Source organism: Quercus robur, chromosome 5, assembly GCF_932294415.1.
Source record: "Quercus robur chromosome 5, dhQueRobu3.1, whole genome shotgun sequence".
Taxonomy (NCBI): domain Eukaryota; kingdom Viridiplantae; phylum Streptophyta; class Magnoliopsida; order Fagales; family Fagaceae; genus Quercus; species Quercus robur.
Window position 1 is genome coordinate 75,257,063 of NC_065538.1, and position 60,948 is coordinate 75,318,010.

Consider the following 60,948-nt stretch of genomic DNA (forward strand, 5'->3'; position numbering starts at 1 on the left):
ACAAATGAGATATTACAAAAACAACCACAGGAATATTACATATATCTTGGTTTTTAATAAATATACCAGTTAGCTACTCACCAGTAGGAGGTAAGGTGTTTTTCACAAAGACAAAAATAGCCTTCTCAGCACCAAGCTTAATCCTTTTCCGGACAACATAAACAAACTGCCCAACAGTCAAATCAGCTGGAACAAGGTATCTGCAGCAATAACAAATAAGTGAGGATCACTCCGTGCATAAAGTGAAGTTGACACTTGACAAGGCCCTCCAATCCAAAGGAACATCGAATTCTTACATATTAACATAAACGAAGAAACTTCAATTAACTATTGCAAAACTAACAATTTGTCCAAGCATATTATTTCAAAGAAACTAAATTTTTAATGCCTCAATCCAGAGTAACTTAATACTAACACCACCACCAATGGTAAGTACCACTTTGCTGCAACAAAGCATTGACACAAACTCAGAAGGGTGCAAACATAATTTGTGTCACATTGTCTCAGCATGTGCTGGCACTACCACCATAACCCTTACTGCTAAATGGCCATTCTGTAAGATATGTTTTACCACCTAACAATTTTCATCACTACCATAACTCTAAAAGACAATTACCACCTGTACGAAGTCAAGACCAAATCTGTCACCTTCCAAGTCTTGCCACATTCACTTTCATACACCACAGCATTAATTTCATTCATGTTTTAAACAAAAAAAAATCTGAAGGAAGAAACTTCCAGCACATATGATTGGCTAGCCAGAATTCACAAATTGAACATCAAAACAGTACTGAAGGAACAAGGAAAATTACATAAGGATGGCCAGTATTGGATTTGCATCACAACAAAAACATATTAAAATACAAGAGAAGGGCATATGCAACTAACTTTTTCTTATCAATGTCAGGGATGTCGCTTCTTTCAGCCTTCTCCACAATCACCTGCACAGAATAGTCGGTTTGAACAATAATTACACCGAAATACATGCATTAAAAGTAAATTGTCTTCATCCATAGTAATTCTTACAGGTACTCTGTCTGGGTATTTCTCTCTGATGCGACCAGACTCTGCCATCCTCCTTTCTAAAAGGTCAAAAACCAAAAACTTTAGAACAAAATAGTCCAACACATACACACGATACAACAATTCACAAAACTCACCCAAGAAAACCCACCACCTAACATCCATTTTAAAGACCAATTTCTACAAAACTCACCCCAAAATCCTGAAAATTCTAACGCAGAGAATGAAGCCCAAATTCCATCAATAACCACCATCCAATCAACTACCCACCCTCTTCAATTCCATCAATCCAAATAAGGAATTTATTTTTCTTGCTAAATAGAAAAACATCATTAAACATTGTTAAATCATACAAATTCCTTCATCACCAATCCCATACATATTACCAAAACTCAAAACAACAAAATTTCCCCAAAAATATAAATAAAAAAACAACAATTCACAAAACCCATCACAGAAAAAAACATGGGCATCACAAAAAATCAAATCTTTCTTATTTTTATATAGAAAAAAAGAAAACAAACCCAATGGATGTTCGAGCTTGAACGAGTTTTTGGCCATGGCTAAACCTTCACTGCGATCACGACCTGCGAAAACCAAACACCGAAACATTATTAACAAAAAAACCCATAAACCCTCTCTGACCCACAAACCCAAATAACCAAATAGCGTGTACAAAAGATTAAAGAATAAAAAAAAGGGTTAGGAATTGAACATACTGAACACGAAAAAGAGGGATCGAAAACGATTATTGAGGGTTTTTGGAAACGGAAAGATTGAATGATTGATTTGGTTTTTATATTAGAAGAAGAAAGGAAAAAACAGAAACAAAGATAATGAGTCACAATCAAAAACAGAAAGAGAGAGAATTTAAAGGGTTTCGTTTGCGTTTTGGATAGGAAGAAGAAACTTACTATGATTTTGGTTTTTCGTTTACAACACGGAACCTTTTGGGTTTTGTTTTATGCTTTTTGTTTTGTTTTGTTTTATTTTTTTATGTTTGGGATTTGTTTTTGCCTGTTGCGCAAGCAAACTCTGTTTGTTACTGAATGGGGTGGGGTGTCTTGTGAAACGGTGGCGTTTTTGGGGGTGATTGGGATTGGATATGATATTGTTGGAGACTTGGAGGAAGTCTTGTGGGTTTGGGTTGGCTTTATTTTCGGTTTGCTTAAGGATTAATGATGGGGGTAAATTAACAATTTACTTGATTCACACTCCATTTTGAGAGAATTATATCAATTTATATATCCTATTGTCTAAATTAAGAGTTTAAGGGCCTATTTGGTAGAGAAGTTTGAATAATGTTGTTTGTAGTTTTTTGAAATACGTGTAGGTAAAAAAGTAGATGGAAATGTGTGTAATGTTATTTAAAAACTGAAAATGAGTTGTTCAACAACTCTACCAAACGAGGCCTAATTATATGAAAATTGTGATTTTTTTTATTGTAATGAATGAGGTTAATTTTGTAATTACACCAAATTTTCGTTGCAATACAACCAATGGTTTGTTTGAGATCTGTTTATTTTGCTAAAACTGAAAAATTTTGACTGAAATTATTGTAGATAAAGGTAAAAGTTAGTTGAAATAGTACAGTAGGACTTATGAATAGTACCAAAAAGTGCAGTGGGGCCCATAAATAGTAGCAAAAATAAGTTAAATAGTAAAATAAGCTGGCAAAAATAATTTTTGCTAAACACACATTTAGAGGATTCCCATTGGCAATTGCAAATGGGAAATGTAGGGGAAAAGTGAAATCTAGGCACAAAAAGGTGTTGCAATCGAACTTGTAAAATGCCAAAATTGCAAGTTTTTTTGCAATTGTGCTATAGTGCTATTCTAAATATAGGATGGCATTGTAGCACAATTGTAAAAATTATAATCTATTTTAATTGATAAAGTGGAAGAGAGATGGGGGAGAAGAGAGAGGGAGAGTTGTATTGGAATATATTATATTATTTTAGTGGGTAATATATATTATTTTAATGAGTAGAATAAGAAAATAAAAATTGGGATGTTGGGTGTATTGTAAAATGGTATGGTATAATTGATAAAGTAGTTTTTTGAGATGGTAAAATAGGATATGATATAATTTTCCATAGCGAGTGCTCTTAGGGTCTGTTTAGGATCTGTTTATTTTGCTGAAACTGAAATTTTTTTACTGAAAGTACTGTAAATAAAGGTAAAAGTTAGTTGAAATAGTATAGTAGGATCTATGAATAATACTAAAAATAAGTTGAATAGTAAAATAAGTTAACAAAAAATAAGCTAACAAAAAATAAGCTACCCAAACAGACACTTAGAGTGTAAGGAGCATAGTGATACAATTCTTTCAAATTGGGATGTTAATCAGGCAAATTGATAGTTTGGGAAAACATTGTAATGGGGTAGAAGTTTAAGATGATAAATCATTCCAAAAAAAGAAAAGATCTGTTAAATTAACAATTTGCTTGATTGACACTCCATTTTGAGAGAATTATGTCTATATATATATATATATATATATATCCTATTGTCTAAATTAAGAGTTAAAATTATATGAAAATTGTGATTTTTTTATTGTGACCAATGAGGATAATTTTGTAATAATTCAACAAAATTTCATTTCATTTAACAACCAATTTAGAGTGCAAGGAGCATATTAATACAATTCTTTCAAATCGGGTTGTTAATCAAGCAAATTGATAGTTTGGGAGGACATTGTAAATGAGGTAAAACCATAAAAGTTTAAGATGGAAAAATATAATATCCCCGTGATGATTTGAGAGAATATAGGTTAAAGAGGGTTCATTTCACGGTGAAAGTTAAAAAAAAAAAAATCAATGAATAGTTAAAATGTAATTTACTTTTAAAAAAATAAAATAAAAATTGGGATTACATTTAAATTGGTCTCTAGATTTTCAAAACTTATAATTTATATCATCGACCATTACAACAATGTTAATATATCACGTACAATACAATCTCTTAAATTTTCTCCATTAACCTACCTAAAAATGACATTGCTTTTCTATTTTTCTTTACAAAATGATGTCATTTTTGTGTGGGTTAATGACAAGATTCTAATGAATGTTAAAGGAAGTGGCACATTGATATATTGTAATAATAGTCAAGAGTATAAATTATAAGTTTTCATAATTAAGGGACCAACATAAAAGCAACCTCAATTTTAGTATTTATGAATTAATTTGGTATCAAGTTTTTAAAATCATATAAAGAAAGATTTTTTTAAATTTTTTTTTATGAAATTGATTATTTTCATGTCAAAAATAACCTTGTCCCTAACTCATCAATACATGAGAAAGTTTGAAAAAAATTATGATTATCATCATTTTTTTTGTTTTTTGGATGAATAATAAAGTTATCATCATAAGTTGACAACTCACGTTTGTCCATATGATTGTTGAATCTTTTTTTCTTATCTATAATTTGGAAAAGGGAAAGAAAGAAAGAAAGAAAGAAGGAGAGTCTCTGGTCAATGAAAGGAAAACACAATAGTGTACTTCATAGACAGATGAATTTGGTGAAATTGAATGTATTCTGACAAATGCTATTTTGGAGGCAACTAACAAAAATTGCTGTGAAATTAACAGTCCTCAATCAAAAACTTTAGACTGATAAAACAAAATAAATTAGCTTTCAGAATTGCTTATTGCAATATAAACAAAAACTAAACCCCTTAGATATTGATTAGGGGAAAAAGAATGGGATTGGACCAAGTTGTTATTGAAAAACAAAAAAAAAACAAAAAATTATAAAATTTTCCTGAGACTGGCCTTATGGACCAAGTACTCCTGGAGATTGGTCTGAACTTCTGAATTACCTTCCAGAGTACCCCACAAAAGGATGCAATCACATGCTACAGATCAGTGAGACAGTGGATTTTGGAGGGACCAAGCGTGCAATCCTTGCCTCATAGGCCATCCCCATAGAAGAGCCTGCTTGTTTAAATTTCTAATTTTTACTTCTTAAATCTAGTAAATATCCATGACCTTTTACAGTTCCAATCTTTTTGCAAGTTATATATATATATATATATATTTTTTTTTTTTTCCAATTTTTTTTACAGGTACAATACTATTTAGAAGTATGATGTCTGTTTCATGAATCTGAGCAAAATAGCAATATGGATAAGAGAGAATCTGAGTCAAATTTATCAGAACTATCAAATTTATTTTTTAAGCTAAATAATAAGTCGATAATAAATTTTAGTTTATCTCAAATGAAGTTGTACATATAGGTCCAAAAAAAAAAAAAAAAAAAAACCATATAAGGATGATATATATATATATATTTGGTGCCAATTATTGAAACATCTATGTGAGCTACTAAAACTTATAGAAGTTTTAAAACTCATTGATCTTTCACTATAGCCCATGTACCTCATCCTAGCTAGTCTTCTTGTTCAACAATGAAACTTAATTATCGTTTCAGAAGAATCACTTGTCTTTTTTCTTATGAGCCTTGAGACTCCCAATCTCCTCATAACACCTACAAATCAATGGTACGAGCATATATTAAACCTCTCCTCTCATAGACCAGTAAACACTTGGGAGGACTGCAGCTGTATATATATACCAGGACCACAAGGCCATTCGTCCAAGGTAACTTCACCATCTCTCTCTCTCTCTCTCTCTCTCTCTCTCTGGTCTCTTTCTCTCCCTTTTTGGGTTTTTCTGTAGTTCTCTGCATTGATTGTGCATGCCCTCTAGATCCAGTTTACCATACGAAAAAACCAGAAGATGGGTCACTGTTATTCTGCTCCATCATCAACTGAAGAACACAATTGTGATGAAGAGGATTCAAGCGTGAAGAAAAGATGCTTAGCTATGGCCAAGGAACAAAGGTCCAGGTTCTACATATTAAGGAGGTGCATAATCATGTTGCTTTGTTGGCGGAAGTACGAAAAGTACTAAATTTATCTGTGTTTAATAACTACATCACCCTCTATATATATGTAAGCCATGAAGATGATGAATTGAAGACACCTTCAAATTGGTGCATCTTTATGGTGGAATTTTCTAGCTCATCTGATTCTTGTGTACTAAAGGCTGTATATGTGTAATCAAGAGTAGGAGAAGATCTTATCGAATGTATTGGTAAGCTTAGTACTAATTGCAGTTAGGATTTATGTTCGAGTCTCCAAATTGGCTTAGGTTAAAGCCTAGGTCATTGTCAGGTACAGAATATGTTACAATGTAACTCAAATTCTAATTTAGACTTGGTTATGTTTTTAAGTGTTCTTGATAAAGAATAGATTTATTCCTTGTTAAGTAAGTAATTTTATCTTTTAGTCACCCCAAAGAATAAGTATTAAAGTTTTATATATAATTAGTATTTGCAAAGGGTTTAGTAGCTTTAGTTCAACAGGTATTCCACATGGGGAGAGAAACTCTTAAAAGAACATGAGTTTGATAAATTCTTTTTTTTGGTTAAAAGATACTGTGTTTGTAAGTTAAAAGTTTGTTATTGTTTGTGCGAGAGTTATTGGTTGGGTTCGGGTTTTGGGAATGTTTGTCTGTGTAAGGTTTTATGAGTTAGTTTGTATTTTTGTGAGAATTTTGTTTTTGTTTATTTTTATGCAAGATTTATAAGTATTGTTTGAGAGGTTTTGATTAAGAATATTTATAATCCTTATAAGTATAGTGAATTTTGATTGGCGTTACCCATGAACATAGACACGTAGTTAATCAAACCATGTTAAACTTTTATGTTTTGTATGAATGATTTTTATTTCTTATTCGTATGAATATGCTTATGCTAACCTCAAATTCCAAACAAATATAATCACCAAACTTTAGAGAGAGAGAGAGAGTGATGTAGACCCAATTTTGTGTTGGTTGCTTCGAGAAAACCAAAACCTCCTAATTGATCAATAGACTATTTCTAGAAAGTCCAGACCTAAATAAAAGTTCATAACATTCTCCCCCTCTAAAAAAAACCCTTGTACTCAAGAGTCTTTCTTCTTTTTCTCACTACTAAAAAGTAAAAAAATGGTCTAAGCCACTATAGAAAGCACCAGTATAGCCTAAATGGACCTATGCTAGTGCTTTTAGGAGATATACCCGAGTTTTTGAAGCGCAGGTATAAGCCTGTTTTTTTTGTAGTGTCTCGCTCTTCCTCCACTTCCATGAAGCACTTCTCTTTGATTTCTTAAATGTCAACCTTTTGGATTTGATTTTCCTTCCATTCTTACATTCCTCAAGTTTTATTATTTATTTTGAATGACATGCCATTAGCTTTTGTAGGCGAATGGCGTAAAGATATAAAGGCTCGAGTTTTTTTTTTTATAGGTGTCGTACTTACCCATCCTTTAAGACCTTGTTACCACTTTCTTGTTCCTTGGATCTGCAATCTTAAAAAAATATTTCGTAAGCCTTCATTGTCACACATTAAAACTAGGGTTTTGCTACCTTTGGGATGACAACTCAAGTAGAACTCGTTAGTCCATGGTTGGACCTCCCTGTCTCACCTTAGTTGTGTGAACTTTTTGCATGATCATTGTTTTGGTTACCCACATTTTGATCAAGGCAGGAGCAAGAATCACTGCGAGCATTTGTACTATAGCTTCTAGCTTCTAATCTTTCCATCCGATGGTCCTCTACAATTGACTCTGATACCAATTGTTGTGAACCCAATTTTTGTATTGGTTACTTCAAGAGTCCAACCTCCACATTAGACTATTTAACAATTTACTTAGAAATTCATTACAGTTTTATTATTTAACATCAAACCATATATTTAGATGGCTTTGCAAGATAAAGTAACATTTAAATTCAAATGAAACTCAATCTTTATCTTCTACAAGTAAATAAGTCTTATTTAAAGATTAATCTAACAAATCCATTATACACATCCTTATCTAATTACCCAAAATCCTAATAAAGAAAAAAAAAAATGATATGTCCACAATATTTTCACAACATTTTTATAACAAATTTTAAGTGGCAGATTGTTATTATTGGGACAAAAAAGTAATCTTAGTATTAGGTTCAAATTTGAATTAATTATAATTAATTACTTATGATTTGTTATAAAAATGTTGTGGACATAGTTTATCTCTAACAAAAATACTTAAAATATACTTAAAATAGAGGTAAAACTAGGGTTGGGTATCAAACTTGGGTTTGGTACTATGAGGGGGTTTGCACGTGAAGAGAGTTGAAAAGCGAGGTTGTTTTTTAGTGTAAAAGATAGGGAGACACTGGAATTAATTCACATGGGAGAGGGACAGATCATGGGGATAGATACAAATTTCCTTTATTAGGATTTGAGAAAAAAAAGGTTCCGCTACTTCCAAATATATATATTTTCTTCTTGTCATGTGTTGTTGCGGAATGTTCACACACGAGTGGCACCATATATAGTTGTTGTTGTTGTTGTTGTTGTTTTTTTATTTATTTTTTATTTTTTTTAAAGGGAGTTGCAATCGCAAAACTTCATATCTTTTATTCAATTATTATAGACTTTATCTATTGACCTAACTGGAACTCACAAATACCATATATAATTAATAGTACTAAATGATTGATATTATCTATTTGGACTAACTGAAACTTTTTGGGTTAATGTAGTATTTGACAGAAAGTAAGAACAATACTCACGATTGTTGTTAATTTGGTAAGATTTTAGCATTAAGATAAAAGTGTAATATTCACTAGTTTTAAAACCTCATATTTTCTTACTTTTTTTTTTTTCACTTTTTCGAAGTACAAGTATACTTTAACACATTTTTAGTAAAAAAAAGTTTAACAAAAAGTAATATAAATTGTTCCCAAATAAACATTAATCTCGTTTCAATCGAATTTAGAGTCCCGTTCCAATTTTAATTGGAGATTGCTCATAGAACCCCAAAAATAAAATAGCCAAATGGGATAAAGTTATAAAGTGGAGTGATTGTCTAGTTAAGATAGAAAGCTACCAATGCATCTTTTATTAATAGTGTGAATTTTCTAACTGGTTAATTAAAAAAAAAAAAAAAAAGGAAAAAAAATGAAAGAAAGAAGAAGCAGAAGTAGAAGGGAGGGCAATTAAAGAGAAAGCTGCCCATCATCAATTCATTCAATTATTTCAAATTCCTCTCACTCTTTTGAAAATTGTGGATCAATACAATTTAAGTAGTTCCCCAATGTGCCTACATTCATATATGTAACGACTAGTTTATAACTACAAAATGAATAAAGTTTACAACATACACATATTGCCCCTCAATTAAAACCTTGGTACATTGAATATTCCTAATATATTGCACCCTTCATACTAGAGACCATTATTGCCTTTTCAATTAGAATATATGAGTTATTATCTCTTACACAGTTACACACAGTCTTTCGTATACACATACAAACAAATATTTTCATCTTTATTCTATGAACACAGTATTTGGTACTAGGGGAACATGCTCCAAGCAATACCATTAGTTACATGTGGGGGATACCTTAGGTGAGTCCACTCTAGTGTCCTCTAAGAATCAAATTGTTAGGGTCCATCATCATCATCCCAACTTTAATTTGTTGTTTTCTTTGATTCCTGTTTCCTCTACCCTTGATTTTACGTAAGCTAGAAATATTTTTCAGTTGTTATGTGCTGATAAATTTTCCATTAATCCTTGACAAGAGAGTGAGTAATGTGTTTATATATGAAGAAAAAAGTCGGTGCAGCTAGCATGCATTTGTAGCGAGAAACCTGTACGTTCTATTCTTGTCCACCCATTTTTATTAGAGCAACTACATCAGTCCATGTATTTTACACATCCATTTTTACATTAAAAACCTACTTTTTCTATTTTATACATTCACTTTTACAAAACACCCACATCAGTTTATCTATTTTATCACCTCATTTATTTAAATAATCAATTTTCTCGATTTTTTTATTATTTCCTCAACCAACCCCTTTATTATACGCGCACTCTCTCTCTCTCTCTCTCTCTCTCTCAACCCATTTTTTTTGAACCCATTTTTTCTGATACAGCTCTCTACACCCATAACCCATCTCTATACTCAAATCTAAATCAACTCTCCCTCTTGGTCTATACCGATCCACAACTCCCTAGCTCTGATCATTTCTATACCAATCTCCCTTTCTGAATCAATTTTCTGAATCATCTCTATACCGATCTCCCTAGCTTCGATCCACAAGCACCGAGCAGATCCGACCAGATCAAATTTGACCGAGATCTCCCTAGCTCCGATCCACAAGCACCGATCAGTTAGTGTATCTCCCTAGCTCCGATCAGGCAAGATCCATACCCACGAGCTCCGATCGTTCCGATAAGCACCGATCTCTCTTTGTTGTTTGTCCGTTTGGGTTTGTTTGTGTGTGGGTGTGTTTGTGTATCTCTGTGTTTTTTTTTTTTTTTTTTTTCACTTTTGAGCAAGTGTATCTCTATGTTGATTTGTCTGTGGATGTGTTTGGGTTAATTTTCAGTTGAGTTTGGTTAATACTCTGTGCTAGATTGTGGTGTTTGGTGGTGGCGCTGGGTTTGGTGGTTGGGTGGTTATTCTGGTGTGCTGGGTTGTTGTAATGGTTGGGAAAGAGGAGTAGTTTGATAGAGGAGAGAAAATAATATAAAAAAATCATTTACACGATGAACAGTAACCGTGTATATATGCACGGTTACTGTTCATTTTGCAAGATATCATGTATATTTAGACATTTTTATATGAACTGATGTGGAAGGATTTTGGGATAAAATGTGTAAATTGGAGCACTTTTTGTATTTTAGATGAGTATCCACGAACTGATGTGGATGCTCTTAGTTTACTTTAATTAGGCCCCAGCTGTTGAAATTGATGGTTACATGGTACTTAGATGAGCCAAACACACAAAGCAATAACATTAATATGCAAATCAATGAGAAACACATGTGCATTAAGCTAACTATCATGCATTATAATTATTTATTGGCATTATTCATAGTCGACCCCAAAAATTTGGTATTAAGGTTTGTTGTTGTATTACATTTTTTTTCCTTCCTAGAAACTTTAATCAATGTATGCAGTAGTAAACTGATGGATGAGGTTTTTTCTTTTTCTTTTTCATTTTTTTTTCTTTTCATTTGGTTGTTACGATTGATGTTATTAGTCATGCATTATGTGGCCCATTGAAGGGTTTTTGAAACTATTGGCAGCAAAAAATTAGATTTAAACCTCTTCCATTTCATAAACCTTCCAAATTTTGGTTAAAGCACAAAAGAAGTACCATGTGTTTGATATGATGTCAATAAAATCTACAACCTAAGCCAATTGATTGAACTTGGTTCCATGAGTTTGCTGATCAAACTTATGGTTTCCTATAGCTGTTGATGTCCTGGACATGTACAATGTAATTTAAATGCAACGTCAGTAGGTGCATAAACTTGAGGATGAGAGGACTAGTTTCCAAGGAGGCTAGAGGTAGATGAAACTGTAGTTCTGAAGCAGAGTTTTTTATTTTATTATTTATTTCTCATATTCTATCTTATGTTAAGCATTGAAAATCTATGTTGGAGTTGACTGCTATAATCAACCTGCAAGGGCCACCTAAAAAAACCAAATTAATGGTCCAAACATACATATTACTTGCAAAGAAAGTTAAGTTTGAGAATAATTTCTTCACATCTAATTGTTAGCTATACACAACCTATAGGTGGGGCATGGACAGTTTATTAAATTGAGATGAGGAACTCTAAACATCACAATATTTCTCATCTCAACTAAATCTGTATTGTGACATCCAGCAGATGAAGCTAAATTATAAGAGAACATAACTACCCACACAATTATTTTTTAGGGAAAAGGAAAGAAGGAAAGAGAGAGCTCATGAAAAATTGACGTATATTATATTATTGAAAATGCAAAAAGCAGGAATTGACGTTCACAAAGATTATTACATGTTATTGAGCTCAATGGCCATGTCAGAGAACTTACAATCAAGCCCTCCAACCATACAAAGAATAGGTTGTGACAGTCTATTTGTTCTTTAGCCGTTTAGAGGGGCGGATCTCCTCCGCTTAAATGCAGAAGAGCCCCAAGCAGCAAAGCCTCCCTTTTTCTCTTTAACTATAATAACTCTATAACTGTTATTAAATACATTCTCTACACCTGCATAATACTTAGGTATTAGATGGAAAAGGACCATTCCTATGCTTGCCTTTTCAGATATCTGTTTGTCCTTCCTGAGTTTGGAGGAACATTTACTTGTCTCTAAAAGCTTGCACTCCATAAAGCATTCTTATCCTCACCACAGCGCTGGTGAACATCCATGATTCTCTCAGCAGACTTGCAAATCCCACTACATTTCCAATCAAATGAAGCAACGCAGACGTTGCCTGCCTGCGCCTTCCACTCACAATCTGCATGAACAACTACATCAACTCTATAGGAAAATTCATGCGGGCAGCACTTTATTTTTTTGAAAAATATCTACATCCTTCTGAAAAATAAAAAATGTCTCAGCACCATAGAGCTGATGCAGGTTGCTACTATAACAGACCAAGCACTTGGTCTATATACTTCTTAAAAGACCATGGAGCATATATCTACTAATTAGGTCATCTACATTTGAATTAAAAAGCACCTGTAATGGAAGGGACCAGAGAGGTCCATGATATATAGTGGACCAAAATCAGTTCATCAGCAGAATTTGGAATATGGACCAATCAAGTGGAAGATAACAGAGTTGATGAACTGTTAGGTCGAACTGCTAACCTTCACATAATTGTTCACATCCTTAAACTGGAAAACAAATACTGGCTACAATCTATTCATGGTTTAATTAAAAGACAGAGGCAGAGAAGAAACAATGACCCATATGAAGACTACACGTTGTCATTACAGTAAATTGGTGGTAACATAGACTAACTAAAATCAAGATATTTGTGAAGTACCATATCTCCTAGTTCTTGTTATGGGAAGACAAATTTAGAGACTTGTTAGATCTAGATATTTATCTTGTTAACTGAAACTAAGACCTGTAAGAGATGGAGGGATTGAACTTTTTATTTCAAAACCAGAGGGGGTCAATTCATTAACTCAAATAGATATAAGTTAATGCAACTGAACAAAATATTGAAAAATTATATAGTAATACTAGCTGACAGAAATCTAATTGGTTTTTGTTATTCTAAACATTTGAACAAAATAAATTTTTTAGATCAAAGTTTTACTGGGACTAGATAATAGATATAAAAAACAAATTAAGTAATTTGTTTAGATATTTATAATACATGTAACAAAGTCTAATCCCATCCATTGTTTATTTATTTATTCTAAGAGGTTGAATACCTTCTTAGCCCAAGGTTAAAGACACAGACATCATGATGAATTCTGACTTCACATACTGTATAACATATTTAGACATCATAATTTTCATTTGTTGCTTAACATTGACTTTGTTCCTTTTAATAAAATACATGACTCAAATAACAAATACGTGGTTACAAAACCTTAAAAAGGAACAAAGAATGTAATTAAAACAATAAAATAAAATTTTAAATTACCAGGTGGGGTACCACAACAGAGTCTCCTATCGTCCACGTGCTCCACATCTATACCAATTAACCAAGAACCTAATGAAACATCTTCATTGGCATATTTGTGCAGTATAGGCCTGTAATAATTTCAAACAAATTATGATCGAAAGATTTAAGGCTATTCTACAACCCAACTTAACCATTTCCAACATACAGCTATAGATATGTTACAAATGAGGCTAAAAAGTGGACACGGCAATGGAACCAGAACCTCTTGGTTCCACTTGCTGACTCAGTTATACATATCCATATGTTTCTCATTCAATCATAACAAGTTTGAACTTTCTTTTAACCCAAAAGGTAAAGACACTGCAAACTTACTGGTTTGTCGATATATAAGTAGCCAGATCTTTTGAGAGAGCATATAATTGTCCTGTAGCATGTCGAAAATACTTGTTTCCCACCTCACCAAACTTCCAATACTCTGGTTCATGGTATCTCACTCCCCTGTTCCAAAGAAAGGAAGCCATAAACCAGATTTTTACCAATATCTATATATTTAGCTAATTCAGGGGATAAAAGTAAAAAAAAGGATAAATTGGATTACTTTCGAGCAAGGACAGGACCAGACTTCATGCACCCAATGTAAACCCGAGGTTTCATACGGTGTCTAGCTAGAGTTGTACCAAGCATAGCTGCAGAAAGTTTAGAGTAAATGAACTCAAATGAGACAAAGGGTCAAATGTAATAACAAGAGTAATGTCACAATCAAGTTTACAATACGGTAGTAATATGAAATGTTTCTAACATTCAGTAACAATTTTGAAAGAAGTAGATCAAGAAAACAATTGTGCTACATGGCACATCAGGCATGCCACACGGGAATCTCAAAGTTGTGCTCATCAGTCATCAAAATAAACAATCCATTCAACATGCAATAGCTAGATCATAGATGCTTGGAACTCCACTGTAACAATTTTCAACAGAAAACACTTGCTTTCTTATAAAATCTTTCTTTTTGCAAGCAATGCTTATTACATAGAGAGGCCAAACAACAATGTTACAAATATCCAGTGGACTATGAAGATCCTCTCCAATGTACATAGCGCTATAAACATATTATTCAGGTATGAAATGTTTATTGGACAATTTTTTTTAGCAGTGTTTGACAATTGTTTTATTTCATCGCCTCTGATCCAGCTGTTAACATCACATAAATTCTTACTGCTTCATGATAAAAATAGACTTAAACAATCACATATGCTAAATGCAGCATCATATATCTTCGATTACTTATACCAGAAGTAATTACATACAGAGCACACACACACAAGACCCATACCTATACCACTTTAATAGAATCAGAATTTTCAGTATAGACAAATCACAAAGCAAGATGAAGGAAGAAATGCAGGAAATTGGAACCATCATTACCTAAATTTACATGGATATCATCATCAACTTTAACATAAAACTCAGCATCCCATAAGGAAACAGCAGTTGAAAAATAAGTCTTAGTCTTGGCTGATAGTTCCAGGTAGCCCTCAACATGGTCCTGCTTTCACAACCAATTAATATTTCTTTTTCTAGTCTATTTTTACAGTAGATAAATGAAAGTTTCACAGGCTGAATTAGATAACAGTTTAAAAGGGGTAAGACGAAAAGCTCACCAGCCGCAAAAAGTCTCCATGCCGCGTCTCCTCTGCTTCAATTGCTTTGTCAAGTATACCACCAGATGTCGAACTAATGACGAAAGGCCAATTAATACCATGAAACCAAATAATTTATGCAAATTCATGCAGAGCACCACCTTAAAAGAAAATATGCTGTTGAAAAGATAATAAGTTTATGCAGAGAATTGGTCTGCTAAGGCCGCAAACTTCATATCTTATTATTGAAGCAGAATGTATTGCATGTTGGGTAAAAGAATACAGACAAACAGTAAGTGTGGTGGCAATAATTGACAATAGCTATGAAGACATATAAAGATCACCTGTGACCTATAACAAAGCGCATCACAATACCCTTCTCTTCCTCCAACTTCTTTCTCTTCTCACCTAGTAATGTTTAATCAATGAGAACCCACCACAGATGAGATATGACAAGAAACTGAAATAGCATATAAAATGTTCTTAAATCTAGAGAGAGAGAAAATAAAAGAGAATTATGAAGCCAAGTTAATGCACCTTGTGGCATCCAAGTAGCACGAACAGAATCTCTTCGTTTGCGGCTGCTAAAAGCTGTATTGATTCCTATAACCACAAAGTATTTTCTTTTCGCATTTGTTTCAACTTTCTTGAAGTTTGCTGACTTTGGGCTGCCACGAATTATAGATTCATGTTCTGCCGTAGCAGCTGTTAATTTCATCTCCAATTTTGATATTCTATCATCCAAGGACCTGCATTTCATATACAATGATAAGGTTTGCATTTAGGTCACTTGTGGCATATTAGTGAAAAATCCAGTCTAAACAGCCATCAGAATAGTGTACAAATATCAAGCTGGGTCCTTGAAACTTACCCCATACTGTCATTGGTGTTCTGCTGTACAATGTTCTGATGGCAAGAAAAAGTTAAAAAAAAATATCATTACAAACATATCAAATGCAGATGATGTAATGAAGAAGTAAAATTACAGCTAAAGATAACAAAGCAAGCTTAAGGCTAAGTTTGGAAGGAAGAATATTTTTGAGAAGCAACTAGAGTAGGATTTGCAATTTTTTGGTCAATCATATCTGGCACGTGTGCACATTATTATTGAAATAGTAAAGCAAATTCTGAAAAATTAGATACCAGAGGCCTTTTCACTAATCCACATCCAACCCACTTCCCCCAAAACTAAAAATAAATTAGTTGTCAAATCAGGATTTCCAAAGCAATTTTTCCTAGAAATGACATTTCCAAGAACTGTAGTTTTGTTATGAACAAATCATTTACTATAAAAGCCAATTGTAGGACTTCACTGATAAGTTATTTCATGATATTTGCAATTTCAGAATCAGAGCTGTATAATCAAAGAAAACTACCTTTTCATGTGAGATTATAGTAAATATCAATAGATCAATAGCCAAAGAAGTGGAGCACATAATGACTCATGATTAGAAGTACGGTACATTTACTTACAAGTTTTGGATAATTCTCAGATTTTAAGTTTATTTGAGCATCTTCATCTTTACCTTCAGGCACTGTCCACATCCTGATACATAATTTATTGATCAATATGACATACCTATGCTAACAAGCAGCTTCCTTTACATGTAACTTACCATAAAAAGGCAATCGGAAAGGAAAAAAAAAGGAGTGTAAAATAATAATAAGCCTGTTCTGCATTGATATGGAAACCAGGTTATACAACATAAAATCAATGTGGCCTAAGGCGATGACAAGAAAATGTAAAATAATAAGCCTGAGAAGCAGTATTAGATAATCGTTTCAATTGAGAAATAAGTAAACAAAGAATGTACTTTTGAATTTCAGTTGTTCATTATATAGGACCTAAAATGACAAGCACTTCCAATTCACCCAGCTCCAATAATTTGGTCCGGTTGAGTTGATTTTCACAATTCACATTAACTAAAACAATAAAATATAAAACAGTTAATTTAAAAGTTCCTTCCTTTGTTTTTTTCTTTACAGTAATTCCCCTCGGAGCCAAATAAAATAAGACTGATTAGAAATGCCACCTTTGGACAACCTGTTGGTTACATCTCATGCAAGGCAAGACTCTTAAACGCTCATGAATCATGATAGAAGGAAAGATTAAGTCACAATTTAACTAGTACATTAAATTTTGATAGCATTTGACAAAAAACACCATAACAAGTGGAAAAAACACTACGTATTGCATCAATCTACATCTGTTTTGAAGTAATCACATGAAACATTGACGAAGGAAAAATGAAAAATGAAAAGCACATAGTACATTGTAAACAAAATGATAATGAATGATAGATTACAAACAAAACAAGTGCAAAGGGGGAGAATTGGCCCCAATGTGAGTCAAAAAACACAAATTCAAAAACCACATCAGAAAGCATACATACACATTTGAACTACGCAGACAGCATTAGTTCAATTCAAACCCTCCTCAATGAAATGCAGCAATTAACATTCCAAAGAACACCCTTTAATAAACAGCTAAGCACATTCTATCAAAAATTTAAAACAATTAACCTCTTCATATTGATTTCACAAAAACCCACCGAATTCTAAGAGTTTACTGATACCCACTAGCCAAAAATGCATAATTCAGTTAACGCAACCAATTCAGTGACTAAAAATTGAAAATTTAGAGAAACCCAATTGAGAAAAATACCTGTTAGTGAAAACCATTCCAGCAAAGAAGCTGCAAAGGCACAGCATAAAAGCCATGTTCCTAGACATTCCATTTTTAGTATACTCTCCTCCTCCCATTCCTCTACTCTTCACCGACATTTTGGTGTAGCTTTTACACTCACCCAACTCTAAAAATAGAAACTTTTTTTAAAAAAAAGAAAAGGAAAACACAAATATAGAGCCAAAACCAGACAGACCCAGAACTTGTATGAGCTTTGTTTCACTTAATACACGCTCTCTCTCAGGTGAGAGAGCTGTATGCAAGTGAAAGAGACTCCCACTGAAAAAAGAGGAACTTTTTTCAGTACAATTTATAGCTTTTGACCAAACGGCTCTGTGTGAATGAAACTTACCAATACAAACTTGTAAGTTTTAACGAATAACTGAATCAATAACCGTTGATCTGGAGTTTAATTAATTTTCCTTAATTACTGTTTAAATTCTATAAACTCCTATTTACACCAATTGAACGTTAAGATTGCTAATAAATTCATCTTTATAACTATCATTAATGTTGAAGAGGTTAAATAATTTTTTACTGTTTATATTTTTATCCTTTTCGGTTTTTTTTTTTAAATTATATATATATATATATATATATTTTCATGTATATGTCTTTGATTAAGTAATAAAAAATAATTATTTTTCAAAAACTCATCTCTTCAAATGCTTCATAAAATACTTGTTGAAAGTTTGTGCCATGCCATGCCATGCAAGCTGCAGCACAGTTGTATGTATGGTTCAGAAATTCTAGAAATCATGCACTCCATACAATTTAGCATCTTATTCTATATGGTGAATCTTAAAAAATAATTGAGGGAAAAAAAATTCACATCAACTTGCTCAATAAGAAAATTTAAATTCTATAAGATTCAAACTAAAATTTATATATATTTTAATAATTAAATATGGTAGATTGGAAATTTATGAAGCTCCCTGTATGATAATTATTCATTATCATTAAATCAAAATATCAATAGGTTTTCTATTAAAAAAAGAAGAAGATATCAATAGGTTTATTTTTATTATAGGCAGGATTTTAGTCTATACCCCTTATTTGATGACAATAATGAATAAACTTAAACAAATGAGATAATTGGAGCCCCCTAATAAAACTTAATTAATATGGATGCAAAGGTAAGCCCAGATGTACATGATTGTCCATTTTCTCTTATTGTTTTAATAACTTTTAATTTTTAGTTTGATTATAAAGTACAAATTGTGATAGTCCCATATTTGATGACAATAATGAATTAATTTTATTATATAATACTCCTTCTATCCCACTTTTTTTGTCCTTTATTCTATTTTGAGATGTCCTAAAATATTGTCCTGTTTTTAAAAATAAAAGTCATTAATTTACTAATATTTCTATTATACCCCTATTAATTTACTAATTCAATTTTTTGATAAATTTTTTTTAAGGGTAGTTTTGGAAACTAATACATTTTTAAAAGGTAAATAAGACAATAAATGATGTTCTCTTAAAAAGTTTGACTTTTCAAACTTGACAAAAAAAGTGAGACGGAGGGAGTATAATTATTGGAACTTGTAAGAATAAAAAAATCTAGCAACCCAAGTCCACTCAGAACAGTGGGTTTGTACAGTTCAACTATGGCCCAAATTAATAGATTCGTAAGGGAGGAAATCAAACAATAAGAGAGGGCCTTGTCTAAGGATGGAAATAAAATATTATAGAAAACGTGAGCAAATGTCTAAGTACAAGACTGCACAAGGAAGCCAATGATACACAAAAAAATACACTGCTCACTCTCTTCTCTCAATGTTCTCCTTGTTACTTTTTTTTTTTTTTTTTTTGTCTGATCCCATTTCTATGAGAACCATCTTTTTCTTATATACTCCCTTCACTTCACATCCTAATCCCCCATCTTTACCTAACAAATTTCTCCTAGCGACACTTGTCCTTTTAAACATCTAAGGAATGTAGTAGAAGGAGTTGTTTAACTGTGAATTACACTATTCAGGTCATTTCCTCATCAATACAGCTGATAAAGCTGTTGCCCCACCATTTAATGCGGAGGCAACAAGCTATTTCTTGATGGAAACTTCCCCTACTCCTCATGATTCTCTTTCTTTAGTCAATCCTTCCCACCTGAAGCTTCTAAGAACCTTTTGTTTCTTCTTCTCTTATCCTCGAGTAGCCTCCCTCTTCAAACATGTAATGCCCCAATATCCACTCTAGAGTTCTACAACCCTTTCCTCAGTCCTCAGACCCCCACAGAACCTATGTAATAAAACTTAATTACCCCTTCTCTTATTGTTTAATTTTTAATTTAATTATAGAGTTTGTTAATTGTGATAGTCATTAACATTTATTTATTATAATTGTGTTTGGAGGTCGCGAGGAAGATTAATGGTTTGAGATGGGAATAAAATAATTATGGAAATTATTTACTAGTGACTCATCAGATTTGGCTAAATCAGCGTGGCTTTTTCTTTATAAAAATAGCTATTTTCTAGCTAGCTTGTTGGGATAGAATTTGAGTAAATAATTGTGGTGGCTAGACATGCTATAATTATAATTATAAGACTCCTCGAGCTTGCGTTCTTTTGTGAAACAAAAGCCCCACAAGTTATAATAGCCTTTACTTGCACAAAATTATTATTTTAATTTTTACTTTGTAGACTCTTTTACACATAAGTTACATACATTTTACACGTTTTTCTAAGCACCGACATCCTTTTTCTCATAATTTCTAATCCGACGCTGAAGGCTCTTACTGTCTTACATACAAAAATGAAAAGATATCTAAAAAAATGATATCAATCGTTGGTGTCAAATAATGCACTTGGCTGTAAGTTTTTGACACCACACTAAAGGTGATTTGCGACTGATTTTTTTTTTTTTTTTAGCCTTTTGGGTTGTCTTAATCGGCTAACTAATCCTCTTTCTTTTAAGTACAATAATACCCTTTTCTAAGATTATCTCCTTTGAAATCATTGAAATTTTTTTGGTAATTGCCTTTTGTATTCTTTACTCATATAAGATAAAAGGTTTAGGGTTATTTTTAGATTTTAGCATTAAAGTTGAGTATTTAAGAGTTTTACTGTACAATAGTGATCATATTTATGTTTTTAGGCACATAGAAATTTGAGTGGCAAATTGTCCCATGTGCCTTGCCTTACCTCACACAGGTTTTTCCCATCTCGAAGAGAGGATATTTGAGACAAATTTTGCTTGTCCCACCACTTCTCAACTCATTATGTCCCAAATGTGCACATATATTTTTATTTAAGATATAGTCAAATTATATATATATATATATATAATTTATAGCACGTTTGATACATTAAATAGAGATTATGAAAATAATGATAATTTTTATTAGTGATAATAAAAAGTGTTGTAATGAAATTATTAAACCTAATCATATGTTTAGTTGTAAGTTTTAACTTTAAAATAAAACTTAAGATTGATATTTAGGACGTATTTTACTTATACAATTAAATTTCTTAAAAAAGAATAATTTTAAAATTTGAGAAAGTGAGGTTTATTTTTAAAAATATTTCATGAATATGGAAAGTTTTTATATTTAGAAATATATTAATTTTAGAAATTATTACACATAGTAAGAACTATTATAATCCTTTTAGAAAAGAATAGTTATTCATAAAGAACGATTATCCCTTATAATAAAAATATAAGCAAACTAAGGAATAGCTAAACTATAGAAATAGTTATCACATTACTGTATCTATAATAGACTATCAAACATGCCATTAATACTTTTAAATACATACCATATATATAATTATACTCTCTCTATCTCTGTCTCTGTCTCTATGTGTGTGTGTGTGTAACTTTGGAATAGCTATAGAAATAGTTATCACATTACTGTATCTATAATAGACTACCAAACATGCCATTAATACTTTTAAATACATACCATATATATAATTATACTCTCTCTATCTGTGTGTGTGTGTGTGTAGTCTCACCCCTTTATCTTTTATCTCTATCTCATCAATATCCATGCAACCTAATTATGGATGACAATTACCTACAACCAATCTTGTCTCCAACCTATCTCTCACTAACTTTACATTAGTTTTTCTCATCCTAATGAGGGAAATGCAAATGAGACACCCATGATCCAACCCTATTTCACCTCCGGACATGCCTACATAGAAATTAAAAGAAAAGAAAAGAAAAAAACTCCAAGTTATTTTAAAAGTTTTTTTTAAAAAAAAATTAATGTTGTAATAGTCCTTGAAAGGCTTTTTCATAACTTTACCCAAAAATCACTAAAAACTACCAACTTAAAGGGCTAAAATGATTTTTGAGTGAGTAAAGTTACCAGACTAAAATGATGATTTTCAAAATTAAAGGTCTAAAATAATTTAGAGTGATTAAATCTAACAAATGTAAATTACATTTACGCTTCAGTTTTTATTTTATTTTATTACAATAGTGAATTTTTTTTTTTTTTTTACAATAGTGAAGTCTATTATAGTTTAGACCATTGATGCCCATCTTTTATGTATAATTTTAGTAGCTAAATAAATGCAATCAGTTTAATCACTTGGACTAATTAATACTTTCCAATAAGAAGCCACAACCTACAAAGTTATAGTAACGCAGAAAATCACAACGAGAAAGTGGCATATATAGCTGATATTGGTCTCAAAAAAGGCAAGTTCACATTGGGGATGAGAACTTGGGTTGCTGCTGGTACTGCATGAGAATTACAATATGGGTGTTGCTTTTGGCTTTATCTACTTCAGGTCTTACTAGCGAGTTCAAGAAAGAGATGGTGTCCTATTTATATAGGTTTGAATTTCACACTTTTACAAGATCAATTGACCTAAAAATTGCAACATCTTTTAGAGCATTCTTTTTTAGCTGAGTTTGTTGGATTATATATAAAAATGGAATCTCACATGCTTTATCTTCTTCACATCAATTTAGACTTTTTTTTTTAGGTCATTTTCTAGGATTAAGATCCGGCAGACCATGCAATAAGGAATCAATGATTAAGATTAAAAACTGCAAAAATCACCTTTACTCTTAGTTCTTGAATAAAAAAAAAAAAAAAAAAAAAAAATTGTTAACCTTTACTTTTTATCATTTCACTTTTACACATCACTTTTTAACTTTTCTCTCACACACCTATGATTGATCGTACAGTGCAATAGCATATATCTCAATCCCATTTTCTAAAGTGCATTTGGTAATTGGTAATTATATTGGAGTGATTTTTTTTAGTTGTGTTCTATCGATCGTGAAGTGCAAAGTAATATATACCTTTCCACTTCCAATCTATGATTTTGGTGAAAATAAATGATAGGATAATGGCAATTGTAGTGCCTTCTAATTGATCAAATATCCCATTTAGATTAAGCATTTTTTTAATGAGGAATTAGCAGCAAAAGAAAGCTAATGATTAATCATTTCAAACACATACACATGGTGGTGCACCTTTGCCAATGTACAAAGTAGATAATAACATGATGAAGATGGAGACAGTATAGATGGCCTAGTAAAGAAGTTTAAAGAATCCATTTTTACACCATCCTATAATGGAAGAATCACTCATCGCTTAAGTATTAAGATTAGTAGATAGGCTTTTTTGGTTTTGGGATCTTAAGGACAACCAAAAGAGTGATCGATCAGGTGGTCCACATGTAGAAAATTAGAGGTGGGTTTATGGAATTTCTAAGCACAAATGATTGATATTCGTGTCGGCAAAAGGGGATATATAAGCAGAGCTACTTGGTGGAAGAAGCTAAAGGGTATTTGAATCTCTTTGGTATTTTTTTTATAGATATTTTGTTGATACTGATCAGAGAGATCAAAGGAATCTGTCCAAGGAAGAGTAGCATGAAGATTCTTTTTCTTAAAACTTTATACATTATTAATTCTGTGGTGGCCCCTTATTCCGATGAAAAAAATAAAAAAGATGCATGTGTTATCTATGGATTCTTGCTCTCTATGAATCCATGATGCTATTAGCTTTTGGGGAAAAAAAATGTGTACTTAGCAAAACATGTCAAAATGGATGCGTGGTTGTATATCAGGAGAGTGGGTACTTGGTTAAAAAACAAAAACAAGAAAACAATAGTACAATTGTACATGTTTACCAAAAAAAAAAATAGTACAATTGTACCTAAGTAAAAAGTACAATTTTTAAAAAGCTATAAATAATGAAAACAAAATTTTTGAAAAACACCAAGCCAAACACGTACTAATAGTCTATCGATGGTTGGTATCTTGTGTATGCACAAACATGTTCCATAAAAAAAAAATTATATATGATATATGTTTAATTAATAAATAAGTAATGAAATTAGAGAATTTATAGGAGAAAAAAAATTCTCTAATTTAATTAAAAAAAATTTTAGAGAATATCAAAACCTAATTTATTTAGAATTTGTTTAGTTTTTGGTTGCTTTATCCAAAATTGATGAGTCATAACTCTAAAAAAATTATATAACTTATGTGGCAGATGATAATCAGTTTCCTTTAACATATTAAGGTTTTAATATCAACTCTCCTTAACCATGTATAGCCTTATCCATGGTAAAGCAAAAATCTTTTATTAAAAATAAAAATAAAAAATATTTTTTTATTAAATTTTATGCCTGAAACATGATATTTGGTTGTTTATATAAAATTAATATTGGTTTGGTTTAGTCTTCATTCATTGAATTATGTATAAAATTCCTTTTTACAATATAAAGCAAGTAATGATTTAGATTATATTATTCTAAGTTTTAAAACATATTATTATTCTTGTCACACTATCAATTTGTACTAAAGATGCTGATTCTTTTATTTAAATTTTTTTTCTAATAAAAATGTCTACTACAGAAATATCAATTTAGACAAGAAAATTTTGTGAGAGAGAGAGAGGAATAAAAAAATTAATAGAATATCAAATAGAATCTCTCTAAATAAATTTATTACTCAAAAAAGAAAATGAAAATCCCACAATTAAACATGAAATTCATAAAAAAATAGTTAAAAGATAATGAAATAAAAAAAAAATTATATATATATATATATATGTATGTATATATAAATGAATACTATCATAATTATGATCAAACATGTAATATAATAATTCTTGATTATATGAAAAGATTACATTTTTCTCAAATGTATTTTAATAATTTTCTGAGAATCTTTATTATAGTTATTTATGCATAAATTAATTTTCAAAACTAGAATTGATAAAATCCTACTTAAGATTGATTATTTACTAACTTTGCATCTTAAAAAACCAAAAAAAGTTTAAAATAATAATATAATATTAAAAAATAAAAAATATTACTTAATATATTTAAACATTAAAAAGACTTCACTTATATCTAAAATATTTGGTCTTAAATTGTATCAATTCAGTCTAGCATGTTTTTAGCTTGGTTGACAATATCTTATCAATATCTACTCACTTCAATTGTATCTGGCCAAATTGTACCTCATTTGACTTTTTACTGATTTTTTTTTTCTTGAAATTGAGCTAACTAAAATGTACTTGTACTAAAAAAAAAAAAAAAAAAAGAAATTTTAAAAAATTATACATAAGCAAATATATACTTGATAGAAACATATTTGGATTAAGAGGAAACCAATGAAAAATGCATGTATCTTAAGCATGACTAGCGTTATATATCAATATCGTACATGTTAACCAATAATATGATACACGTAAAATGAGTTTTACTATGCTTCCTACATATGATAACTCAATTGTCATGTCAATTTATCAAATAATAATAGTAAATTTTTTATACACGTCAATATTATATTTAATATTAATTTATTAAGTACGATGACTTGGAATACACCTCTACGAGCTCACATAGTTGTTTCTTTTTTATAATCCATCAATAGTTGTTTCACCATCGTTTGTAAGTAAGTATATATTCATATTGCAATATATATTAAACAAATTAAGCAGTGCTCATGTATGTGAGAAGCAAAATTTTGCTTTGAAAGGATTTGTGGCTTTGTGCCTCTGCTTGGCACTTGTATGACCTTTGGGTTGTGGTTAGGATCATTAAATTATAATCATCGTTTAATGATAAAAAAAAAAAAAAAAAAATATACCGAATCTTTATACTTTCTGAGTCTCTAGTTGAAAAGGAAGATAAAAATAAAATAAAAAAACATTTTCTAGAACCTTTTCTAGACATTCCATATTGAATCATGAGGTTCATCCCCTTCTTGTATGCCTCTAATTAGTGGTTTTGGAATAAATCCACAGGTTATTACTAAGAAGTAAAAAGGTATCTAGATGAGTTTACTATTAAGGATAACCAAAAGACTTAAATAAGAATAATAATAAATTTATAGATAACTATTTGATTATCAGTCTCTGTCTGTTCTCAGATAAGACATGAATACACTGCAAACCACTTAAATCTTGTCGTGTAATAATCATCACATATATTAAAGTAATTTTGATCCAATCACAACTCTTTGTCTCGATAAGTTACAAAATATATATATATATATATATATAAATATTTTTAATCTCTAATGCTATTTTTGCTCTAGGGTTTTATCATATATGCTTATGTTCCCCACTAGTACATTGTGGTTAGATTCTATCAATTGGGAATAAAAAAAATTTAATGGGAAAAAATGAAAATCATGACATGTTATGAAAGCAAAGCTGAAAGAAGTGAAAAAGTGGTGGAGGTGAGTACTTTCTTTTTCTTTTGACTTGTTTGGTGAGAGGGTGAGTATTGGTCCTATTGAATACAGTGGATGATGTAATGCTCAATATTTGCACAGGTAAAACAAAAACAAAAATGTAATATAAAAAAAAATTGACCAGAGATAAAACTCTAAGAAAGATTATAAAATAAACAAGAAATGCAAAAGCAGCCAAAAATAGATAGGTAGACATGAAGATTAAACTATAATTCACTTCATATTACCTGATACAGGAGCAACTCCATTTACCCACAACACAAATTCTACTTGACTACCAGACAAAATCTCAAGAGGCAGCCATTGCCAAGGGCTTTTTTTCACTGCCCCTGAAAAACAGACTCAAAAGAGCACCTGACCCTTTTGAAGACTTTTGTAGTTCCACCACTTAACCCCATACCAGTACATCAGATACCAGTACTACTACCACCTATATTGAACAAAGAAAGAAAAAAAAAAAAAAGATTACGTGGGACCCAAGGCTAAGAATGATGATGATTTGATGGATGGTGTTGATGCCACAATATGATGATGCTGGTGAGGATGATGACACGGTGATAGTGGTGAAGGTGAACACCAAGTTACTCAAGGAAACCAGTTTTTGTCAAGATAGCATTCCTGACTTTGCTAAGATCCCTTCCTTTCAGTGTCCTTCCAATCCCTTCACAAACAGAGAAAGACGAAATCTGACTCCTTGCAAGCTTCTTAGCAATCCATTCATGTGGAGGAACCATATCACCATCATCCTCATCATCATCATCACCACCATAATTACCTACAGCATGATGATCTCCATCATCATAAGCAACAGTTCCATTATATCTGTTACCATCCTCAGCATTACCCACCAGTGATCCAACCCTTGAGCCCATTTTGGCACTTTTACCATAAATCTTAGACCAATCAGGAATGTTCACAGGAGCTGAGGATTGCTGAACAACCACCTTGGTTTCATGGGTTGTTGCAGTAATATTGCTATTAGCCCTCGGAATCATTCTTGGGGTAGTAGAGAAGCGCCATGCAGAAGAAGAACCAGAAGAGTAGTCTTTGGATTTCCTCATTTTCTTAGGACTTAAATCCTCACTTTCCTTAACAAAACCCCACACATCTTCTTCTTCAAAATCATCATCTCTCATTGATCTCCCACCAAGACCATTGCTTTTGCTCATGGTACCATTCCAATCTCCCATTGAAATAGCTCTATGATTTCCAAAGAAGTTTAAATAGGAGAGAAAGAGAGAAATGAATGAAGTTAGAGTTATTGAACCACTTCTTTCAATATAAATAGAAAGCAAACAATTTGAATTTTTTTTTAAGTTATGGTTTTTAATGAGCTAAATCTGATTTTGTTCCTTGGGAATAGGAAAGGAGAAAGGTGAAAGAGAATAATATCAGGAATCTACCTTGCCTTTGTTTCAATATCCTCCAAAAGAACAAGGGCTTTTCAAAGATTTCTCAAATTAGTACACTGTACATAACCCCAAAAAACCAACCCAAGACAAAGCAAGAGAAGCTATGGAAACCCTTTTACCTTGCCAGAATACCTCCAAAGAAATCACAGATTTCAAGGGCCTTAGGCTCAGAATGGTACCCTGCAACCACAGAGAGCAAAAAGACAACAAAAATTATGTACTACATCAATTGATACATTAACTTTCATACCTATCATAAAACCTGAAATGGAAAGGAAATAGGCAAATGGAAAATGATGGGCTTCGATAAGAATCTCTCACTTCCCAAACAACTCACCTAGATTCACTGTGAAGTGGGTTTATTACAAAAATCCAAAAGCCCACAGAATAGAGAATCCAGAACAAGAAGAAGAAGAAGAAAAAAGATGGATATTGTGGCATTGAGCAAACCCAGAAACCAAGTCCAATCCAAGCATATTTCTTTTACTACCACCTAGAGAAACAGTCGGTGGTGTGAAAGACTTCTTTATATGGGGTTAATACATATACTGATTGATATACATGCTCTCATTTGTTTTGTTTTTTTTTTCCTTTTTGTTTTTCCTAAGATGAACAGTGAAAAAATATATATTATTTTTAATAAAGCTCAAATAAAAAGGCTGGCTTTTGATTGGGAAAGGTGGAGAAGAACGATTGGTCAGACCCAACCCTTCACTGATTCCCGCAAACCTTATCTACAACTCACTACAACTCAGCTCAATCGGCGTTATATCAGTGAAAAATAAAAGGCTCAGCGAGTGAAAAGGCATAAAAGCTTTCTCTATCTCTCATATTAGTGTGTGCGTGTGAAAGTGTGAAGCAACTTTTTTAAGGATGCCTAGGAGAGGGTGCTAGCTAAGCTTAAGGAGTAAAAGCACTTGTTGGTTGGTTGATATTGCATTGAGAAATGTGGTGTGAGTGAGAGAGAGGGTGAGGAGGGTTTAACTGTGACTGAAACTTTTCTTTTTCTTTTCTGTGTAACTCTTACCACTTCATTCTAATTCAATGCTTCCTGGGTTTTGGGGATTATTGCAGAAAGATGAGTAAAGGACCTAAAGATAGTACTAGTAATGAAGAAAAAGAGAAAAACTTGCAGAAAAATTTAATAATGAAAAAAAAAAAATAGTGTAGAGAGAGAGAGAGAGAGAGAGAGTGAGAGAGAAGGAGAGGAGAGTGTGGGGGCAAATATAGGTCAGGGTGAGTGGGCTGGTGAGGGGTCTTCTCAAACTTAAATCAGGAGGGTTCTGTTGGATAATGACCCAAGGGGAGATGTGTGGGTCAACGCTTTTATTTGGAGTTCATGCAGAAACCTCTTATCTCATCTTACATTGGAGTATATCTACTCATTTATTTCTCACAAAAAAAAAAAAAAAAAAAAAAAAACTCACTCATTTATTCCTAGGTTAAATAAATTATATAGGCTAAAATGCAAAAAATTAACACTTGGGCTTTTATTCCTACTTGTAACTTTATGATGTTTCTCTGTTTGCCAAATTGACGATAGAGATTAATTTTTATTAGCTTTGATAAGCAGAAAAATTATATGAACATCACATGAGTATTAGCATTCGGAATTGCAAAAAAAATTTAGGAGGTGTATGGTAGAGGAGTTTGAGTAATATTGTTTGAATGTTTTTGATATACGTGTGGATAAAAAAATGTGTAGAAATATGTGTGAGTGTGTTTGAAATGCTCAAAATGTTGCTCAAAATAGACTACTAAACTATTTTATCTATTATATTATATCATCTTGCTTTACAATACATCCAACGGTTTTTTTTTTTTTTTTTACTGTACAACATATTAAAATAATATATATATCCAATAAAATTATAAGCCAAAAATTGTGAGAGACAATAGAAAACTATTTAGAGAGAGAGAGAGAGAGAGAGAGAAGGAGAAGAAGAAGAAAAAGAAAAAGAAGAATTAGAAATAATATAAAAGACGTGTGAAACAATAAAAAACTATTTTTTTTAAAATACCATCTTACTTATTATAAGATATTACTAGAGCTGAGTTGTAAAATATTTAGAAATAGCTTTCTGAGTCATGTCCATTTTTGTAGTTTGATGGTATAAAATATCAATTTGGGGGTTTTACAACCTCCAATGCTAATGCTCTTAGTGTATTAGTTGCATGGATAAAGTATTTAAGTTCATGGTTTTAAAAACCGAACCAGAGGCAAAACCGTTTTTGCCTCCGATTCCCGATTTAATTAGATTTTTGACTGGTTTAAAGCAGTTTTTGACCGGTTTTTGAGTGGTTTTAGGCATTTTTACCAGATTGAATTGGTACACGGTTCCCGGTTGAACCAATCGAATAGGCTAGTTTGGTCCGTTTTTAAACCATGTTTTTCTTAATGTGGTCATGTAATGCTTATGTGATTCTTCCATATATAAGGGCTAAAGAGAGTTAGTCCCACGAGTCAATTTAGTAAATATGAAAACCTTAAGGTGTTATAAAGAAGAATTGAAACCCTATCAGGTGTTTTTGCAACTAACCAAAGCCCAAACCCTACGAGTGTTTTTGGTATTTTGGCCTTAAATAAATGAAAAACATTTAGCTACAAACTGATTTGGATTTATTTTCCTCCAACGTATTATGTGACGATTGAAAATATCATTCATATGTAATTTTAATCATATAACTTTTTTAATGAGTTATGTGACTTATTTAAATAATACACATTGATAGTCTTATAAATCGGCATGTAGTAAGTTAGTGGAGATAGCTTTAAACTGGTTTAAAACTAAAATTTGTCCTAAATAAATTATATCTTTGATCCTTAATCTCTAATCTTTATTTCAAAATCATAAATATATATATATTTATATATATTTATTTATATATATTACAATGTATAAAAAAAATCATTACGGTTATATGTTGGATGGAAAATGTTGGTATAACAAAAAAAGAATTCATAAAACATTAAACCTAGGTCACTTTGATGATATGAAACCTGCTATGATATCACATAAATTTGTTTATCCTAGAGTATTTTCTATCCATCAAATAACGATAATGACATTTTTAAACAAGTTTGAAAGTAAAGAGACAAGGTGAAACATTTTAAAATATGAGGGCAATTTTGAAACAAAGGTTAAAGTTAATGATGAAATATGCAATTTTGCCTTTTCGATGGGTTAACGAGTGCCAAAATGTTTTTTATTGTAATCAATTAGTTTTTTTCTAGGTAGTCAACCAATACTAAGTAAAAATAATATTTGATTATTTGCTTTTACTACTTCTCAATGCATTGAAACCATTTGATTTTTTTTTTTTTTTTTTGGCGTGTGAATGTATTCCCTTATCTCATCTCCCTTCCCCTATATATATGTGTGTGTTTCTCAAAAAAAAAAAAAAAAAAAAAAAACATATTCTTTTCTCAATTTGGTTCTAAGTGTAACCCCCAAATAAATATATATATATATATATATATATATATTTTTGGTAGTATTGTTTAGCATATTATATAACAAGAACTCTTTCTTACACAAAGTCTCCTATGAGATTTCTTTTAATATAGTAAGGTACTTCTAATCACTTGGCCTTCTTCAATATCCTATAGCTAAAAAAATGAAAATCCACAAGCTCAAGTTTCTTCAGTCATCACAAAAGGGAATAACAAGAACTCTTTCTTACACAAAGTCTCCTATGAGATTTCTTTTAATATAGTAAGGTACTTCTAACCACTTGGCCTTTTTCAATATCCTATAGCTAAAAAAATGAAAATCCACAAGCTCAAGTTTCTTCAGTCATCACAAAAGGGAATCTGGACTTTCTGCAGTCATGAATAAGCAATGGCACGCCGCATGAGATGATTCTCAGACTGAACTAAGGAAGCACATACCTGAGTTTGGTTACGTGGGTGGTCAGTATTAAGGAAGCATATATGCAAGGTGTGTGAATTATGCAGAGCAGAATGTTTAGTTCTTTCAACGAATCCAAGCATATCACCCAAAACATGTCTTTGTTGTTATCCTCCTACATCAGCTTATTTAATTTTATGTACATAATTTAAGTAGCATGTGTGGTGGTTATAACTTAGCCAAAGAATATATATATATATATATATAATACCACCCAAAAATATTGTTATTTTATGAACTCTTAGCTTCATATCTCATACAAGAACCTCTACAATAATTAACATCATACGTGGCGCTTGGACTAGGTAATCTAATTACAAATAATTCACCTAACTTTGCTTTATTATAATGTATGTGTATTTTATATGCAAAACATCTCTCTTATTGGGTAATTTTTGTTGCATAAGAACAGGAATAGTAAATCCTACTAATGTCTTAGTTTGTTATGCATCACAGATGACCCTTTTTAGCTACATTATTAGTGTAGTAGATGATTTGTCATAATCCAAAGCAGCACATCTTTTCACTGATATAACATAAAATTAGGTGGGATTTAAAAAATTCTTAGTACAGTTTGCCATTTGTTGATGGCACAACTAAAGTAGTCTCATACTTTTTTTTACCCCTTTAGAATCAAGTTGTCTTGTGCTTTGTTATAAATATTAAAGAATGTTAGCATTAATTTTGAAAATTTATTTACTCATATGGTTTATGATAAGGCAAGGTTCAGATTGATTGAAATCTGGATGGAATCAGCCATCTCAAACCCAACTCAGTTAGGCTCAACTATCTTTATCTCTCCTGGGTTTCAGTCAGCACAATTGAAAAAAAGTAGACATTATGAAACTCATATTATAAGTTTCAAATCCTATTGTATCAAAAAATAAAATAAAGTCAGAACCAATAGGTCTCTCCCTCACTCACTCTCTCTGGTCTGCCAGGGAAATTTTGAGAAAGCATAAATTAGAAATGGAGCTGCCCCAGAAGCTTGTTTCAAAGATACAACCTGCTGGGTTTGAGAAATAAGTTTTAAATTACATGAGTGGGAGATAAGCTTCAAATGTGTTTGACATTGGAGAATAATTAGATACATAAACTATAATATGTTATAAGATCAACCAAACACTAGTGATTTTTTTAGGAAAAATATATTATATAAATCCAGCTTGTGGGATTAACAGAACCAATTGAAATACTTAAAGGTCCGGGAGGTCTCAATGGCCACAATTATTTATATTTGTTTCTTATTTTTCCTGTATAATGAATCATATATCATGTTAAAAAAATATTTCAGATAAAAAAAAATCAGTTGCAGTTCTGTGCATGTTATTATAGTAACCGTACAAGCATCTCAGATTTTGAGGCTTAGCATGCTTCAGATTCTAGATTTCAGTTTGAAAAAAATGTATAATTACGTGGAATCCTTGTAAGAGACTGGAATTGGACATCAAAATCAACTTATCACAGTGTGTTAATCATTCTAAGAGAGAAACCATCTCTACCATCCAAAAAGGATCTACTTGATTAACCAATTGATAAGATAAGCAAAGAAAGACGCCTTTAACATATCTTTCGGCCTTTCCCTTTATAGGAGATAAGTGGGGTCTTATAGCCCAATAATCCCCCAGTTATTTGCTCCCCAAATTTTAGTCTTTTAGTCCACCACCCCTTTGCACAAATCTATCATTTCCACACAAGTGTTGGTCGTTTCATTGCCAGCCAAAAATGAAGCAATTTTGGTGGCCTATAAGGCAAGATAGACTTATCAATTTGAGACCTTTTTGCATTATGAACCCCTCTGAATTGCTCAAAGATGTGATTAGGAGCTTGACACATTAGATAAATACTACCCTGATCCATATTGTTTGTACTATTTTAAAAAATTCTAATTTTTTAAGGAAACATCATTAATGCGTTGTCTATTAGATAAATATTTACAAATTTTTAAAACTGTCATTATTAATTTAAACTCTACAGAAAGAATAGTATTGACTTTTTAAATAAAGTAAAGGGTTGTACCCAATGTACAAAACTCTCACTTTTACAAGATCTGAAAGAGGTTATAATAAATAATCTTATCTCCAATTTATTGGAGATGTTGATTCTCAGACTCAAACTTGTAACATGTTGCTTTTGGTAAAAGGCACTTGTTATCGCACTAAATCTCAACTTTTAAATAAAGTATATTAGCAAGGTAAAAAGTTTATTTATTGACTTTTTAAAGAAAATTACATATTTAAACATTTCAAAATGAAATAGTGGACCAAATTATTGGGATGGGATGAATATAAATGAGAGAGAGAGAACCACCATAAAATTTGACATTATTGAATGAAAGAAAATTTTCAAGTCAAAAAAGAAGAGCAGATCTTGGTTAGTATGGGTTGTACATACCCTACACTCTAGAATCTACACTGGACTTTTTCTGTAAATTACATCATTATTTGTCTAATCGGATTGAAAATTAAGGATAGTAAATGATGGAAGTGACAAGGATAATGCAAGAAACAATGCAATAAATGTGATCTGCCATAATTAATTTGTTGAGAATTTATAACCAACCACAAAATTTTGAGACTATAATTTTGTTTCCATTATTATGATGATTGACATATTTGCTAAAGATGATAAAGGTTTATCATGTTGGATCCTGAGAGCATTATCATCCAGGGGAATGGAAACAGACAAAAATATAAAAGAGTACTAGCTAGTAGCTAAGGCCAAAATTATGAGATTCGAAAATAATGCATTCACAATGTAACTAGAAAGTAAAAACCACTGACAATATATTCAAACTTCAGTCACAGGCATTCCTTGCTTGCTTCAATGCCTCTTGTGCACCACTGAAAGAATTCAGCTAAATATATGCTTATAATTGTCCTCGAGTTCGTATTAGAAACACGGGCGTTGATGATTGAACAGCAAAAATAGTCCTTTTATCATGTATGTGAGTGAGTGTGTCCTATTCCCATGCTGAAAATTAGAATGTGTTTGGAGTCTTTTTGCTGATCAGCAACTTGTCCAAATTGACTGAGCTTTCTTGATGACCCGGGTTAAGTTCGAGGAGCCACTTTCATCCACATGGACAATAAGGAAGGTTATATAATCTTTCAATATGCAACATCCAAATCTCATAACTCAATTCCCATAACTCTAATTTTTCACTCACTCTTGAAAATATATATTTGTATGGTTTCATATTTTGGTTGCATATCTCATCTCTAAAACTCAAACTTGTGCATACAGTGGTGGGACCCACTTACTGTGCTATGTCAGAACAGTAACTCATACCCGCGTGCCCCCTTCTCCAAAAGTGTAAACTCCAAAACTAGCACATTCATAACTTCGGTCCACAAAGTCTAGGAAAAGAAATTATAACAGGAAAAAAAAAAAAAAAGGTTCACAGAGCAACAACTCAAGAAATATAACAATGGACATTAGAGAGAGAGAGAGAGAGAGATGGTGGTCACTTAGGATAAGATAAGATCTAGCAAAATGAAGAAGGTGAGTGACGGAACCAAAGGTTTTGGAACTTCTGATCTTCAGCTAGACTTGTGATCTTCGGCAGGGCTGAAGGTCTTTTTTTTTTCTTTTTTCTTTTTTTGAGAATCCGCTGAAGGAGAGAGGGTTAAGGAAAAGGAAATGCATTTATGAAATGAGAAGAGGTGGGTGCGGACTTCTCTGTGATGGATGTAAGAATACAAGAGAGAAGCTGCCTAAAAAATAAAAAAGTAACCAATGATCACACAATGATTTAATTTGATAATACACTAGCCCACTTTGACTGAGTTATTTACAATAATGTTATTGAAATACTTACCTCAAAATTTGGAAACATCCAAATTTTGTTTTCAATTTCCGTAATTCAAGCTCAAAATTTTGAATTTTGAGTTAAGAAAACTCAACTCAAAAATTAATCCAAATAACTTGATTTTTAGTGGAGTCCACGTTTTTTGAGTTTTGGGTGATGAAAACTGAGATATATAACTTAGTTTTTATCAATCCAAACACCCTCTGAAATGTTGTTTCCATAACTCATTGCTCATTTTCACTTGTTTTAGTAATGAGTGAGGAAAACTAAGAAAAAAAATCAAACCAAACAAGAGTGGTGGTGGTGGAACCCACAGAAAACAAGAAATGAGTAATAAAAACTGAGTTATATAGGCTAAACCAAACATAGCTTTCCGTCCTCCTCTTTTTTATCCTCCCAACCAAACAAAGCCTTAGTGAGATTGGTTCACATAATGTAGGAAAATTTGGATTTGAACTTAATGCTTATCTCAGTCACAAGCTTCGGTTGATTCCCTGTTGTTTTGCTTCAGTTTTAACAAGTTAATTTTAGCAAGAAGTAGACTAGGATTGCTCCTTCTCATGCCTTCTTGGACCAACCACATAACTTAAGCCCATGGGTGTTTTGTACAAGTTCTTGTGGGCTGAACTTAGTTGAGCGTTGACTGTTGACCCAATTAATTACATGGTGCAGGGTTGAACTAAATCAATCCATGGGCCAGGTTCAGGGTCGTACATGTTGAATACTTCTCAGGCTTTGTTCTATTGATGGATTCTTCGGCTAGATTTTGGAGTCAGCTTTTTCAATTCCCTATAAAAACTTTCTTAAAATAAATAATTAATGTATGCCTTCAAGGCATACATTAACCAAACCCTTTCTCTATTGGTAAAATTAGTGGACCTTAATTTGGTGGGCCTCTTAACAAGTGTTTGTTTGGCATAAACCTTTTAACTTATAGGTTAATGTATTGCTTTTCAGCAAATAAACAAATAACCAATTTTTTTTTTTTTTTTTTTTGGTTCTTTTTATGTTGTCTGCAAATGAAGAAAAGCATTAGTGAACTCATTGAAAGTGAGACTTTTTTCCGCAATTGCTAAATCTCAGAATATAACCTTCATTGCTCACCTTTATTGTTATAATTCACCTCTTTTGAGTCTTGACATGAACTGATAATTCATTTCTGCTAATTACATAAGTACACCACATTATTCTGAATCTAACCTGTTGTTATATGCTACACAGATATGGATGAACCATTTTAAGCTCTAAAATGTGTCGCCTTGCATTATTCTGACTATGGTGAATTATGTGCAACTAGACGAAGCTTTTTAATGAGAAAAATTAAATCAAGATATACCACCAAACCTGTACAAAGTGGGTAACAAGATTAAATTGCACGTCTAAATCAATTTCTCGTTTCACTTGCATGCTGCATGGTAAAGCTCCATGTAATCAAGAGCGGGCCGATTCCAAGACCAGTCTTGCTCCATCACTGTCTTGCATAACGAATTAAACCAATCCCGACTGTCATACCAAGCAGAAATTGCCCTGAAAATCCAAGTGTGAATGAATATTTAAAAGGAAAATACTAGAAGAATGTGTGCAGGGGCATACTTTTGTGGTTTTAGCGTGTTTGTGTGTGTGTGTGTGTGTGCGCGCGTGTGAGAGAGAGAGAGAGAGAGAAATTATAATAGTACAAACATGTACTTTGAACCCTTTGGCTCCCCCCTCCCTCCCCCAAGACAAGTCCTAGAGAAAATATTGAATTGATGAATAAAACAAGTGTGGGGTTACATTGAATTGTTTCTGTGCCACAGCATCTGTCAAGAATGCATGTCTAGAGTCCAGGCACAGGCTATGGTTTTCTCAATGTTGTGATTTGTTATAACCAACAAAGAAACATGTGCATTTGGAAACTAATAATGAAGAATAAATCCATTTGCCTTGGAAGACAAAATAAGCATTTACTCACCTATTGAGAGCATAATCAACACCAGCAGCATCAGCTCCATCAAAATTATATCCATTTGGTTCAAGACTCTGTGCTTGTGCTCTCTCTTTATCATGATCAACGTCAAATACAGTGTCGTAAAGTCCTATAAAAGAAATTCCATGAAGTTGGATGGTTAACAAGAGAATCTCACTGAAAATCCCATGGTGCAATTATCTCATGGTCATAAGAAATGCAAGCACAAAGGTTCAGTCCAACTGCATGAGATAATGTTAGACATGAGATAATTCTATAGTTAAACATGTCCATTGATATTGCTGTTCCTACTTGACCCCAAGACAGAGTATCAAGGTCAATGTAAGATGTCTTACATCAAAAGCTAGGCACTCAAGGTAAAGTAACACAATACAGGCTAGATAGCATGGGTACAATATGAAATTTGTATTTCATGAGAATTAAAAGGTTGAACAACTTCAAAATTTGGTATTTGGGAGAAAATTATCAATGGAAAGGGGAAAATCTATAATGAAGATTGATGGGGGCAACAGAGATATATTTTAGAAAGCAAGAAGCACATTTAAGAAATGATACAGAATTTTTTAAAAATGACCTAGGAAGTTGTAGTAGCTAGTATCAGCACACTATTAGTACAAAAAGCTGAAGCCATAAGGAAGTCGACCAACAATGTATTTTGAGCTCACACACATTTACCAACCCCTCATATGCAGACCCGCCCATGACCAAAACCCAAATGCAGGCCTTCCATGTGGATATCAGGGTTACCAAGACTTGAATCAAAAACTTCAGTTAAAACCCAGTTTGATTACATGTTGGTGACAATCCCAAAAAACTTGAGCTGTTGGGAAGTTGGCCAAAAATGTATATTAAGCTCTCACACATTTACAATAAGAAAATCAATAAGTTGCATATAATTAAATCTAACATTACAATATTGGGTTCTATGCTTAATTATGAAAAAGGGAAAAGGCAATATTAGGTTGTCAGTGATAATTTCATAAAATAGAGCTACAAATTTACAATATCAAAGGGAAAATTCCTTGAAGATTGACAATTTACAGAAACTTAAAAAGTTTTCTTACGAGGCACAAAGTACAAAATTATGCAAAATAGCCTACATAGTGAAAACACTGTTCAATACAATTGCCTAATTTCAATGTGAAGGTCATTGAGAAGACAATTAATCTAAAAACTTGAGGTATGTGCTACCACGACCTTGATGTCACATATTTACATAAACAATAAAAATAACAAGGTATCATTCATGCGACAAAGGGTTCAGCAGTAAAGACAAAATAGACACATGGTTGAATGGCATCACTCTCTAGTTTTGTATGAACGTACCTCCAGTTTTGCGAACAACTGGTATTGAACCATATCTCATTGCTGTGAGCTGGGTCAGTCCACATGGCTCAAAAATTGAAGGGACTAGAACGAAATCAGCACCAGCATATATCTATCATAAGTCCAAATGTATAAGTAACTTCCAGGGTCACACTGCAGATGTAAGTGGCAAACATGCATCCAGGAAAAAGGAGAAAATTTGAAAATTTAAGTTCAGTGAGAACATACTAAGTGTGATAGAGGCTCATCATAAGTCAAACAAAGGCGAGCACGGTCACTGTGAGTAGAATGCAATTGATTGGCTAAATTCACAAAATCATTTTGAATACGAGGATCTGGGGCTGAACCAAGCAATACAACCTGCAGGTAGATGTTTCATCAGCATAGACGAGATATGCTTGACCAAAAGACAAATGTTGTAACATTATTAGCTTATTAACAAGCATGGATTCAAAGTATACATTATGGTCATTCTTACATTCACACGTAACTATATTTGACAACATCATCCATGATACGAAGAGAAAAAGGAAGAAGTGTGTGTGTGTGTGAGAGAGAGACAGAGACAGAGTTGTTGAAGTAAGTGAGCATTCTGGAGGATTATCATATTATTAAAATTCTTATAATTACTCGTACAATGTTCACATGCTGAGGAAAGAATAAAACGACATTCATAGTACAAAAACAATTAATTAAAAAATTAAAAAAAGAAGAAGAAAGAAGACAAAAGATGACCTGTCCATTGCGATCTAAGGTGCGCCAGATGGCGTGCTTGATGAGATGAATTCCTTTCTGATGAGTTAAGCGAGTGATAATTCCGACCAAAGGGAGATCAGATCTTTTCAAACCAAGCTTCTGTTGTAAGGCTTCCTTGGCAGCTTTTTTGCCTTCAACAACATTGTCTGAGGTGTATGATATCTGGAATAAATGCATCATGTGTTAGCCATACATGTAAAATTTGACCAGGTCATTCTTGTTGAACAAGAAGGGAACTTGACAAACAGCTTCCACCCATTAAAAAAAAAAAATCAATAGGAAGAAGAAATGGCAGAAGAAAAGAGGGGTAGGGATTTGGGGGAGTGTGCATGTGCATGCACACATGAGAGTGAGAGAGAGAAACCAACTTACAGGAATGAACTTATCATTATATGGGTCCCACATATCTGGGTCAATTCCATTTAATATACCATGGAACTTGTAGAGATGAGGAGCAACGGCAGGATTTCCAGCAACCTCCTTTGAGTAAGTGTGGGATACCTGCATATTCAAACATAACTTAGATGCTACAACAATAAGAATATGGATAGACAAATTGAATCTATACAGATGATGCATTAGCTTTTCCATTTTCAACCATTTAAGAAACTGACATACTGGAACAGTATAGAAATGTAATTTGCATATCAAGGGACCAGTAACAGTTTAAGAAACTTATATCTGTCACTTATTGGGATCATTAGGAGGTTTAACAACACGCTGCACAAGGGACCGGTAACAGTTTTATTTTGCATAATTTTTCCATCAATCTAACCAATTCTATTTTGAACTCTCAAAACCTACCCAATTGTAAATTCAAATACCCCCCAAAAATGTTACATCTATTCAAAGAAAATAGGGAAATTCTAATGTATAGTTCCACCTGATTAAGTCATACTGAAATATAACCAATTCTTAAACACTGCCATCTTTTTCCTGCTTAGATATCTTTGCTACTCTTCTCACTCAATTCCCAATTCCCAAAACTCTAAATTCTAATTAAGTGTTCCATATTAGCATTGATTCATATCCCCTACAGCTAGCTGAGTGGGAATTCAATGACTAAGACAATTAATTGCAACAACCTAAAACCCCTTTATTCCAACAAACAAAATAAAACCACCAAATGAAATAGAAAAGTAAATAAATAAACAAAATACTAATAAAATCTGGAGTAATTTAAGGATAGAGGGAAGCATGTCAATATTACTCATTTCTTAACAAAGTTGATGACCGTGAATATCTAAGTGTTATAGAAGCACATCACACAGCTCAAAAGGAACAAATCAACTTATTAAAAAAGAACAGTACAGAAAGCATAAAAAGTACGGAGACTGAATAATCTTAGGAAATTATAAGTACTTACAGTTGTCGCCTTGTCTGAATATGCCACAGCTTTCCCAATTAAGGCTGCCCCAAATTCAAGGTTGTGGATTGTAAAGACAACCCGAGCTTTACTGAGACCATAATGCGTATAATGATCCTTAAACAACCATGCAACTGGTGCAGTGGACCAATCATGGCAGTGGATGATATCCTGCCCATTGTAAAGCCCCAATAGATGGATATTCATAAAATTTAACAACAAAATTCAATTTTTTCTTGTCTGGAAGTGTGTGCCTGTGCATAGTAAGAGGAGAGAAAAAGAAAAGGTTTGATTTGATTCAATAGAAAAGCAATCTGCTCTAACAGCAACAGAACTCAACATTGGCAAAAGGTGGTCTTGACAATTGCCCATATAAATTGATAGCAGTCATAAACACATATATAGCACGATGAATTAATGCAATGGATTTAGTTAATTTTGCAATAATGGCAGGAAAAGATGAAAGGTCACTGAATAACTTCATACTGTTGCCATTCACAATAATTGCTCAAGTAAAACTCATAAATGAAAGACTTGATATCATGGAACTTACAGGATGAAATCCACTTTGGAGTAGAAATTCAAGAGCAGCATGACAAAAGAAGCCAAACCTCTCTCCATCATTCCTACAGCCATATATGCAGCCTGTTGAAACGAATCTGCAGGAAAACCAAGCGCATTAAGAAACCTTGTAAAATATATTTTGTTGCATTTGGCGATTAAAGTTAATGGAGACAGTGCACAACAGTAGTCATGCAAAGGACGGACATTCTGAGAAAGAATAATATGGATATGTGTCTCAATATTCCAACTTGCGACAATAGGTTATGAGCAGAGTAGCATAAATTAACTATTTCACAAATGAACCCCATATAACTGCAATCCCCAGGATGAAGAAAAGAAGGTAAAAAAGAACAACCAAAGATGAAATTTGTACCCTGTATCAATGTGGATGTGCGAAAAAGAATATTTGAGGTTCAAATGGTATATACATCAACAAGCCGTGTTTCCGAAGTTGAATTTTCCACATAGCTGACAACTCTAAAAGATGGATCTTTGAAAATCATATCATTAGGAGTGTAAAACATACTTCACATTACCACATTCAGGATCAAAACAGCCAAAATCCTCACTATAATTTTAACACATAAAGCAACTTTTCCATTCATAACTTTGCAATGCAGTGGGGTGGCATATTGCCTAGAAAAACAATAAAGCTATGACTCACTCTTCAAGTGTTTGATCACAACTCTTAGTGCAATTTTAATTTGTATCGAGCGTAGTCAATTATCAGCACTAAAGTGAGTGAAGAAAACAAAAAGAAACAAAAAATTAATACATGTATGGTTTAAAGTAATATAGTAGCCTCTGTAAAGTAAGTACGGAGAGTGAAAAGTGAAGTACAGATTGCCCACGAGTACATGTTGTAAACTAGATCAAATACAGAACATATAGCACAAGAGATTTTAGGAGTGCAGCAGGAAAACAGAATTACCCATTTTGAGGCTCCAAAAAGTAGACAGAAAGGCCTTCGACCTTCCCAAACCATGCTTTAATTTCAGTCCCACCCCAGGAATAGCTTCTGTTATACTGAAAGTCCTTCACCTGTATCAAAAAAAATATTAAGTTAATTCAACATCAAACTGAGGTTAAATAAGTATAAAGAAAACCATAATGCAGGAAAAAATGCAGAGATGGTGGAGTTTATAATATTACAAAATATAAACATAAGAAACATTTTTTACTTATCATAAAAAAAGAATGAAACACAAGAAAGGTCCACACAACCATCACATGTATATTCAGAAAGTCAGAGAATAGAAGGGCCCAACTAGCAAATCATGGAAATATCATTGTTAAATACCCATTTGGTCTAGCAAAGAAATCATCCAATAATGCATATCTCAACTTAATTCTGAACATAATAACTCATGCTACAGTCATTGCAAAATGGACCTCTGCGAGAGAGTACAACCACTGCATATAGGACCTACAAAGAACATGTTCTCTCTACTAAGTCAATAGAGAAAACCCCAAAACTTGAGAATAGAGACCAAAAATACTTGCACGAAGAAGTAAGACATTATATATAGACCAAAGCAACAGCAATGAAGCTTACATTGCTAAATTTCAAACAGTCATACTTTGGAAGAATGATGTCCACATTGTGGTTCAAATCTTGTACAGCACGAGATAGACTAGTAACAACGTCACCAAGGCCTCCAACCTGCAACAGATATTAGATATGACAGATAAAAAAAATACACAAAAGATATTGATTTTGATCTTTAAGCTACTATATTTAAACAACCTATTCTTTAACAAGAAAACTATTATTAATAAAGTAAAATTGCCATCCTTTGGAAACAAAAAGTAATTGTGCCAGGAAAATATCACAGTGCCTATGCTCCCTCCCTCTGTCATTTAAGACATTTTTTTTCACTTTAACAGAGGGGTATGTGTGAATTTGTCTCTTTTTTGCATTTCCATTAAGGTATTAGGGCTGTAAACAAGTCAAGCTAAGTCGAGTATTAAAAGTTCAGGCTTATTTATTTAGTTTTATTTCAAACGCAAGCCAAGCTCAAGCTCATTAGTAAACAAGATTATATGTTCAGGCTTGGTTCATTTTTTTTTTGATAAGTAATAAGGATATATATTCAAGAACACTGCCTTATGCATAAAAACATAAGGCAGAGAGAACAATACAGATAGAGCAGATTAAGAAAAGAGAAAAAAGAAAAAAGAAAGGGGAAAGACACTAAATGCAAAGGAGAGAGCTAAGGAACATAGGGAGAGAGTCACTAGAGGTGATTCCCCAAGCCCTAGACTAGTCAAACAGGGAGCCACTAAAAGAAGCCAATAATTGGTCATCCAAGCTTTCCAAGTCCTCAAAAGTCCTCCAATTCCGCTCCCTCCAAAGACACCACATTAAGCACAAGGGAGCTAGATTCCAAATGCTAGACGAGTGTTTTCTAGGCCAATTCCACCAACCCAAGAGAGTATCTGCAACTGTTCTTGGCAAGACCCATGAAAACCCAAAAAATCTAAACACCAAACTCCACAACCTATGAGTCTTACCACAATGAAGTAGCAAATGATCCACCGTCTCTCTATTACAACGGCACATAATGCACCAGTCAACAAAATGCATCCCTCTACCCTTCAAATTATCACCTTGTTCACAAACTACTTCATTAACTTATTATCTTCTCATATATAGTAAAACCATGACTAAAATTTTCTACCCCTTCACAAATCTATGACTTTTTTACTATGAATGAACTACTTATATTATCAATAAACTACAAATAAGAATTTGAAATCATATGTACCTATTTATAAACTTACACAATACAATTTCAAGTCTATATAAGTATATTTTTTGACAAGTATAAATATAAAAATATAATATTTTATATAAGTAAATTGAGCCTCATGTTCATGAACACGTTAACATGTTTGAGCTTGGTTCGTTTAATATTCGAGCCTAAATTTGGGCTTAAACTTAGCTTGTTTGCTAAATAAACGAACACAAACAAGCTTTTTCTTAAGTCAAACTTGACTTGTTAATAAACCCACTTGGAGACATTTTAATCCTTTTTTGCAAGCGATAAGCACTCTCCATCAGAAACATAATGCAAAGTAACCACTTATTCCAGACATTAACACTATGTTCCAGGATTTTAAACAAACTTCAAATGGAACTGCTAAATATCAGTAAATAAACTAGAGTATTGCCCATGATACAATTACAGAATGGATGGTCAAATTCCTAAAATAATAACTCAATATTTAAACCCCACCCCCCCCCCCCTCTCTCCCAAAAAAAAAAAAAAAAGCGCACAATTTTATTCACAGATCAACATACACGAGATTAGATGAAAAATCTTCCGTACATATATTAATTAACTTAATATTCTAAACTTACTTTTGCAATGGGAGCCATTTCAACAGAAATATGCACTATGTGCATTGGTGGCTCCTTAACAATTCCTCCAAACACAGGTATGTGGTAATCCATGCCATTTTTATTGTCAAAAATTCCACCATCTTCCTTCTCAGAGAATACGAAGTCCATCATATATGTGTCCAATGGAACCTTGACTGCAAGGACAGAACAAATGGTATATTTTGGGTTTGAAGAAAAAAAAAAAAATCTTCGTGTCTCAAAATTTTTGCACCCTGCCTGCAGAACACATGGTAATCTTCGCACGTGACATGACACAGCATCATATTGCATTCTGTCAATGTTTTCTAATATATGTTTGGTTGGCTACTTTAACATGTACCTATGCTAGATACTTGGCATGGAAAAGATATGTCATTATATATGAACGCTACTAGAGAAAATGAATAATTTTCTGCAGCCTTGCTCACAATGAGCATAATGGGAAAACACTTAAAATGCATATGAAAGAATTCACACCAGCTATGTTTTAAAGATCAGCACATTCAGAAATGTGACAATCTTCCAAAGAGTCAAAATCTAAAAGTGTTCCAATAAGCTCTGCATTACATCACTTATGAACAAAAATTTTGAGCCATTAAGAATAAGACCTTAATATCCTAAACTTTCACTGGTATTGCTAACTAAGAAAAATGGTTAGGAATTCAGAGCTTATTGGACAAAAATTTTGAGCCATTAAGAATAAGCCCTTAATATCTTTAACTTTTACCGGTATTGCTAACTAAGAAAAATGGTTAGGAAAAGTATGTCAAACATTAAGCGACCAAGAAACATTAGTATTTTCATATTGTGAATATTGCAGTTTGGCTAGGTCGTCATCATGTACAATATGTTGATATTTCTCAAGATTATAATGTGATTTGTGAATTATGTGCCGTGTGTATGTGCAAGACACTCATTCAAATGTCCAGAATATTTTTCAAGACTTCTTTTGCATATTCCAGAGGAATTGGCACACAGTTGGGCAATAAATTGACAATAAAAGGAGAGCACAGGACAGATTGTTACAAATCAAGAGAACCCAAAAGAATTAGAGAGTGAACCCTTTAAGCCTCCATATTAAAGAGAAAAGTTGATAACTAAACATGAAATAACTCACCAGTGCTTTTGACATGAGTACCATTATCCGAAGGCAACATTTTCTGAGGCGGCAATGGACCATTGCGGTGGGTCCAACGGTTAAATGAACCCCTGAACCAAACTTCAGGTTTTCCATTGAGAACTGTGTTGGCAGGATTATAGAAAACCTTCACTGTGCTTCCTGCATGAACATCAAGAGGTTCTGTGTAGACTATGTGCTTTTGAGATAGCAAAAACCTTTTCAAAGTTCTTTCCTTTGTTTCAGCCTTCATACGTGCTGTTCTTTCAGCCTACGAAAGGAGAAGCACGGAGAAATGGAAATTAGTAGTGAAAAGAAGAGAGTGATAAAATGCTAAATCAATAGCTTTGAAAGGATCAAAACTACAATTAGTTTTTATTATTCATCCCCAGCATCCATCTTGAACATCTTAAGATTAGCCCAGGAAACTCACACTTATCAGAAGGACCACAATAACTGAAATAGACACACTAGACCAGAACTAAAGTTGGTCCTCCCTATCCTCTACATGTGAGCCACCATAACCATTACCCCACACAATATTTATGTACAATATTCTTAGATGCACTTCCTCTGAGAATAAAAAAACGATGACCAAGTGTGCTTTAATCAATATAAATTAGCCATATCTTGAATGGAAGATTTTTTCTAAACTGACCTTGGCACGTATAGCCTCCTCTCTTAACCTCCTCTCCTCCTGGAGTTTCCGATAAATCCGGTGTTCTTCCTCAACCCAATAAAGTTCTTCAGGTATGCCTTTTGGGACAATTGCATGGAAATCCTGGCGGTGGTTGTTATCATACGCAATGGCTTTCTGTGGTGGTCCATCAGCAAAAACCCAATCTAAGACAAATGCTCGATCAGGTACAACAACTGCAGAAAATAAAGTTGATTATTATTATTTGTCTTATAACATGCAACACTGACAGTATAAGAGAAATTCCACCTAATACTGATCCATGAAAAAATAGCAAGCAAGAATTAAAAAAAAAAAAAAACCTCCCTTAATTTTACAGTGTTCTTTTGGTGATCCACCTGTCAGTGTCCATCACTCCATCCAGAATTACTAAAACAGATGGGAACAAGATATCAAGCTCTACTTGTACAGGACAAAGTTTGAGGCTTTTTTTTAATAAAAAAAATGGAAAAAAGAAAGAAAAGAAAAAACGCCATCTCCATTTTGCATAATTCTCAAACAAAAATGAGTGAAGATTTCAGGTCATCAGAATCACCTTGCCTATGGTTAAAAGGGCTCATAACAACCCAACAAAACTAAAAACCACAAGCAGCCAACATTTCAAGAGACATATAAAAGGTTATTGTCATTACCTAACCATAAACTGGTTTGGGTCAAAATAGACACTCCTGGCCCTTCAAGATATGCTAGTTTGACCCACATTAAAATTAAAATGCATGGACATGGCAAAAGGGTGGGAAGTTTGAGAAGTAACTCATTATCTGAGTTTGCTAAAAAATGTATACTCCCTTGTGTGAAACACTCAACCTTTAAATGTAATATATTCATACACATAAAAGACAAACAAATATGTATATTTGTGTGTGTATAACTACCCATCTACTCTCTCTCTCCCTCTCACTGTTCATGACAGAGATCGGAAATTTTTAAGAGATGCATGTCAAGTAACAACGTTTGGAGTCACACCACTCACTTTCAGCAACACCACATTTGGATTGAAAATTTAGCACATATCATATATCAGGCAACAGCCAACAGATTGCATGGTACTTGGCATGACTAATGAATGCCAACTGACACCATCTTGCATATGCACCTTATATTCTGTCACTCCAGCCAGATAATCTAAACTTGAAAGTCTAAGAAAGCATCATAAAACATTAAAGATAAGAAAGAAAATATATCTATTTATACATACCATCAGCATACCACCAGTCACCATCCTTTTCTTCAGAACTGACAAGCATTTCAACAATGGACAATCCATCCTTCCAATTATTATGGCCCCCATGAATCCATAGTTCCTTCGCATGAGCAAGGGGGCCAGAGTTTTTATTATAATATAACCTGACTGAGTCTTCACCTTTAAACTCACCAGGCTCTATATACCAAACATGATCGACAGACCTTACAGCATTTTTTGTCAACCGTTTCAAAGCTTCTCGCCTCCTTTGAGTCTCCTCCCTTGCCTGTGCTCTATCAGCTTCACTTGCTGCTTTCTCTGCATCTATTCGCCGTTGTTCCTCTGCTTGTCTTTCCCTTTCAGCTTGCTCCTTAGCAAGTTTCTCAAGTTCTTTACGTTTCTCTTCAAGCAAGAAATCCTCAAATTCAAACGCATCCATTCCACCTTCCACAGTCACGCAGAAATTCTTTTCATCATTATTGTCATAGACATTTTGCCCATTGAAAAAGACAAAGTCCATCTTGTAGGCTTCCTTGGGAACATGAACTAGGCAAGACCACCAATCCCCTTTTAGATGTGTTTTTTTCAACCTTACTGTAAATGATTTCCATCTCCAGTCATTAAAGGCTCCCATTAACAGAACATCTGGCTCATTATTTAAAGTGGAGAGACCCCTACTGAGGAAAACTTCTATATCTTGATCAGGTTTCACTACTTGAGGAAAAACAAACATCTTGCTCCCTATCGAGAAGTTCTCCTCAGCAAGCATCTCAATTTTCTGCTTACGCAAGTTCGCTTCCATCTCCAACTTTAATTTTAGAGAAGCTTCTTCTCTAATCTTTTCATCAGTTTCAGTACTTTTATCTCTTGTGGTGTCATCACGCTCTATGATATCCAAGTGTCTTCCTTCTGAAACCATTTTATCAGGAACATTCTCAATATCACTCTTGGAAGCTGTTTCTATCTTCTGTAATTCTGCTATATCCTCATTGACCCTAGCAATGGTTCCATTTTTCACCACTTGAATTTTCTGAGCAATAGCTGATGATTTATTTGCTGATGATAATTCATTGGCTTCCTCAGTTTCAGAAATGATTTCTTTCTCAGATTTATCCTCTCGAGAATGTTCAACCACCCACTCTTCCTCAGTATCAACTTTTGTTTCAACGGTTTTCCTGTTGGGTGACACATGCTCACTAGATGTTGGAGCAATTGGCAACTCTTTCTCTTCATTATTTATTTCATCCCTCTTTTGGGTGCTTGTTCCCACCGGTGTTTTTGGCGACAATCCCTTTGAAGCAGGGCCTTTAGGCCTTGCATTTGACATTTTCTTTGATCTCCTCCTTGGAGAATCTACCAATATGCAGAACCAGAATTTAATAGAATAAAGGATCAAAATTCAACTTTGAACCAGAACAGAACAACGGCAACTAACCTGAACTAGCAATGATCCGATATGAAACTCCACCTCCCTGGCAGTCTTTTCCCCATGAAGAAGACTGAAACCAAAATGTATGACTTCAATACATTCAGAATAAGAATGAAGCAGTATGAAAACAACCTCAGTTCAATACTTGGAATTATTTTTGAAAACAAAAAACCTACCATTAACACTCAATCAATTGTAATTTAATGGGGCAAATTACACCAATCCCCCTTGAGGTTTATCAAAATTACACTCCCCTCCTTGAGATTTCTATAAATGCAACAAAGAAGTTCATGCCCTCCCACACCATTACTTCCCTTAAAAAAAAAAAAAAAAAAAAAAAAAAAAAAAAAAAACGGTTTCATACTCAGTTGAGGGAATGTCATTTCATTCATAGTTTGGATGGAAATCCAAATTTATTAAAAATTGAATATTCCTTTAGGTAAATGGCCATATATGTTGCATTTATACATTCACGTAGAGGGGGGGGGGGGGGTGTTCATTTCGTGAAAGCTCAAGGAGGTTGGTGTAATTCACCCAATTTAATTTCATTACCTAATGAATCAATCATTTAGTGAAAAACCATAAAAGAAAAACAAGAACTTCATCAGCAAAGCAAACGTTCAATCAATTGATCAACAAAGAGCCCAGAAAACAAAACTCACCAAGTATATCCTATCTTTCATACATAGAACTTGAATGAACATTTTACAAATATCCCATTTGAGATTTAAACAAAACCACCAAATCTCTAGTAAAAAACCAATCACAAACTCTTACTGGGTGCGATCAAAATCAGACACTACAAGAACCCATTGAAACAGAGAAACAAGGAACACCAAGAAGAGTTGCAATGAATAAACAAAAACAAAAAAAAAAAGCAATAATAACCTTTGAGAAGTGAGTGACTCTTCCATGAGGAAAAAACCCAAGAGAAGGTTTGAGCTTTAAGTGGCTTCTCTGATTGAACACAGTTCTGCAACTGCAACTGCAACTGAGTGGCCTATGTACTTGCAAAGCCACCTCCATAACTGTGTTTTTTCTGTTTTAAGAATGTTCTTCAAGGTTCTTCTTCTTCTTGTACTTGTTTATGAGTCAGTGACCAGAGTTTAATCAGAAAAAAAACATTCATTGATTGAGGATCCCAGTACTTGATCTTTCAGTTTCTCTCTGTCTGTGCACTGTAAATAATTAAATAAAAAAAAAAAACAAAAACAAAATTAGATATTTTAAATTTTAAATAATGGATGACACTAGAATGTAACAGGCTAAACAGCAAAAAAAGGTCCTAGAATCTCAACCATATATGAGTAATGTGTTACTATGTTTTGATAATGTACATGATTGTTTACCAAAAACGAAAAAAGATAATGTACACGATTAATTTCTATGTAACATTAATGACTGTTGATATGCCTATGTAGGTTTTTGATGAGGAATTGGATGGTGGAGATGAATTTGGATCAATAGTTATTGTGGATTTGGGTGTGAGTGGCGTCATTTAAGATATTTTTCAAAATTTTCAAAATTTTTGACATATTATAAGTAGCTAAGCTAGAGAACTTATTGAAAGGCTCGTAGTCCGTGATAGGATACTCAAGTGGTGAGGAGAGGTAATCTACCTGGAATTGACACATCAAATGGGGACATGCCACGTGGGGACAAACCTAAAAGATCGTTTAGGGCTCTCTTATGTAGTTATTTACACGTGCTTAGCTAGAGAAGAAAAGGGTTATATTTCCTTTTTCCTTTTTTGGGTGGAAAAAGGATGAGGTGTTATGAAGCAATCAAGCTAATGATTGATTTTTAGATAAAAGTTGGGGTGCTCGAGGATCAAGCCAGCTAGAGGATTGTTGAAAATTAATATCTTGTTCACAAGAATGGGTGGTGTTGAAGTATTCTTCTCTGAAAATAAATAAAAGAATTGTCATCTGGATAGTTTATGATTGATGAACACTCTTCTTCTTTTTTTTCTTCTGTTTTTCTTTTTTATTTTTTTTATTATTATTTAAAGTGGAAAATGATTGATTCTATATTTGTTTAGACTTCAAAACTATATTCTTTCAACTCACTAAAAGTGCATAAAACTCCCACTTTTGTAGGATCTATGAGTGGAACTCTTTTTCTTTTTCCTAACTTAATCTGTTAGAACCAGTTACCAAGTAATCTACGAGCTTTTCACCCCTGATAAGCTAAAACAAATTTTCTCATGCTCAGAAGCATCTAGGAGTGGTACTTGTTAAATAGAAATATAGATATTGAAATATAAAAAAAAATTAAGTTGAAATAATAATATCTTGTTGAATTATGTTAGAATGATGATAAATGTCTATAATTTATAGAAATTAATATTATCCTTTGTTGAATAATTGAATTAAGTTCAAATGAGGATAATTATGTCATTAAAATATTAGTGATTTTATAAGAAATTATATTGTTCTTTTTAAATATATTCATAATCAATCATGATATATCTCTATTAAAGGTGTTTGTAGTGTGGTACGGTGCGGTTTTGGGCCATTTTTAGCATCGCACTTTGCGGTGCGGTTTAGCCAAAATCATAACTGTACTGCACCTCATTTTTGCGGTCACATGTGCGGTGTATAGTTTAGCCAAAACCATAACCACACCACGCCTCATTTTTGTGATCACATGTGTGGTGCGGTGTATAAAAAATCATCTGCAATATAAAAATTTAACATATATATCACCATACAATTCAATATGTATTAGTAATATCACTATCTCAGATTCTTAGATATATATCAAGCATGTAATGAAGTCAAGTACTTTGAAATCCCAATAACACGTAGTAAATATCTAAACCCAGATTCAATACCAAACAAAAATAAAATAAAATAAACCCACAAAAATTAAACTTAAATATCTAACATAGCTGATGAGTACTGAGTCCAGACCCATCACTTCCAAGTGCCAATATACCAACAACAACAATCAATAAAAAAATAATATAATCAACAAGTTTGTCATATACAAGCTACCAATAGATTATCTTTAACAAAGAAAAACTTGAATTAAACACATATAGAGAGATAAATACCGCAATGGTAGAAGCAACTAGTGCAACGGAAGTGAGTAGTCTAGTGGCAATTCAAGTGGAAGTGTGGCGGCTAGGGTCTGACTTTTAAAGGCTGAAAGAGTGAAAAGATTTTTTTTTTTACTAAAAGAACAATGAGATAAGGCTAGGGTATTAAATTATTAATGTATTGATATTTTGTCCTTATTATATATATAATATAAAATAAATAAATATATTAATATATATAAAGGGTGTGGTGCGGTGCAGTTTTCATATTATAAATTTGCAAACCGCACTGTATCAGGTGGTGTAGGGCGGTTATGTCATTTTGTGGGTGGTTGTGGTGCGGTTTTTGCAATTTGTGTGGTTTAGTGAACACCTTTAATCTCTATATACCAAACCATCCAATTTAAAGATCGTTTTTGAAGCCGGTTATCTAGTAGTAAAAGTGACTACTTTTACTTTCAAGTCTCTCTAAAATTACAAAATTCTAAATGAAAAGAATTATACTACATTGTAGAAGTATAATGCATAAACCTTGTAAAACAAATTAAACCTCATGTAATTAGCTAATTAAGAAGTGTTTGGGGCCATGGGTTCCAGTTAAGAGAGTCAATCTCGTATCAGAAATTGTAACGGTTTGGCCAGCGGAACGATATATTTGGGTATCGGTCAATACCAGTGTATCGTTTCAGGTTTACTGCTATTTTTTATATTTATAAATATATATATATATATATATATATATATAATAAAAATAAATGTTTATCATAAAAAATTACTTCAATTCAGAACAAATTATTCATGATTTTAGTCTTTAACAACAACTAAATGAAAAAAAAAAAAATATATATATATATATATATATACACACACACACACAATATAAAAAACAAAAAGCTTTAGAGTCTTTTTAGTTGTGTTGTTTAAATAATAGTTTTCATTGTTTAAATAACACAACACATGTTTCTACAACACTTAAATAATGTTACTAGAGCAATATTATCAAACGGACCCTAATTGTTCATTGCATGCTAAGAAAACAAATAATACAAATAAGTTATCATTCTGCCCTTACAAAAATTTGAGAATCACAAAACTAAAACAAAAAAAAACAAAAAAGCTTTTTTTTTGGTACCAGCCGATATTTAAACCGATACAAAATAGCTACGTTTCAGTATAAGGTGCACATACCGGAACAATAAATACCGGCCGGTATGGTATAGTATTGACTACCTTAGTTCCAGTTAGCTTAACTAGTAAAGTTTCTGATGGTTGAATTAGAGATTTGAGATTCATTCTTTGCTTACACCAAAAATCAATTGGTGTCTTAATCTGATGATAAAGAGCTATCATTGGGAGTAGACATTATAGGTTGAAATCCTCTTAAAAAAAGTGTTTGGGCCTATCACACAAAAAAAAAAAAAGTGTTTGTGGCCATTTTTTGACAAACCTAAAAAAGAACCAACCCAAGTAAAATAAGAGGCCCAACATTAAAGACTATCAACCTAATCGGCTTAAGCCCATTGAACTTCCCTTTCTTTTTGTCAAATCCATGGAAAATTTAGGAAGAGGTATTTTTGGCTTCAGTGATTGGATTAAAAATCATATTATCTCATTTTGTCACAAATCTCATTGTTCAAAGTTGTGATCCTCTCAAGATCCACCAACTAAAGCTAGCCCTCATTTCGGGGGTGTTTGATTCAGGTAATGTGTCATTGATGTGATGCACATTACGATGATGTGACATTAATATTTTTTGTTTATTTTATTTTTTTTATAACATTACCATAATTTAAAATTATAAAATATATCACATCATTTTAATCTCATCACATTTTTAAATAATATAATGTTGTATTCTCATATTAAGATTACATTAATATAAGATTACAATAATGTGATATCATGGTATAATGTAACATCACGACGAACCAAATACCCCCTTCATGTAAAAGGATTATCCACTTCAATGAGGGAATTTGTTGATAATCCACTTCAATGGGGGGAATATCATGCTAAGAGTCACTGCATGTATAAACATTCTCAATTTTATGTATTATAAATAAACTTTTGTTGGATGTGATGGACTAACCACATAATCCATTGAATTTTAACTTTATATATTATATATTATCTAATAAAAATTGTCTCTTAAAATACATGATTATAATGATTAATACCCTTTCCTTATTTCACGTGTAAAATAAAAAAGTTCTCACCACACTATAAACGCAATAATAACATTATTAAGCTAATGTTACCGGACATGAAACTCCATTATCATATATTATTGTATTAAATTACTATTTCAATTAAAATTTTATTATTAAATGTTTGAATATTTTTTGAAGAAATGAAATTTCATTATTTATTTTAAATTATCTTATTAATCTTTTTTTTTAAAAAAAATTGTTTCAATACATGATAGGCTTCTATCATATATATCAAGGTTTTTTTTTTTTTTTTTTTTTTTTTTTTTTTTTTTAATAAAGAGTAAATTGCAAATTACCCTTAAAGTTTGAGGGTGTTTGGATTTTACATCCTGAAATTTCAGAATTTGAAATTTAGGTCCTGAAGTTTGGGGATGTTTGAATTTTATACCTTGACGTTTTAGAATTTGGATTTTACCCTCTAAAGTGTGGGGGTATTTGGATTTTACACCTCCAAATTCTTAAACTTAGGGAGTAAAAACCAAACACTCCTAAACTTTAGAGAATAAAATCCAAACTCCTCTAAAATTTAGGAGATAAAATCCAAATCTTGAAACGTATCCAAACATCCTCAAATTTTAGAGGGTAAAATACAAATTCTGAAATTTTAAGGTGTAAAATCCAAACACCCCAAACTTTAGAGGTGTAATTTGCAATTTACCCTATATATATATATATATATATATATATATATAATAAAAAAAAAAAAAAAAAGGTCATGCCCAATATACAAAACTTCCACTTTTTTGTGGGATTTAGGAGAACTCATGAAAGGTAGCCTTACCCTCAATTTGTTTTGGAGAAGCTAATTCCCATACTCATACTCGTGACATGTCGCTTTTGGTGAAAAACACTTGTCACCACACCAAGACTTGTCCTCTTTCTTTCGCATATCTTAAGTTAATTTTTTATAAATTTTTTTAAGGTTTTTTTTTTTTTTTTTTTTGGGAGAGAGTTTCATCCTAGCTATGACGTTCGCTTCTAATAATAACTTTTTATCATCAGATCAAGATACCAATCAGTTTTTGGTGCTGGCGAAGATTAAATCCCAAGTCTCTTATTTAATCATCAGAGATTTTACCAATTAAGTTAACTAGAATCCACTTTTAAGGTTCAATTTCATTGATATTTGTACAATTTATTTTACTTCACATTGATTATTTTGTTGTTCCAACCAAAACTCATCACATCAATTAAAAAAGCTCTCTACCACACCAAAAAAAAAAAAAAAAAAAAAAGTCCCTATTATCTTTAGACTTGGCAAATGAGGTTGCGTTAGGCAAGTTCAGGCTTGACCGACAATGGACAAGTCAGAAACATGTCAAACTAAAATTGATTACTATTTTTATGACCTTATTCAATATTTGATGGGTCGGATCAACTTGATATGACTCAGTATATTTTTACATTAAATAAAGAAAAAAAAACATTTTTAAGAATAGGTTAAAATTTTTATTTATAAACTTAAAAGAAATGTACATTGTCTGCTAATCAAACAAAACACGAGGAAAGGTTCTCTTTTATAATTTTTTTTTTTTTAAAAGAAAGAAAAAAGGAAAAAGAAAAAGATGAAAGGTTCTCTAAATGAACATTAATATTACAAGAAGATTCGTGAGGCCATCAACATAGACACTCTATTCCCATTTCTATATATGCACAAAAGCAAACTATTGATATTTGTACAATTAATTTTACTTTACATTGATTATTTTGTTGTTCCAACCAAAACTCATCACATCAATTAAAAAAAGCTCTCTACCACCAAAAAAAAAAAAAAAAAAAAAAAATCTCTATTATCTTTAGACTTTTTTTTTTTAGAGAGTTTCAATCTATGACGTCCGCTTCTGATAATAGTTCTTTATTATCAGACCAAGACACTAATCAGTTTTTGGTTTAAGCGGGGATTAAATCTCAGATCTCTTATACAATCATCAGATACTTTACCAATTGAGTTACCTGGAACCTACTATTATCTTTAGACTTGACAAAAGATGTTGCGTTAGGCAAATTCAGGCTTGACCGACTATGGACAAGTCAGAAACATGTCAAACTAAAATTGATTACTATTTTTATGACATTAATATTTGATGGGTCGGATCAACTTGATATGACTCAGTATATTTTTACATTAAATAAAAAATAATAATAATAAAAACTTTTTTAAGAATAGGTTAAATTTTTTTATTTATAAACTTAAAAGGAATGTACATTGTCTGCTAATCAAACAAAACAAGAGGAAAGGTTCTCTTTTATATATATATATATATATATATATATATATATATTTTTTTTTAAAAAGAAAAAGAAAAAGATGAAAGGTTCTCTAAATGAAAATTAATATTACAACTTTACAAGATGATTCGTGAGGCCATCAACATAGATACTCTATTCCCATCTCTATGCACAAAAGCAAACTATCAAGAACAACAACTTGTCAAAAGTAATTGGATCTCTTGAATTAAATGACCATACAAGCCTACAAGGTGTTTGGAAATGGCCATTTTACATGACTCTCACAAACTCAACATCATCACACTCAAAGATGGAATAAAAAATACCAATCTCCTGTGAGAACTTGAAAGTCTCAATGGCTCCAAAATATAAGAATTTAGTCAGTTAATTACCAATAGCACTAGATTCCAACTGACTTAAAATAGTCACCAAAGAAAACATGAAGAGGACATATGAGTATAAAATGCGGAAACAAGATTACTAATAGCAACAGTTATAACAAGATGCAAATATTTATATATATATATATATATATATATATTCTTTAAGACATAGCATTAAAAGGATAAAACACAAGAGATGTTTGTAAACGGATATGAAAAAAAAAAAAAAAAAAAAACATATGTGAAGCTTAAAAAAAAAAAAAATTACAAAGAAAAGAAAAAACAAAATCATGAAATTCCTTACTTGTTTGTAAGCATTGAAGGAAGAGACTTGAACATATGGCAAGATAAAAAATACTCTTGTATCAACTTTTTAAAATTAGAGATCTTGGAGGAGAAGAAGAGTCAAATTCTTTTGTTAAGATTTCACAAAAAGATGTTTTTGATATGAATTATTAGTAAGAGTGATCTAGTGAGAATAGAGGTCGCAGGGTTAGGAAAGAAAACTTTGAGACAAATAAAAAGAAACAACATATTATTTTTGTCTTCCTTTTTAACATAAGGGTAAATTACAAATTACACTCCTAAAGTTTAAGGATGTTTGAATTTTACACCTTGAAATTTCAAATTTTGGATTTTAAACCTTAACGTTTTAGAATTTGGATTTTACTCCCTAAATTTTAGAGGTGTTTGAATTCTACACCCTTAAAGTTTGGGGGTTTTTAGATTTCACTCCCTAAAATTTCAAAACTTTGGAGTGTAAAATCTAAACACTCCAAATTTTAGGGGGTAAAATCCAAATTCTGAAATATCAGGGTATAAAATCTAAACACCCCCAAACTTCATGGAGTAAATCTCAAATTCTAAAATTTCAGGGTATAAAATCTAAACACCCCCAAACTTTAGGGGTGTAATTTACAATTTACCCTTAACACAAAGAAAGAAACCATAACCATCAGTAGTATTAATAAAACAACGACAATTATTTATTTATATTATTCTAAACAAATGATTGATGAGACTAATTAAACAAATGTCTATAATATATATATATAAGAAAATGTGTATAATATTGTACACATTTGAAAAAAAATATGTACAATATTGTACTCATTTTTTTATATAGAATTCTTGTACACATTTGTTTAGTACCTATAATGTAAATATTTATTGATATAACCATGTAAAGTACTAATTTTTATAATTTTTCATAAAATAAGTTTACTCTTTGATAAAACAAACATAAATGCCTCGTATAAATTAATTATACATTGGACATAGACAACAAATATTAAAACCCTAGATGCCAACCCCCACGGCTTACCTTATTTGAATTTTGAAACCCAATCCACCCTCCGAACCGTTCTTTCCCGCCACAAACTTCCACTTTATAAACTACCTTAACCCTTCACTCATTTCTCATCAACCACAAATATCATTCTCCAAACAAAACCCATCTCTCTCTCTCTCTCTCTCTCTCTCTCTCTCTAACCAGTAACCATGAAGGGAAGCCATAAGAACACCACTGGCAACAGTTATATGACAACAAAGAGAAAAGAAGGGTTTTATAGATATCTAAAGCCAGGAGCACTTGCCCAACTCAGGGATTCCAAAATCACAGCAAAGTGGCACCAAAAACTTGATCTCGAAACCCACATGATCTCTTCCTTTCAACTTGCACTTCATGGTGCAACTCCGTTTTCACCTTCATCGCCAAATCAAAACAACAACACGCCATACCCTAGTGATGCTGTCCCTTGCTTTGCTTCAAGGATCAATTACCACCCTCGGTGTCTACAGCGTAAAAAACTCATCGCGGTTACACCAGTTTTTCATGAGACCGACCAAGTATAGTCACAGAGGTTGTTCTTGTACTGTTGTACAAGCCTGAAGGCTTTTGTTGATGTAGTGGATGATATTATCTTTACTGGTCTTGCCCTAATTTTTGTAAATTCTTTTTTTTTTTTTTTTTTGCTTTAACCCTAGTTTTTGCAACTGATGGCTCTTGTTGATGTATTTGATGATGTTTCTTGACATAATAATTTGTGGGGGTTTTTTTATTTATTATTATTAAAGTCATGAGGACTATTTTTTAATGGATAATCTGAACTGATTATGTAATTGGAATTCACTATTGTGGATCTATGCCTTGCATTCAGTTTGGATTTATATTTGGTTTGATCATAAGAAGTAAAAGAGAAATTCAAGGTTTTTTTTATTTATTATATTAATCTTTTCTAAAACCACTAGGTTATATAAGTGTGTTAGCACAACAAATAAATCATTAATTTACACAGATAATGTAGTAAACAGTTTATTGTGGTTAATAATTATACCTCATCAATGGTTTAAATGGTTGTATTTTAAGTGTTATTATTTTTAATATACTTTTCCTTGATGATATGAATGTTTATGCACTGGCAAGATCTTTAAACATTGGCTACAGGCCTGTTTTGAGGGTTGAAGGTTGTGCTTGAATTAGCTTGTTAACCTCCAAAAGATAGCATGTGCCATAAGATGACTTAGTATCCTTACTATTTATACAAAAGTATCGTATGCTTGATCTTGTTTGGCTAAGTATTCATACAACTTAAACAAAAGAAATTAAGGTTTAGGTTTATTTGAGTTGAGGTTCTAAGTCTATCATTGTCTTGGTTTAGTTTCTGCAAATTTCTAAAATTTAGTTTTTCTGTGTTTAGTAACTCTAAAAATTTACATTGTGTTGTCTATGCAACTTATGATAAAAGCATAAGATCAGAATATACATATTGAAGTTTTGAAAATATGACTTTGAGTTGAACTTTTAACATGGGGAACAGAATTGATATTTTGAGTTTTCTTTGGTAATCATAGTTTGAATTGAGAGTTCCATATTTGAATGAAGTTTGAGAAGATGACTTTCATGCTATCGTGGATTAAAGGTTATTGCGGATTTGGGTGTGTGGTATTGACATTTGAGATATATTTATATTTTTCAAAATGTTTGACATATTATAAGTAGCTATAAGAGCATTCACAATGGGCAAACTATATGCCAAATGTAACCAAAATTTTGCATTCAGGGCCAATAACTCTCAACAGCCGAAAGGCTAAACATGGAAAAGTGTAATTTTTTTTGACATAGTACTATAATGCCATCCTAAATGTAGGATGACACTGTAGCAAGCTTGTAAATATTATAATATATTTTAATCTAAAATATCAGCCTCTTTTCACTCTCTTCAGTCTCCTGTCAACTCTCTCTCTCTCTCTCTCTCCATTGCTCATCTCACCAAGCCTCTCTCTTTCTCTCCATTGCCTTTGCCAAGCATTCTTTCTCACTCCATGGGTCAGTTGGGTTAATTTTCTCAGCTTCATCACGGTGGTCCCTCCCTCTAAACCCAAACCCAACTCTCCCCCTCTCTTTTTGATCTCGCCCAACTCATTGAGCCGAAACTCCATGGCCAAAGCTTCGAGCTCCACGACATCCATGGCCAGAGCTTCGAGATCCACAAAGTTTTTGGTCTTTGTTTTGGCCATGCAAAGGCCATGGGTGGCTGAATTTGTGGTGGCTAGGTTTTTTTATCTTTGAATTTTTATGATTGCTAGCTATTTTTTTTTTTTTTTGCTTGGGGTTTATTGCTAAGATTTTATTGCTAGTTTTTTTGTTTAGGGTTTATTGATGAGATT

The 60,948-nt window shown here is 32.4% G+C and overlaps 4 protein-coding genes across 8 annotated transcripts in view; all 4 read right to left on the reverse strand.

The window, feature by feature from the left end:
• The window catches only part of LOC126727091 (autophagy-related protein 8C-like), a 2,360-nt gene extending 290 nt beyond the window's left edge, over nucleotides 1-2,070 (reverse strand). Inside the window, exons 1-5 of one of the 2 annotated variants that reach the window (XM_050432583.1) lie at nucleotides 1,938-2,070; nucleotides 1,548-1,610; nucleotides 1,027-1,082; nucleotides 889-941; nucleotides 82-200 (exon numbers count right to left, since the gene is read on the reverse strand). In XM_050432583.1, coding sequence (XP_050288540.1) covers nucleotides 82-200; nucleotides 889-941; nucleotides 1,027-1,082; nucleotides 1,548-1,584 — 265 coding nt within the window. In that variant the 5' untranslated portion in view covers nucleotides 1,585-1,610; nucleotides 1,938-2,070. Of the gene's footprint in view, nucleotides 1-81; nucleotides 201-888; nucleotides 942-1,026; nucleotides 1,083-1,547; nucleotides 1,611-1,742; nucleotides 1,918-1,937 lie in introns of those variants that run through there. The other variant, XM_050432582.1, reaches the window with a different exon arrangement.
• A 9,753-nt stretch (nucleotides 2,071-11,823) lies between these two features.
• Nucleotides 11,824-18,142, reverse strand: LOC126727093 (probable beta-1,3-galactosyltransferase 2). The gene is made up of 11 exons (XM_050432585.1): nucleotides 17,789-18,142; nucleotides 16,597-16,669; nucleotides 15,995-16,029; nucleotides 15,661-15,872; nucleotides 15,468-15,531; nucleotides 15,145-15,217; nucleotides 14,909-15,029; nucleotides 14,082-14,169; nucleotides 13,856-13,981; nucleotides 13,502-13,611; nucleotides 11,824-12,355 (listed from the first exon to the last, which is right to left on the reverse strand). Exons 1-11 carry the CDS (start codon nucleotides 17,905-17,907, stop codon nucleotides 12,207-12,209), a joined length of 1,170 nt encoding a protein of 389 aa, XP_050288542.1. The 5' UTR covers nucleotides 17,908-18,142; the 3' UTR covers nucleotides 11,824-12,206.
• An 8,544-nt stretch (nucleotides 18,143-26,686) lies between these two features.
• On the reverse strand, nucleotides 26,687-29,114 carry LOC126727094 (uncharacterized). 4 transcript variants are annotated; one of them, XM_050432589.1, is made up of 4 exons: nucleotides 28,241-29,114; nucleotides 28,023-28,083; nucleotides 27,900-27,931; nucleotides 26,687-27,691 (listed from the first exon to the last, which is right to left on the reverse strand). In XM_050432589.1, exon 4 carries the CDS (start codon nucleotides 27,679-27,681, stop codon nucleotides 27,073-27,075), a length of 609 nt encoding a protein of 202 aa, XP_050288546.1. In that variant the 5' UTR covers nucleotides 27,682-27,691; nucleotides 27,900-27,931; nucleotides 28,023-28,083; nucleotides 28,241-29,114; the 3' UTR covers nucleotides 26,687-27,072. The 4 variants fall into 4 exon arrangements, with proteins under 4 accessions (XP_050288546.1, XP_050288545.1, XP_050288543.1 ...); XM_050432588.1 differs by having other exon boundaries at nucleotides 27,895-27,931; XM_050432586.1 differs by lacking the exon at nucleotides 27,900-27,931.
• Nucleotides 29,115-36,694: 7,580 nt separating this feature from the next.
• Nucleotides 36,695-50,686, reverse strand: LOC126727095 (starch synthase 3, chloroplastic/amyloplastic). The gene is made up of 16 exons (XM_050432590.1): nucleotides 50,303-50,686; nucleotides 49,421-49,484; nucleotides 48,001-49,338; nucleotides 46,764-46,978; nucleotides 46,106-46,376; nucleotides 44,968-45,143; nucleotides 43,159-43,266; nucleotides 42,535-42,644; nucleotides 41,593-41,698; nucleotides 41,040-41,210; nucleotides 40,046-40,174; nucleotides 39,653-39,835; nucleotides 39,146-39,277; nucleotides 38,918-39,029; nucleotides 37,577-37,700; nucleotides 36,695-37,152 (listed from the first exon to the last, which is right to left on the reverse strand). The coding sequence occupies exons 1-16, from the start codon at nucleotides 50,438-50,440 to the stop codon at nucleotides 37,023-37,025; spliced, it is 3,507 nt and encodes a 1,168-aa protein (XP_050288547.1). The 5' UTR covers nucleotides 50,441-50,686; the 3' UTR covers nucleotides 36,695-37,022.
• Nucleotides 50,687-60,948: the final 10,262 nt, after the last annotated feature.

What these genes read in the sequence shown, in the direction of transcription:
- LOC126727093 (XM_050432585.1), bottom strand. Translation starts at nt 17,907, where the DNA reads ATGTCGGTGAAGAGTAGAGGAATGGGAGGAGGAGAGTATACTAAAAAT. An exon ending in CGCTTTGTTATAGGTCACAG is followed by an intron (nt 15,218 to 15,467) that starts GTGATCTTTATA and finishes TTTCGTCATTAG; the next exon opens with TTCGACATCTGGTGGTATAC. An exon ending in ACTTATATATCGACAAACCA is followed by an intron (nt 13,612 to 13,855) that starts GTAAGTTTGCAG and finishes AAATTATTACAG; the next exon opens with GCCTATACTGCACAAATATG.
- LOC126727094 (XM_050432586.1), bottom strand. Translation starts at nt 27,681, where the DNA reads ATGGGAGATTGGAATGGTACCATGAGCAAAAGCAATGGTCTTGGTGGG.
- LOC126727095 (XM_050432590.1), bottom strand. Translation starts at nt 50,440, where the DNA reads ATGGAGGTGGCTTTGCAAGTACATAGGCCACTCAGTTGCAGTTGCAGT. An exon ending in AAATGGCTCCCATTGCAAAA is followed by an intron (nt 43,267 to 44,967) that starts GTAAGTTTAGAA and finishes TATCTGTTGCAG; the next exon opens with GTTGGAGGCCTTGGTGACGT. An exon ending in TCCAAAGTGGATTTCATCCT is followed by an intron (nt 41,211 to 41,592) that starts GTAAGTTCCATG and finishes TACAATGGGCAG; the next exon opens with GATATCATCCACTGCCATGA.